General features: G+C 40.3%; 1 protein-coding gene across 2 annotated transcripts; it reads left to right on the forward strand.

The window, feature by feature from the left end:
- Window positions 1-21,893: 21,893 nt before the first annotated feature.
- On the forward strand, window positions 21,894-60,434 carry gpsm1b (G protein signaling modulator 1b). Of its 2 annotated transcripts, none has more exons than XM_010877993.5 (14): window positions 21,894-22,099; window positions 41,046-41,267; window positions 43,976-44,111; window positions 44,376-44,518; window positions 45,733-45,856; window positions 46,159-46,274; window positions 46,490-46,645; window positions 48,142-48,250; window positions 48,370-48,484; window positions 52,979-53,049; window positions 53,620-53,784; window positions 57,409-57,562; window positions 58,084-58,289; window positions 58,512-60,434. In XM_010877993.5, exons 1-14 carry the CDS (start codon window positions 22,041-22,043, stop codon window positions 58,707-58,709), a joined length of 1,974 nt encoding a protein of 657 aa, XP_010876295.1. In that variant the 5' UTR covers window positions 21,894-22,040; the 3' UTR covers window positions 58,710-60,434. The 2 variants fall into 2 exon arrangements, with proteins under 2 accessions (XP_010876295.1, XP_034152960.1); XM_034297069.1 differs by lacking the exon at window positions 21,894-22,099 and adding an exon at window positions 38,324-38,993.
- The last annotated feature ends 514 nt before the right edge of the window (window positions 60,435-60,948 follow it).

Genomic DNA, 60,948 nt, shown 5'->3' on the forward strand with positions numbered 1-60,948 from the left:
CAAGTGCTTCGAAGGTCAAGCTTACAAAAACAGCTAGAAAGCAGAAATAACCTTGCTGGTATCAGCAGAAATAGCCCAAGTTTTGCTTTAAATAGGATCACAATTTTTTTTCAGATGAGGCCTGTGTATTTTGCAGTGTCAGCTAAACAGCAGTATGTTGGCAGCAGGGTCCACACACACATTGCTACTAAATGCCTGAAGTCAGACTATGGAGGGGTAGAGTGAATCATCTGTGGAAAAGCTAGTCCATTCTGCAACACTCTCTAGAGAAACAGTATAATGTATTGCCATGTCCCTGGGAGCATGTTGGCTTCACTCCATGTTGCCAGATTGGCAGTGTTATGTGATGCCACAGCATCACTTACACATTCAGAGCAATGTTATTATAGTTAACTAAAACTAAAACACAAACAAACATTTAAAAACTATTGAGTAAACTGAAATGGAAGAATTAAAGGGGACGTTCGCCTATTTTGGTGTCTATAATTGTAAATAATTGTACAGAAATGTACAGACAGAATGTCCCTAAAGAATTATTGAAACCCTTGGTAAACTTGAGCAAAAAACACTAAGCAAAATATCTGCTTGAAAATATCAAACATTTTCTCAGCTTGATCTGAAATTTACAATATGAGAGAGATCTTAAATGTTCAGGTAAAATATATTTTTTTAAATCATCCATCCATCCATCATCTTCCGCTTATCCGGGGCCGAGTCGCGGGGGCAGCAGTCTAAGCAGGGATGCCCAGACTTCCCTCTCCCCAGACACTTCCTCTAGCTCTTCCGGGGGGACACCGAGGCGTTCCCAGGCCAGCCGGGAGACATCCCTCCAGCGTGTCCTAGGTCTTCCCCGGGTCTCCTCCCGGTGGGACGGGACCGGAACACCTTCCCAGGAAGGCGTTCCGGAGGCATCCGGAACAGATGCCCAAGCCACCTCAGCTGACCCCTCTCGATGTGGAGGAGCAGCGGCTCTACTCTGAGCTCCTCCTGGGTGACCGAGCTTCTCACCCTATCTCTAAGGGATCGCCCGGCCACCCTGCGGAGAAAGCTCATTTCGGCCGCCTGTATCCGGGATCTTGTCCTTTCGGTCATGACCCAAAGCTCATGACCATAGGTGAGAGTAGGAACGTAGATTGACTGGTAAATCGAGAGCTTCGCCTTGCGGCTCAGCTCTTTCTTCACCATGACAGACCGATACATCGACCGCATTACTGCAGAAGCTGCACCGATCCGTCTGTCAATCTCCCGTTTCATCCTTCCCTCACTCGTGAACAAGACCCCTAGATACTTAAACTCCTCCACTTGAGGCAGGCACTCTCCACCAACCTGAAGTGGGCAAGCCACCCTTTTCCGACTGAGGACCATGGCCTCAGATTTGGAGGTACTGATTCTCATCCCCACCGCTTCACACTCTGCTGCAAACCGTCCCAGTGCATGCTGAAGGTCCTGGTTAGAAGGGGCCAACACGACAACATAATCTGCAAAGAGCAGAGACGAAATTGTGTGGTCCCCAAACCTGACACCCTCCGGCCCCTGGCCTAGAAATTCTGTCCATAAAAATTACGAACAGAACCGGTGACAAAGGGCAGCCCTGCCGGAGTCCAACATGCACTGGGAACAAGACTGACTTACTGCCGGCAATGCGGACCAAGCTCCTGCTTCGGTTGTACAGGGACCTGACAGCCCTTCGCAAAGGACCCAGGACCCCATATTCCCGAAGCACCCTCCACAAGATGCTGCGAGGGACACAGTCGAATGCCTTCTCCAAATCCACAAAACACATGTGGATTGGTTGGGCAAACTCCCATGAACCTTCCAACACCCCGTAGAGGGTATAGAGCTGGTCCAGTGTTCCACGGCCCGGACGAAAACCACACTGTTCCTCCTGAATCCGAGGTTCTACTATCGGCCGTATTCTCCTCTCCAGAACCCTGGCATAGACTTTCCCGGGGACGCTGAGAAGTGTGATCCCCCTATAGTTGGAACACACCTTCCGGTCCCCCTTCTTAAAAAGAGGGACCACCACCCCGGTCTTTTTTAAATCATAATCAAGAAATGCCTGAAAAGTTATATGCACTTCTGCATTTATTCCTGTGAAAACCCTTTACTTCCTAAGATAACACCACTGAGTCATGTACTGTAATGTTTGGTCAAATGTTAATTTATTTTATAATGCCCTTTTTACATCAGTAGTTTTTTCAAAGTGCATATACAGATACCCAGATTAAAACCCCAAAGATCAAGAAACAACAAGAAAATTATAAACAGTTGCTTGGAAAAACGCACAAGTATGATCAGAACTTAGATACCTACAGTTGTGCTCAAAAGTTTGCATACCCTTGGGGAATTGGTAATATAAGTACCATTTGTAAAGAAAACGAGTGAGCAGGCAAAACACGCTTTTTATTTCTTATGGGATTAACATTCATCTGTAGGTCATAATAAAATGGCGCAATCATAAAAAAAACATGGCAACAAAAAAAAAAAAGAAATGAATGGACCCCTGTTCAAAAGTCTGCATACCCTTAGTTCTTAATATTGTGTATTGCCCTCTTTAACATCAATGACAGCATACAGTCTTTTGTAATAGTTGTCTATGAGGCCCTGAATTCTTGCGGGTGGTATAGCTGCCCATTCGTCTTGGCAAAATGCCTCCAGGTCATGCAAAGTCTTAGGTCATCTTGCATTAACTGCACATTTGAGATCTCCCCAGAGTGGCTCGATGATGCTTAAGGTCAGGAGACTGTGATGGCCACTCCAGAAGCTTCACCTTTTTCTGCTGGAGGGCCACCAGAGGATCAACAGGGCCTTGTGCTTAGGGTCACTGTCATGCTGGAAAGTCCAAGAGCGTCCCATGCGCAGCTTTCGTGCAGAAGAAAGCAAATTGTCTGCCAATATTTTCTGATAATATGCTGCATTCATCTTGCCATCAATTGCCGTGCCTTTAGAGCTCACACCCCCCAAAAACATCAGTGTTTTCACATGCTTGACAGTGGGGATGGTATTCTGTTCACTATAGGCATTGTTGACCCCTTTCCAAACATAGCGCTTATGGTTGTTACCATAAAGCTCTATTTTGGTCTTGTCACTCCAAGTTACAGTGTGCCAGAAGCTGTGAGGCATAACCAGACTTTTTTATGGTTTTGGCGCAGTAAAGGTTTCTTTGCAGCAAATTTTTGTTCAAGTATTGTCTTATTGTGCTCCTTGAAACAACTTTTCCCTGAACAGCCTGTATTTATCCTCAGGTTACCTGTGGTCTCTTTGTATCCTGAACAATTCTTCTGGCAGTTTTGGCTGAAATCTTTCTTGGTCTGCCTGACCTCGGCTTGGTATCAAGAGATCCACTTCTTAAAATGTGATTGAACAATACTGACTGGCATTTGCAAGGCTTTGGCTATCTTTTTATATCCTTTTACATCTTTATAAAGTTCCATTACCTTGTTACATAGGACTTTTGACAGTCCTTTTCTGCTCCTCGTGGCTCATTATCTAGCCTGCTCAGTGCATCCACGTGAGAGCTAACATACTTGTTGATTATTTATACACAGACACTTATTGCAATTTAAATAAGCCACAGCTGTGGGAAATTCAACTTCAATTGCCATTTTCACCTGTGTGTGGCACCTTGTGTCTGTAACAAGGCCAAACATTCAAGGGTATGTAAACTTTTGATCAGGGCCATTTGGGTGATTTCTGTTCTCATTATGATTTAGAAAGGAGGCAAACAACTATGTGATAATAACTGTCTTCATATGATCACTATCCTTAAAATCTTGCACGATCAGTCATATTTTCAAAATCAATGCCAAAATGCCACAATTTCTGCCAGGGTACGCAAACTTATGAGCACAACGGTATAGAGGAGCCAGAATCTGAGGGGTGACCAGTCCTGTTCTGGCTCACCCTAATAAAGACTAAATTGATGAGGTAGGAGAACGCATAGGAAGGGATATGATCCAACACCACCCTTCTTCAAAGAGGGCTTTTGTGTTTTTCTCTGCATGACCATTCCTATTGACCATATATCACTGGGAAGATAATTGAATTTAATTTGGTTTATAAAATATATTGGGGTGTCAAGAATCGTGATGTATATTTTTGAGAAAAATATGTATTTCTTGATATGTTTTTCAAAGAAAATGTTAGTTTTTGATTATTTTCTCTCTTATTTTGTGTGTAAAATCAAGTTGATCTTTTTTATAATTAAATATATATCATGTGCAGAACTAGGCAATATAATGACACCTAAACAGGATTAACTTCCCCTTGAATAATATTTTTTCAGTTTACAAAATCTGCCACCAAATTCAATTTGAGTTTTTAGTGATGCATATGCAAATCTATGCATTCTCTGGCCATGTGTGTCCATCCTTACATACTGTATTTACAAATGTGTGCACTCATGCATATAAGTGCATTTGAATGTATGTGCATGGCAGGGCTGGTATACATATAACTGCCTATGCACAGCTGAGCCTGGGGGAGCTCCCCCCGCCACTTGATTTGGCACCCATGCCACCCCTCTGACACCAGTTCTCCATTGTGTGCCTGTCATGATCAATCATGTCCTTCGATGACTGGCTTTATGCAGGAGGGAGGAAACCAATCACACGCCTCATTACCCTGGCTTGGTTACTCTGAGCCCTAGTGGTCCCAGGACACACAGCCTGTTGAGCCTGTTGCTGTCTGAGACATTGGGCATTCACAGAAAGAGAAGGGATAGAAAGATGACTGGGGATCATAGGCGTGTGCTGGGGTTTGGTCTAATAGGTATTGCTGAGGGGGAGAAAAAACACTGACGTGATATATGATGGCCTATCGTTTATGTTGCGGTGTTAGAGTGATTATGCAAAAGAGTTGTTGGGATGAAATGGGGAGACTCACGATCAACCTCCAGATCTAGACTCGTCTGAAACAGCTGCTGTTGTTTGCTTAGAGAAGTGACACAGAGAGTAAGTGTGGGAATGGGTGAAGTTAAACCTGAAGGGTTTTCATTTTGGATAGAGGGTCTTAGGCTTAAGAACACTGCCTTCTTAAGTAGCTGGACTTGTTAAACCAGCGTCAAGCTAAAACAAACCAGTGTCAAGCTAAATCCGAACACAGTCAGTAGACATGACACGCAACTCGCCAGAACACTATCGTAACATTGCAGCATACTTGCACCAGCAACTCTCCGGTTTTAACCAAAGCAAACAGCTCTCATTGTTTTGGAAAGGCTTCCATCTGGCAGGCTTCAGTGGCCAGCAACAGGCATGGCTTACACAGCAGCTGGCGAAACTGCCCAACCGCTTTTCTGCTTGGCCCTCTGTAACCGCCTCACAAACTCTGGCCAGCCCACACCGCTCTGCTAACTGACCCCCCCCCAGCCATAGCCGTAGGCCTGTCAGTCAGGGGGTCAGCCGTCCAGCCAGGGGGGCTGGGAGTGGGGTTATGGGTTAGATGGGACGGGTGACACCATTGAGCCTTTTGTTAATCATCCCTGGGGGTTACGACTGAGTGAACAGACTGTAACTGCCTGGTTAATATTTCTGTCTAAAGAGACTAATTGTTGAAATTATTGTTGTATAGAGGAATCGGTGATATGATGAGCATGCAGTATTTTTAATGCTGTTGAATATGTGGTTGACATTTTAGGGATGGACTACTATGTGTATTGACAGTTATTGCTTAATAGGAGTATTCAATCATGACATGACAAAATAATTAGCCTTTACATAGAAAATTAACAGGAATAGATAAATACAATAATTATAAACACGTTGAACCAAGCTGAATAGCTGATTCAGACTTCATCTTCTGGTCATGAGACTCTTCTACGGTTTTAGTCTTATCAATGATCTCTTTAAGTGTTTCATTCAGCAGTAATTCCTCCGGGCCTTAGTGAGAGAAAGCATTCTAGGATAAGGTCTAAGAAGCCTGCCGCCTCTACCAGATAGCAACATCTGAAATGATTATTGAGATGCTAATGATGTACAACACAAGGGACAAAGGCCGAACTCTACCACTGGAATCCAATACAATAGCCCTTAACTCCAGCCCTGACACTTTTACAGCCCAACATGTGTCACTTGTTTCACACTCAGACAATGAAGGGAACAACTGCCTATCCTTTTGGGAATCTCGTATGCTCACTTTTCCTTTTTGTCTCTTTTATGCTGGCTCTGCATGGTTGGCTGAGACTGACCCTTTGGGGAGTCATGGTTTGTGTTGTCCTTTGCGTAGCTTTGTCTCATGTGGAGTATCTGTCTCTTTAGTGCGACTCCAACTCACCCCAGGCCACTCACAATGTCGTGAGGTCAGGGTTCAAACCTCTTAGGCTGAGTTAAGGTTCTTCCCAGCTTGGGTTTGGGGATGCTGACCTGTCGTTGAAATGTCAGTCTGGTTTGTAGGTGGTCGTTGTTGTGTCTTCTGAGGAGTAACTAGGGTTATGGATGGTTGTACGGACGGACAAATGGCCTGACAGATGGAATGATAAAAAGACAACAGGACTTGTTTGGGGACAGTAAGCTGTAATGCCCCTGTTGTTTATTTATTGAGGTATTCTCATGTTTTATAATTTGTTTGAATGTTCAGTCTTGTCGTATGTGTGTTAGGAAATATATTTGAAAATACATTATTTGCATACACAACTCTTATTGTTACAAGGATGGTCTAAAACCCACCACCTTACCCAGATGAATAGTGACTGATATATTACAATCATCCTTGTGAAATAGAGGAAGGCAACATTTAAAAAAAAGCTGTTCTACATAATGGGCACAACCATATTTTTCTAAATTTCTTCCTCGTAGGACGGCCTTTAAATGAAATGATTAGACTATATCAATAAATAAATGACCCATAACCAGCATGTTTCTGTGGCTACCAATACATAGACCTGAGTTATTAAGCATATCAGGAATAGCGAAGAACAGAATAAAGGAGAGGTTGAAAATACTCCAAATTCTATAACTGTACCCAAAACACAAATTACTCAGAACCATCCATAAAATTGTGAAATCATTATAAATCATTATAAATTGATTAGTCATCAATTGTATTTTCCAAGTGTTTGTAACCCACCCATAAACTAAAAAAATACACCTGGATAAAAGAATGATGACTTCTTAATATAATTGAGGGAGAGAAGTAAGCAGGCCATCAGTCCTGCTGGTGGCTGTTAATTAGATTCTAATTGAAATCCCCTGCAAACCAACACATACACAATTATAGGGGTGAGACTAGACTGCCCACTCCCTGCTCCTTCAAAGATGTGATGAGGGTGATGAGTTATAGCTCTCTGTCTGCAGAATTACATCCTCAAACGCAAAGCCCACACATCTCTAGCCTTTCTTGTTTTCCACGTTTTGTCTCTCTCTTTTTGTTCTTTCCCCTACTCTCTCTCTCCCGAATATTCTTATAACCACAATGTACCATTCTTGTTTTACACAATTTTCTTTTTTGTATCTTTAACAATCTGCTTAACTTCTTTCCTCCTCGTTTCTTCCTTTGGCCTTTACTCTCTCTTCATCTCTCTCTCTCTACCTGTCACCTTATCTCTCTCTTGCTCTCTCTCTCTTTCTCTCTCTCTCTCTCCCATCAGCAGTGACATCGCTGAGCGGGCGATACTCTTGTGGTCTAATGATGGATGGAATAATTCCGCTCCAAAATGAATGTATTTATTATTAGTAATTCATTTCCTGATTAATCATACTCGTGTCAGAACATGCTGGACAAATGGCCTGCTGTGAGGATCAGAGGGGTCAGGTGTTTAAAAGCCTGCATTTATCATGGTGTCGCTATTAGATGTCATTATTGCTGAGCCGTTCTTGATTCTGTATATTAGAAAACAATTCATCGGAAACACTCAGCAAATAACACATCAGAGCCTCGCTAAAAAAACAACATTTTGCTTGTTTTATTGTGGTTGATGATTACATTTTATTCCTATTTGCTCAGATCTCCTCTAAATAGTTCCTTATTGTGTTTATCCATCTTTGCTGCTATGACAAATGTCAAGAGGTCCGGCGAAGGTAGTCATGCTAAGAACACAAACAGGCTAAGCTAAAATCAGGGGGGGGGGGTTAAGGTCATGGAGCGTGGATGGAGGGGGGCAGGCAGGCAGTTATAGTCTGGCCCATGCAAGCGTGCGTGTGTATGGGGATTGTGTGTGGGTGGGGGGGATTTAACAATCCTGGATAAGAGACACCCAACGGACGACACACGACTCCCGGACAGTAATCCCACAGTCTCAGACTTGTGACCCACTTTCTTGGAGGAGCAGGACAGAGAAGCCTGAGCCCCTTGCCCAGCTCAGCCCAGGAGCCTCCAGGAGGCGGGGTGGAGGGGCCCTGAGACAAAGGAAAGGACAGACTCCTGGTCCTTCAGCACCTATTGCTGCCACAGCCATGTCCCAGTTCTTTGTCTAAGCCCAAAGTTTGACATGCGTTTTATGCATATGTTGCACATGTTTTCCACATCCATCTATAGATGGGCTTTTAAGAAGATCTCTGTCTGTCCCAACGTGGACTTTGGTCAATATGTTTTGGAAAAAAAGAACAGAAGACTAGGTACTGGATAGACTAATTCCAAGTGAAGCTACTCTGTATTTTACAACAACTTAGTGGTAACATACAGCTTTTTTCAGCTCTTTCCTATCAAGGAAAGTGACATTTTGTAAGGCATAATGGCTAAGTTCAGTGTTCCGTTATACATAGAGCAGACTGATGGGAATTGCTATGCCACAGGAACACTTAGAGGCTTGGGGCACCTGTTATCATGATCATTCTATCAGAGGCTTAACTCTTGTCAGACAACTGAGCATTCTTCTTTAGGTTCCCCTATCATCACTGTACCCTCTTTTGCAAGTGCTATATAGAAGATAATGCGCGGCTATAGGGAAAGAAAACAGTGACCAAATGGGAATCCATGCCATTTCAATAATTAAACCGGTGAATTAATCGCAGATCATACACCCATAAAGAACAAAAGAACAGCTTTTGTTTTCTTTTATCTTAGCTTTTGTAATCGTAGTGACTTAAGGCAACGCGTGCCTGATGTAAAATGGGTCAACAAAGCAGCATCAAAATATTACATCATGTCACTTATTATAAAAAAGGTTTTGTCTTACACTCCTCCTTTCTTTTAAACCCCCCCCCCCCCCCCCCCCCCCCGCACACACACACCACAACACACGTCGGTCGTTCTTCTCTTTATCTTAATCCCTGGCAGACTTTAAGTGTCTGGCATCGGGGCGAAATCCCAAACTGGAGAAGCGTGTGTTTGGACTTAATCCCCTTACCCCCAGACTTGAGCTGCCCTCAATTCACCTCTCCCAAACTAGGCCAAGAACCAGGAGTCTCCGCAGGGGATTCAAGCAGCTTCACCAACACCAAGCTCTTCCGCTCAGCGACATGCACAGACACACACACACACACCTCCAGAGTGTGCCGTATTAAACCCACATGCATGCAGTCTTGCAGTCATACACAAGCACACATTCATGAACACCGACAAACAGAAACAAACAAATGCACACAACCTTCTGCGGTCCTCTCCATTGACCGTGGTGCGGCCTGCCACGTAACTGCATGTCACTGGGCTGACTAACCGCCCCAGCAGGAGGGTGGCCGAGAAAAGCTCCACCACAGCGCCTTTTCCAGGCTCAAGGCCTGCTTGTCCAGATTAGACGGGACACTTTCTTTGAGTGCAGCGGCGCCAAACAGAGGGATAAGACCCTGGGAGGTGGTGGCCAAGGAGTGAGAGGGGGTTATCTGAAGAACCAATCGATGACATTACATTTGGCGTCGTTTGGGTACTTTCATTGTTGAGGTAAGAGTTGTTGGGGTAAGAGTCTTTACATTTCTCAGTTGAGTATCAATTAAGCGCAGCACTTATCCGATATTGGCTTTGATGAGAAATATTCCAAAAACAGGACCGACTAATTTCATTTTACAGACGACTAATTTCATTTTACATCTCTAACCATGTATTCATGTAATCAATGCATGGATTATTTATTGTCTTGAGGTTCAGTAGCAACTTCTCAGGGCTGTTAGCAGGTTAATATAAATGTCGTGAAGAGGGCAATGGAATGCAGATTCAGGGGACAGAAGGAAGCAATTGAAAAAGCTTGATTCAACAAGCAAACATTTGTCAAATCCATCACCATTTATCTATTGTAACAGGCCGACAATGTAGTTACTCAAGTTTGTATATTTGGTTTCACTGAATAACAATTTGAAATGATCTTTTTCAGGTTGAGTAGAAATGACTGCTAAATGCTACCTCCCAATTGTATATGCTCGTAGTATAGGTAACATACAGAGAGCAAAAGTTGTTTCTACTGGTAATAGATTTGACCATATGACATTAATACCTCAACATAGCGTGAAATACTCATGCAAATACTAGTCTAAATGTAGGTTAATTTTGCTGGGGGGATTAGCTGTTTCACAATCATACTGACACAGCATCATTCCCCAGCATGTTGAAATGTTATTTCCATTGCTTTGGTACCTTTTTACTTCATCCACAGGCTTATCTCCATGGAAACCAAATGTTTGGAAATGGCTGACTTGACAACAGTTGTAACTAAAACCATGACAGCCGTGTGACAATGTTTTCTCGGCTTCTGGCCTATGGACAGATCCCTCCTCTAAGAGGTAATATAATAGGCTGCATGGAAACAACACTCAGGAAACACATGGGTGTGTGCACCTCAACACGCAACACACACCTCAACCTCTACAGGACACAAGAAAGACCCTGCTGGACAGAAGTGTAGGAGAAAACTGATGATAAATATGATACAGAAACTGATCAGTTAAGCAGTAACATGTACTTATGAGTACATTGTCTATCTGCAATCCTTAAAGCATGCAGTATGTCCATCTATGTAATTAATTTCAGGCATCCAATGACTGGTTAAAATTATCAATATTTGTAAACGCTTGGTAGTTGCAAAAGATGACTGAACAACTCTGCCCCCCTCTGGCAGCCAAACCAAAATACACAAACATTTCAAGAAAATAATAGAATACATGGAACTACACTGGTCAAATCATATATGCATAAATGATCTGTGGAAGAGCTATATATGAATTTTGTCAAAAAATAGAAAAATATATATTTTTTACCAGTGGAGCATCACTAGATTTATGATAATGATAATAACTCAGTAGACCATTAGTGTGGTTTCCTAATTAGTTTACATCTCATTAGCGGTATTTACCTGTGAATACAAGTTGTTGTGTGCTATTGTGCAGTTTGCAGAAATGTGCAAGCTCAACAGATACAGTATTACATTCTAGATACAGTTCTGTTTTCATGAGGATGTGTTTTCTCAAAAAAACTAAAACAACCCAACAACTCAAAAACAGGCTTTTTAGTGTGAAAGTATTTTCTGAGAACATCAATTAATTTAATTGGAAATTGGCTGTCATAGGACAAAAGGTGTCGTACCCTTATTAAGACTACATTCCTGACAGGACACACCATGCACCCTGATACAAAAAAACATTTAACTGTTGGTTAAAAAAAAAGAAAAAAGAAAGAACGAGAAAAACAAGAAATTATCTAAAAACAATATGGATTTGAGGGGAATGATACTAAGAGGACACTAAGCCAAGCTATTTGAAATACATCCCGATATGTTTGTTCTCCTGTGCTGGACATGCCCACCCTGTCCACACGTAAGGGCTGTCAGGCCATGTCTTCAAATCCAAACGCTAAGCTGCCAGTGCTCTGACCAGCTTACTGAAGTGTCCGAAAAATGCAATATGGGAAAGCTGAAGCGGACACAAGTCAAAGGCAAAATGGCCATTAGAATAAGGAGATTGGCCTGGGCTGGGGAATTGTCTTGGGGATTGCGGTTGCAGAGCGGGAGTTTTAAGAGGTTTTACAGGAGGGCTAAAAGACTTGAGCTCTGGTTAGATCCCTGAGAGACAGTAGAGAGCAATAACAACAATACTGAGGATTTAAAGGGCTCATCCTCCTCTCTCTCTTTACCTCCCCTTTAACCTTCATCCTCTCTCTCTACCTCCCCATTAGCCTTCATCCTCTCTCTGCCTCGTTCCCAGAGCTAAGCTTTGGGAAGATTTGCTTGTACTTTTACATTACGCAAATTGGTTTTCCCTCCTCAAACCCGAGGCATCATTTTGGTTTGCCAAAGAGATCGCTTTCCTGTTAGGGTGATGCACATGGAATATGTAGCCAGATACTAAGCTAGTGTATTACACTGGCTCAAACACTGCCCTACTGATGCAGACTGCCAGGCCAGTACTAAGCTGTCCATCTGGACTCATTATGGAGGGAATCTGTCAATTATCTGCAGGTGATTGTCCATGTAGTTGGACCCTAACATTGACTACCAGGCACCATATCACAGGGGTTATGTCCCACAAACCATGCAGAAAGGTGGAGTTAATTAGGTAGGTATTAGCAACCTACAGGCCAGGATTGTCCAGCTGGTCTTGTGGTTGGCCATATACCAGTAGCTCACAAAACTATTCTGAAGGCGCACTTTTCAGGTGTTTCCATGCTGTCATTAAAACATTTTACATATATCAGACACTGTCTGGCATCCAGCTCCGATCGAATCAATTTAACACTGACAATACCCAAATCCTGTTTAGCAATTATTGCCTTAATTTAAAAGCCAAAGCTAACACAATATCTAAGAATACATTTGCCCATGTCTATCTGTGTAATGTGTGCATTTCATTACTCCATGTGTGGCCAACTGCTAATGATAACCATGTCTTGTGGGTTACAGAAATACTTTTAATTTATAGCAGGGAGCTGAGAATAATGGCTTTAAAATGTTTTCATTTTCAAGCCAAAATTAGTGATTGGTAGTTTGCTGGAAATATGGTTATATGTTATCAGATGATTTATCCAAGACTGGCACATTCCTCTCTTGTTAGATAAAAAACAACCCCTTTCCCAGTAAATAGTCTTCTGATGTGATTTTAAAATGTAAATGGATATGTGACATCACATTTAATTTTTCTATGTATGAATAATTGTAATTTATCCAGTTTAATTTATGTTAAACCTGGAAAATTGCTTTTGAAAATGTTAAAATAGAATTCTGGAAATATTTTAACAGATTTTATACTCCCCCATAGAGTAGTTTATTAACCTTCATTTCACTCAGAATACTGACAGTAAGTAAAGTGCAGTACATTATTATGTACTTTAAGGACCTAGGGAAAAGGTACACAGAGAAGTGCCTAACTGAATGCCAGTTTTTTTTTTTGTTATACTACACGCCCAGCAATATCCAGGGGACATGAAACAACCTTTTATGAATGACTTATGACTTATGAATGACACTGTCAGGTGTATTGGTTGCATACACAAATTAGGCAGATGTTTTAGCAGATTCTAGTTCCTAATACATAATCTGTTTTGTTTGCAGGGTAGGTTTTGGTAATGTCCTCTGTAAAACGGTGGGAATGGCCTACTGATGACTATTGATGACCCTTAGAAAGATGTTCACATTGTTCTGGAATAAAATTAATCTTCTCTCTGCTGTTACGGTCAAGTGGGGTCAATTAATATCTGCTTGTAGGAGCAGATGTAAGGAATCACACCAAGCTTCTGACATTTCCACCATAATGAAGATGCCAAACACTTAACAGTTTTACAAGATAGCCTACATGCTCCACTTAGAGGCAACTCAATCAAACATGCCAGGCAGAATGGGATATTGTGACAACAACAATAACACTGCATTATTGACAAGGTAATGGAGACAGATGGGTTTGTTTTTGTGAAATGGACAGTTATCAAAATAAAAAAGAAATAAATTTGAGTTGCCCACTTTAAACCTAAAATCAGCTTACTCCCAATCTCATTTTGTCTTCGTTTTTTCTTGCAGCCCCATAATAAGCTGTTCCCTTTAGGAGTGACGAAAGAAAAGCCCATGGCCTACAGCTGAGGGATTAAAGTCGACAACAATAAGCCAAGGGCCCCCCTGGGAAAAACAGCTTTTTTGGTGTATCTGAGAAAACATGTTTAGGACCAATGAAATAGGTGTATTGAGGGGCTTAATGTCCTCCGTTGATTCACACAATGAGCATGAATAATATACCCCATTAAGATAAGTGGTTTGGGGAAATATTTCAATAAGAAAAATATGTTTTCTTGGCAACCATGTGACATACATAACAAATATTATACAGTTTCTATATTATAATGTTGTCGAAGGATCTCATGTTAAAGTAAAATCTATAATTTTTATTGTAAAGAACCATAGGGTGAATGCATTCGCCTAATTCTCATTTGAATCAACACAGATTCAAAAATTTTGAAAAAACTGTTTAGCAAATATCTAAATGTTGTTGAGTATTTCAGCTGAGTGTTTAACAGGATATAGACATATTTTGTTAATTCAATCATTCCTTACCCTATGACCAGGTTGACCTCTGTGATTGTTTTTGACTACGGCATGGTTCATACAAGGACCGGATTATTATGATAAACTAAAATACATATAGGAACATCCTTGAGCAATAACAATAACAGCATGCTAAGTCTCATGTGTCCATATCTAATACATTTTCAAATGATCATTTGAATTCTTAATCCAACCAAAAGCATACTGTCCCTCTTATGCTACATGCTCTTTATGAAATTACAAAATTCAAGGAAGACCTGCATTTGTCAGGCTCAATAAGGGATGATCCCTAAGCTTTTGCTCCAGACATATTTAATATTTGACCTGTTTATTTTGGAGGGAGAGGTAATTTTCTTAAATGTGGGGCATTATCAGCACAGACCCTGTTATCAACAACTATTACTTCATTACATTGATTGTATTCCTGAATACTTCAGCCTCATTATATTCAGCCTACATCCATATTTCACTTGCCCACTTTGACAGATAGATTCCTGAGAAGGGGTGGATTATGATATAACTCACTGTAATTATTTCCTTATATGATAGGAGCATGGGGGTGAGATAGCGAAAGAACCAGGCTGGGGAGGAAGAGTGAGATGGGGTTTACAGTGTCAAGACCTAAGATATTGCCACCAAAACAATAGGCATGCTACCAGTGGAGTATGATAGCTGGCATCTTAATTGTGGGATGTATTGATCACTCAAAGTGACATCAAATCTCCTTATAAAAAGCAGGCTCTGACTTAAGAATACATTAAAGAAAATATCATTACTTTTCCTGGATATGCAGTATGTGTATCACAGTTAATACAGTTCAGTGCTTTTATGAAGTGAGGTTACTGAGTTAACATGGTTTTCACAGACAGCTAAATATTTAAATTTTGTTTTTGGAGTTGTACGTTGCTGTGGCAGGATTGGGTAGGAGACAAACAGCACAGAATGCCTCGCTCCTGTCTAACTGGATCAGTCATGCAACAATAAATTGGAAACGACCATCATCCAGGAGGAGGAGAAAGGGTGAGTGGGGCATTGTCTGTTCAAACATTGAGATGAGGCAGATCGAAGAGTTGGGAGGAAAATAGAAGTGAATGCAGTCCAGCCAGAATATGTCATCCATGTGTTTTTGATATTTTTTGGAGACATCCTTGTCAAGAATGCAAGATTAGGTTCTTGAATTTAACACTACAGTATTTCCCAGATACAAGTCACTGTTTTGGATGTGTAGAAGGCATGAAAATAATGTGAGTAAATTGTACACTACAGCTTTAACATCATTATACAATTGGTGTAACATGGCTCTCCAATGGCAACCAGAGACCTGCAGTTGCCCTGGTGATAATAATCAAGTGTGCACCCCACTAATTAGATTTGTATGTATGGAAACTTTGATTTAACACAAACTTAGAGAACATTCTTAGAGCATGTTCACAACACTTCCCTGGGTAAAAACCCAAAAGGAACAGTCTGAATCTCAAACAGGCCCCTCGACCCTACTACATTTCTAAGAGTATCCTCTTTAGCAACGTGTCGCTGACAAAACTCTGAGACTGACATCCAGAGAGTGGCCAGGGGATCATTGAACCCATCAATTTTAATACACACTGGTAACTTGAATGATGTTCCACTTTTAAACAAGAAGGAATAAACCTCAGTAACAGCTAAATATTTAATGTTTCATGCCTTAAGACCAGACATAAACAAATGCATGTTTCAAGTAATTAGGCAGGCCTATCCATTCATTCTTGTGAAATTGCGCAAGCTCAAAAATAAGGTGATTCTTACTGGGATTCTAATTAACGTGTGGAAGCTGCCTCATTGCACACTGGGGCTACTGGTAGATGTAATTACCCTCCCGATAATGATCATTCCCTCAGCTTTTTGGAAACTCAGGGCCGATGGAAGTGTGTTCATTATTCACTATATTATACACTAGACTATAGAAAATACCATGCTCCACGACCATCTCCGCTTTCCTTTTCCTTGCCTCCCTTTCCCAGTTCCCTTCCCACTGGCTTTCCCATCCACTAGTTTTGAGAAGAAGATGAAGAGCGGGCCCACAAGGGATTGGTAACTGAGTTCTTTCTATCCTGTTGATTCTCTTCTTTGTTTCTGACATCTACTGGTAATGACAAAGAGTGAGACGTATCTCTCTTTTTCTGGTTAAAATTGAATATATTAAATGGACAAGACCCAGCTGCTAATGCTTGGATGTCAGCCTATGTGGGACGTTTTCATTCATCCACTATCTTTGGTGCTTCATTGAGTCATCTTATAGATCTTGGGCGCCTCCCTGTGTCTCAACATAGTAACACAGGTTTTATACATCCAGAAATGAGATCAAATTCAATTTCTGTTTGGGTTGATATAAACTATTTATTTGCATTAAAATGGTAAAAAGGATATTGAGGCATATGCCAGAGGAGCCTATATGTTTTTTTTAGTCACACCAGTTGCCGTACTCAAGTTGCCGTACCAGTTTGCCATCAATCAACACAATACTTTTCTAAAGTAAATAAAAAGGTTATAGAAATGTATGCCATTCAATAGAAAGTGTCAGTGAACTTTGTGCTTCTGGTCTCCTCACGTGATCAACTGGGTTCAAGCTGGGGCTTTATAGACTTGTCCTGCTCATTCACAGACTACTCCCAAATTTACTCTGTTGGAGTCGCCATTAGGTTCTACATCAACTCTCTAACCAAGACCCATTCTTGCCTGCTTAATTCATTTGGCTGGAAGTCTCTAGGAAGCTCTAAGATGGGTCTTGGAGTTTCTAAACTGGTTCCATTTCACAATGATTGAGCTCTCTGTGCTCTTGGAAAATGTCAGTGCTTAAGCATTTATTTTAAAACCTTCCACAGAACTATAGGATGTTATTAGTTGGTTTCTCTAATGCACTGTGACGTGTGGGACCTCATATAGACAGGTGTGTTCCTTTGTAAATCATGTTGAATCAATTGAATTTGCCAAAGATGAGCACCAATCACGTTCTAGAGACAACTCAAGGATGATTAATTTGGTGTGTCATGGCAAAGGGTATGAATACTTATGTAGCCTCTGGTAAATATTTCAGTTATTTATTTTCAATAAATCGACAAATTTGTAAAAATGAAATTTGTATATGTCATTGTCTGTAAAAAACATATTTAAGCAATTATAAATTAAGTCCATAACAAGAAAATGTGGAGAAAGTGAAGGGGTCTGAAAGCTTTCAAAAGACGCGAGAGTAGCAAGTGCATAAAAAGGAGAGGCAAAAACAAAAAACAACAAAATAGAGAAGGTCTTTCTCTTTCAATGGCAACAAGGAAATACACCACATGGTCAGGGGCGAAAATCTGATATCAACTTTGGAGGGGACAATTACATGACATTTTCTCAAGATCTATTCTTGAGGGGGACACCAAAAGTAGTGCTGTAATACATTACTGTTTCAGTTTGCGCCATTGAATTGCTTGATACTGTAGCTCTGCAAATTCAGTTAGTGTGTGAACCCTACCAAAACATAAAACAAACTTACTGGATTAACCTCACGTTAACTAGGAGCATTTAATGCCTTTCCAATGGTTGACACAAACACTGACACCTTGCCAGCTAAGGAACACTACATACATTGCATTGCAAGCTTCTCTCATTGACTCAAATTCAAATAGCTGCAATCATTGTTAGCTTCCTAGCTAACATCAAGCTAACATAACATAAAGTTTTACCTGTAATTCAATGCAAGGAAGCAAGCAAGTTTATTTATATAGCACAGTTCATACGTAGAAGCAATTCAATGTGCTTTACAGTGAAAATAAAAATACAAAATGCAATGGAATTAAAACATTCAGATTGTTACAATTCTCTAGCTCAGTTGTCTCCAGGGGGACTGCATTAACTTCAGCCTCAGTGAATTACAGTAACCATAACTGTTTACTGCACCACTCCGGTATCTCAATCCTCGTGCTCCAGCGCTTGGATAAACTCGTCAGTCCTTTTGTGAGAAAATACCCTTCACCGATGTCTAAACAGCAACACCAGAACTTGCATTATGATTGGTAAAAGATAGCAAAATATACATTTAATAACAAAATAAATTAAACAGAGAAATATAAAATTCAGCATAATGATAAAGCATAGAATAAGAGAATAGACACATAAGAGACACATAATAATAAACAAATAAAAAAAGAGGTTATAAAAGCTGACAGGTAAGTTTAAGTGATAAAAACAAAGGAAGCTGTAAGGCTCAACAGTGTGGTTAAGTTTAAGAGCTCAGTCATAGGCACGTGAAAAGAGAAGTGTTTTTAACCTGGATTTAGAAATGGAAACGTTTGGTGCACGTCTAAGATCTTCTGGTTGTTTATTCCAGTTGTCTATAGCATGTTTAGTTTGGACTCTGGGCTCTACTAGTTGACCTGTGTTCATGGATCTAAGAGCCCTGCTCGGTTTATATTCTTCAAACAAATCAGAAATGTATTCGGGTCCTAAACCATTCAGATAATCAAACCATTGTGAGGAGGCAGGACCCACGATAGACGAAGCGGGCGGGGTGGGTGTGTCCTTCGGTAGTTCTGCCCCCTGGTCATGCAGGTGCCGCGCAGCTCCGACGTGTTCCAAGATCCGGTGGTCCGTCAGGACTGTGACAGTGTCTCCACTCCTCGAGTGCCAACTTCACCACCAGTAACTCACGGTCACCCGTCACAGTTCCTCTCCACAGCAATCAGCTACCTAGGGTATTACGCACATGGGCGGAGTCTGGGAGGAGTCCCGTGCTGCTGGGAGAGGACGGCGTCCACCTCGACCGTGAAGGATGATGCAGCAGGGGCGCTTTGGTGAATCTTCCCCTTCAGGTTCGAGGAAGTCTTTCTCTGCCTCCAGGGTCCAGTGGAGGCTCTGAGGTTGGCATTTCAGCAACATCGTGTGTGGCGCGGCGATGGTGCTGAATCCCGTGATGAACCAGTAGTAGAAGCTGGCAAATTCGATGAATGCCTGCAGTTCCTTGATGGTCTTTGGGACTGGCCATGACTTCACCCCCTCCACCTTCAGCTCCTCCATCTGGACGCCCTCCGGAGTCATGCGGTACCCCAGTTGGAAGGAGCACTTTTCCTTAGAGCCTGCGGCGGTTTCTGCATTGATGGACAAAGTCTCACATTAAGCTTTTCCCCCACAGACATAGTTCCTTCACATCTCTTCTCAGAGTGGGCCTCCTCTCCATACCCACCCTGACTCTTCTCAAACTGGGTAGTACAGGAAAAAATAAATAATAATAAACTGACGGAAAATCCCCCCAAAAAGTACCTCTATGGGGACGGGTTATTCTGTGAGGTGTGAGGATAGCGAGTGTGTAAAAAGGAGAGGCAAAAATGAAAAACAACAAAACAGCGAATCACTGCTTGTCGTTCTCTTTTAATGGCAACAAGGAAACACCCCACACAATCTCTGAATGACTCAATAACCTGTGAGGTGCAGGTGAACACAAAGAACTCAAAGAGACAGCAGAATGATTAACGAGAGACAGGTGCGTGTGAGTGTGAGGGGTGTGTTTGGCTTTGTCTCCAGACTGTACAACTGTACACCAGTTAGGTGAAGTGCTGGAGAGGGAGAGATCACTGAGCGCATCACGGAGCAACAGTCGCACCCTATATATTGTTTTACTAGCTTTATTGCCTTTTTTTTAACAACATATTTCATGTTAACATATTTTCATTTATTGTCTGTTTTAAAAAATATATATTTTGATTTACACAAGTGGTATCCTCTGAATTGACGAAGACAAATGGAAGCCATGATTCAATTTATGAGACACTTCAATTCCATTGCCCAGCATAAGTTCAGACTGTAAGTATGAGACACAGAGGTGGGAAAAGTCCTCAGCTGACATACTTAAAATAACTACCCAGCGTTTCCGGATTTCTATCAAATGTCACCTATCATTAATTACAAGTAAAATAGTTCTCCAACTGGTCATCTGTCAAATCAAATGTTATGGATATGTAAATGATCTAAACTACAATGATATGCACATTATTTACAAAATTCTGTAATATGCTAAATGGACTTCATAAAGTGGAACAGTAATAATAGCTATCCTTCTTTGAATGGCATAGGTCATTTGTGGAATAAATCATTTGTCTGGCATGACCTCCTCGGGCCAGTCCTCATGCTGTAGCAGGTTGCCATGGTCGGTGGCCATGTTGTTAAGCACATTCCAAGTCTCCCCAGCAGAGGACAAGCACATCCACTGACCCTTAAGTGTGGGAGTTGTTTGCTCCACATAAGACCTTGTAACTACATATACCTAATCCTAGGCCCACAAGACCCACAGGGGCATCTTCAGCTAACCAATATCTTTGTGTATTCCACCTGGTGACCTTGTCACCCCATTCAGCTGTGTGTTTTACACATCAAATACCATCGCCTTTTTCTGTGTACATAGTTGAACTTGTTTAGGGATGGGGTTGTATGTTGCTCCAATTGTGTTTGCAAAACCACTGAAGGCAAAGAAACCTGTTTGACTTCAACTTGTCATGCAATCATGCATGGAAATTGTGTGTAACTGTTGGTTTTGCTTATAATTAATTCCAAAACAGCAGGCATCAATCGGCACATTGAGGGTTGTAAGATGCCAGACCAACACTTGCTTAACTGTGCCAAAAACCAGAGGGTGGATAACATATGGATATGCACCAGAATGACATGTGTTCTCTTTGTTTACCTTTCGAAAGTAGGTCTTAAATCATTGCATGAATCCAATAAAATAATTTTAGGGAAATAATATCTGCTGATGAGCCAATTTACATTGTGCCAAAAAGTCCCACTTGTTTAATTAAATTAGCTCCCTGTGAAAAGCAGCATGAGCCAAATCATCTAATAAAGCAAAATCAGCCATCTCTCAGTCTTTTATAGTATAATTTATTCACACATGCCACTATTACTGTACCCTATTTTATTTGGGTCATTTGAAACTAATATCTACAACTGATAAAAAAAATGATCTAAATTGTATGCTTACAGTTTCTTTCCAATTTACTACATTTTACCACACATAAAATGCCACCCTGTCCCCATAATAAAGAGTTGTACACATTCAAAGGTCTCTCCTATGGGTACAGCTGGACAATCCTATTAGGTACTAGATAAAACATTTTTTACTAAGAGTGAAAAAAGCCTCTGGAATTTGTAGAATAATTATTAAAAACTGACCGCGAGAAAGTTAAAGTAGCTATGTAGAGAATGTAATATTAAAACAGTTTTTTGGTGTTGCCTTTAGCAGCATAGAAGTCAGAAATACTATGTGCCTGCCTGATGGGCGCAGGCATGTGCATGTTAACATGCGCATGTTAACATGCGCCCGTAAATCAGCGTGAGACAATTAGTCAACCAATTAGGATTTACCCTTTGCAGTCAACACTCCAACTCACTCTCTAACACATTGAAATACACACGACAGCCTGCTCCGTGATGTCAACACAGCCGGGGCGGGGCCTGCCTTATATGGGTTTTTTGCACAACACCTCACTTCCTAGGCAGCTGCCATTGCTCTGCTGAGAAAGGGAAGAGACTGTGTGAGAAGCGAAGAGCCAACAGGAAGGAGGTAGTAGCAGCATAGAGAGTAGTCTAGTGCAACTGGCATTAGTGATTTTTGTAAAACGCTAGCTACGAGGGGAGGCTGCCCATGGCTCAGTCAGCTTACAGTGTGGACCAGGATCTTGCCAGCAAGAGGCTTCACTCGAGGTAGGACACAACTCGGGGGATGGGAGAGGGTTAGTCTGGTATGAACGCCTGGGCTATTGACATAGCCTGTTCTCAGCTGGGGGAGGAGAGAGTAAAGACAGGGACTAAGGAGAGGGAGCGGCTAAACTAACAGATTCCAGGGGTACCGGCTTCTAGCTGTCTGTCTAACCACGGGCAAGGCAGGCAAACTAAGCGGTACTACTAAGGTAGTTTTATAGTGGACATTCAGTGGACATTCTTATTCGCCCGAACAAAAACCAATCCAGGACACCGAAAAGTATGGGTTCTTGATCAGGGTTCTTGACTACAGTCAAGTATGGGTTCTTGACTACAGTCCACACATTTCCGTGTATGAAACAAACCTTTGTTTATATTTTTTCGGTTTTCCAAAATATGTTTTTTTATTGTAATTAGAACCTTAAAAAATCCATAGCGTCTACAAAAAGTGTGACATAACTATATATGACTCGGGGGAGGATGGGCTGCAGTCTATGGATTTTAGTTTTCCTGAAATAGTAAAAAAATACAAAAAACTTTAGCCTTAGAAATGCAATATCGTCTTTGAAAAGTGTGCCATGACAATAAAAGTTATATATTACTACTCGGGAGGATGGTACAATCTACGGCTTTAGTGTTCTGAAAATGTTTATTTGCAAAACATTTTCAGAAAACTATCAGATGTAGATTGTAGCCCATCCTCCCCCAAGTTGGAATATAGCACGCTACTGAATGTCTAAGGCTAAACTCAAAATGTTGTAAACATTTTTCAAAAAAGTAAAAGCTGTAGATTGTTTCCCATCCTCCCCAGAGTCAGAATATAGCACTTTTGTTGTCATTGCACACTTTTTGTAGACTCTATTGAATTTAATAAAGTTAATAAAGTTTCTAATTATAATTAAACAAAATTATTTAGAAAAAACGAAAATATAAAACATCTTTGATTCATACATTGAAATGTGTGAACTGTAGTCCACCTTCACCTGATCAAGAACCCATACTTTTCGGTGTCCTGAATTAGTTGGTTTTGTTGGGCAAATATGAATGTCCATTATAAAACTAACTTTACCTTGCTGGGAAACTAGCCTAGCCACAGCTCAGTGGAAGTAGGCTATGACAACATTTCCAGCAAACACTCAATTTCTAGCCTCAGCCGGTATATCTTAACCACTTTTCTTCTGAGTAAATGTGCCGAATGTCAGGAGCCACGTATACTGTGTGGAGCGTCTCAGCTGGCTCAGGCTGGGATTTTGCTCAAGATGTGACACGCAAGCATGGAAACCCACTGCCATGGTCAAAAGAGAAAGCAGAACTCACACACCTGTAGTTGGATTTGTGTGTATGTATAACAGTATGGGTGAATTCCTCTGTCTTTGCATATGTGTGGAGACCGCAAAACCTTTACCCTATGCATTCTTTATGCTGTCTCTACATTGGATTTTCATTCTCTGTGCTCTATTGGTGTGTGTGTGTGTGTGTGTGTGTGTGTGTGTGTGGTCATTAAAGGTGAAAAACATATGAGTCAATGTCAGAGTATTGTCTGTGGCAACCTTTTTATCTCAAGCTTAAAGCCTTTACACTATCTCTTATATCTGCTTTGTTTGTGTGGGTCTCATATACAGGGCTCCATTCAAATGCATTTTTTTCTTTTAGTTTATACGAAGTGAATCAGACCAAGGTCTCTTTGAGCCCAGTGTTACAGCATATAAAAACATACATAATTGTGAAAAACAGTCACATTGAACAATAAAAAAGCAATTTTAACATTACTGCACAACATTCCATGACTGAGAGCCATAGTAGACTGGATGGGCCCCGAGTGGCCTAATTTTTAAGACTAGTCCGTCTTGAGAGCGCTTTTGGCTACTGCTGATTTTCCCATTTTTGAGGTGACATAGGTTGGAATTTTTTGCATTACAACCTTCTGTAGGCTAGAAAGTCTAAGCTAACTGTAGATTATAAGACAATGAAGTGTGCGGAATTTTGCACCAGTAGTTAAATGCGAAGCTGGATGATAAGCTGTGTCTAAAGGTTTCCCTATTGATGTGGTGGCATGTGTTCATAGACCATCTCCATTGAAGAAGCTTGTACAATGTAATATCTATGTTGACCTGGATGTGATTTGTTTATATAGAAGGAAGCAGTTCTGATCTCCAGCTTCATCAACTTCATTATGTATTTTTTGTAAGGCGGTTTTTCATCTATTCAAATCCCAAGGTAGCTGCAGGAGGGGACATGTTCTATGACAGAACTGTCTAAGGTAATATACATTTTGTAACGGTTGGAACAGACTGCAGGTGTGTAAACGCTTGAGCAAGAGATGGCACAGGTACTATATCATCAGCATGAAAATGTCTCTCATATTCATACAGATACAAAGTGTATGCAAATTACATACAAAAAAGGGCTCAAGTCCTTTCTGGACTTCTAGAATATCTGATTGAGCCCCATCTGTTGCAATGGCCTGGGTTCCGTCCAGGTGTCAACAGCCAAGGTCAGTGAGGTCAATTTCTTAATCAAAATGGAATGATCAATAAATACAGCCACACATTCTTATTTTTATTTTTTTATCCAGACCTTTGGCAAAATCAGTTACTATATAATAGTACTCTGTCCATGTCTAAAAACTAACAGATATTGATTCAAAATGCAGTCTCCAGCTAAAAACAAACATGGCTGTGTATTTACCAGAGACTCCACCATTTTAGTTAGATTTTTAGCAAGAAAATCTGGAGGTAGCTGTCAAGGTCACTAGCAATCCCCACTCTGATGTCTTGGCAGCACATGAGCTGTTTTCCTGACTTTAAAAAAAGATGAGTTTGATTTAATATGTGCTAAAACACCAGAGAAGTGGTGCAGACTAGGGCCAAGTTTGTCAGCCATTATTTGTTAGTGTTTAGCCTACAGCTAAATCAGGCTGGGATTTTGCTCAAGATGTGACACGCAAGCATGGAAACCCACTGCCATGGTCAAAAGAGAAAGCAGAGCTCACACACCTGTAGTTGGATCTGTGTAAAATGTTTGTAATTGAAATAGAGTGGGCCGGAAATATTCTTGATTGTCATTTACTCTTTTCATTTGAGTTAGTAATGAAAGTTATGGTTAAAGGCATCAACAATTGCATTTTTAACATGCATGGCTTTTTGGGTGGTTCAGACAATTTTGGAATATGGAGAAATACAATAGAGGTGCTTCAGACTCTCTCTGTTTGCAAGCCACACTTTAGATCACCAAGTCTCAAATGGTTTTGCTTTGTGGTCCAGGTTTGATGATAATTCACTTGCAACTGCATATTGTATAATATGGATTGTACTGCAATTGGCATTTTGTAATGTTTTTTAGATTAATGCTGAATCTCAATGAGTCTCAATTACCCAGATAAATAAATGTAAAATAAATAACATAAAAGGCTATTGTTGTGTTTTTCAAGACTATTTGATGGCCATTCAGTATTGAAAAAAAACATGTATTATTAATTCAAGAGAAGTATCCCTTATAAATGACGCATAATAGGAGGATGTACTGTAGTAATAGCCACAATCAGTGAAAAGTGTTAATGAACAGTTTCAATGCAAATATAAAAAAAACATCAGTTAACTTGTGAACAGATAAATATTGACATAACTGAAATACTTAATTATGAACTTCACACCTACCAATATTTTCACAACATGTAAATTAGCAAAGATTCCCTCCCTCTCTCGCTGTAGCTAATAACGTTAGCTACTGAGCTAGACTTACAAGCTGAATCTACGGTGTATGATGAACAGTTTCCTAAAAAAATGTATTTAGCATTATGTTGTTGACATTCCACCTGTGTATATGTTGCAGTATCAAAATAAGTTCTTTATTATAAAATATTTTTACACATGTCGGAGATGCTTTTAATACAACCCAAATTTGGGTCACGACCCACCAAATGTTTCTGTAGGCGGCTATCAATTCATTCCAATGCTATTAGAAGTCCTGTTTAGAGCTGAAACATTGGCATTCCACCTGTCTGTGACCAGGAGGTCTTCCTTAGTTAAATATTAAAAAATGTTGACAATCAATATAATCTAGCTGGACAGCACAATAAAAAAAAAGGAATATATAGTCCTTTACATGGCATTGTAATAGGAAGACTTAATATTTAGCTGAATTTGCTGGTCCAGTTTCATGTGTGGTAGTTTCAATGCTTCTCAGAGTTAAACACTGCTACTAGTGCATCAGGAAACACCTGTTCACCTGCCAGCTGCAAAATGTGTGCAATCTGGAGTGGAAAAGTTGATGGTAATACAGGTGCTTGTGGGGAACAATAATACAAATTGTTTGAAAATATTTGAAAATACTTTACAAATATTAAAATTCTGACCAAAAGGTATTTTTGTCAGTAAAACTTTTTTTTCTGCGAATTGTTGGAAATTGCTTTCTCATGATCAGTATTTAAATCTAGAATAGCAAGGCATAATTGTTTTAATTTATCTAGCTTTTAATCAAATTTGCTGCAGGAATTATGACATTCTGCAAACATTGTTTACCAACCTTACTTGAGGTAATGTTTTCCTGATTTTATATTGTTTTTGATTCGGTAACTTGATTCACAAGACCGAATCGTTGGATGGTTTTTGAAAGATTCCCATCAGCCCACAATAATTACCATCAGCCAACAATAATTCTTAATGAATGCAAGTTTGCTTGTGAACTGAAGTAAAAATGGAAAAGAATCATGCGTAATGGGTAACCAGACTAAGGTTTAAAATGTTTTATGCTGTGTCAATATGTATGTCTAAACCTTTTTAAATATTTAATTTAGAAATGTTTACTCACTTTATTGCTAGAAATACTGTAGCACTACCATAGAATATTAAATGATTCAGAGTGGTGTTTAAGTTTGTGGATATTTGATAATTGGATGTTGAATGTGAATATCTGTACAAAACACAATGAGCATAGTGGTGAAACCAAAAGTGCCATTGTGACAAGAAACCATTTGATTAATGTGTATATTTCTCCATTTACAGTGGTATAATAATGTATAACTTATTTTCACCTGGTATATATATTTTTTAATGGCACTTTTGGTTTGAACTGCGATATTGGGATATTGCTAGTTATATCAGGGAAAATATGAAACATTAGAGTCTAGAACAGAGAGAGAGTGGGTAAACAGAGGGGAAGACTGGGATTAGCCAAAACTGAAAGGACACATACTGAGGTGAAGAAACATTCCTGGAGAGTTTTTCTTTGGTTTCCCTGACAACCAGCCTTGCCTCTCTGTAATTATGGGTGGATTAGTACTCTGAGCACAGAGCTCCTGTGCCAAGCCAACCAACCAAGACAGCAGTACAGTATCATAGAACCTTAGATTATGAAACCCAGAACCATACACGTTTAGCCAAGCATTATGATATATACTCCATCCTTGTCAAATGTATCAGGCCTGATGTGGACCCCCTTGAGGAAACCCAATATATTTGGTGAACATGGTTGGTTGGTTCTGGAGCTTTTTCAGCTGAAACTGGCAAAGAGGCAACACTAAAAAATATCCTTAGAACCAGAGGAGGCTCATCATAGTCCAAGTGTCATGTCATTACGGTGGATTGGAGGATAAGATAGAGAACTTTGAAATCCCGGCAAATATTTATTCCATGAAAGGAAACCCCATTTACATGACATTAATATGGATGGCACTTCTTACAACTAAACATACCAAACTGATGTTTTGGTTACTAAAGCAACTAGCAAGAAACTACCATTGATTCCATAGTGTTGGTTTTGACGTTAAAGTTTACTTAAGTGCCGTTAAGGTTAGGTATAAGGTTTGACAACAGAAATGGTTAAGGTTAGATAACACTTCCATTATGGTTAGGGGTAAGGTTTGGAAAGAAAAACACTGCGCATCTGGTGATTCAATCTGTCAAGCATTTGTGTCCGAGTTGGTAGCGTTTACTCCTGGCCACCATTCCAAATCACAACTCTTTAGCAAAAGATGATTCACTTCATGTATGATTTTGTACATTTACATTGTGAGATCAGTCTGAAACATTAAGTATTAGTATTCACTTAAACTTTCTTCTTTTATGATTACGGTAAAAATAATAAACAAGCAGATCTACATTTTTTTCTGTGAGGAATTGTTACTTTTAAATGACATACTTTCTCTTTTGAAGAAAATGTTGCTCATTACATGTTATTTATAATTGGACTTCTTAATAAAAGTCTATCAAGGGTTTCAGTAATTTTAGAGGTGTCTGAATTTCTGATGTATACCGAGGTGTTATATTCTATACTTTCTATTTGTTACTCGTTGAACACCAACATGTTGACTATCTTGCCTTCAAAATATCTATGATTACACAATCAGAAAGAGTATAAGGCAGAGATGGGGACAAGTCACACATGGTCAAGTCCAAGCAAGTCTCAAGTCTTAACCATCAAGTCATGAGTCAAGTCTCAAGTCACAGTTCAGATAAATCAAGCAAGTCAAGTCAAGGGTTCACCCTAAGCAAGTCAAGTCGAGTCCTTATAAGTTTAAAGTCAAGTCACAGTACTAAAGAGATGAACACACACACACACACACACACACACACACTGTCCTCTGTTTCTGACGTGCGCTCGGTGCAAAGCTCGATTTCAAAATCAAATATTTTTCTCCTCCGTGGTACAATTTTTTGGGGGGACGAAGCGGAGGGATCTTGAATCAGCCTGAAGGGGTTGTATTCGCTATAACAACCGCTTCGCTATACCTTATCCCGCTTATTACATGGCTACCTACCAAATAAATCAATAATTTGACACAAAATATTGATTTCAAAAGGAATTTATTGATTTACAAACGATTGTATTGCTTCCTCTAAAGAAAATAGTCCGTTCTGTCTCTGGTTAGAATTCTGCTGCGTCCATAGCAACGCGCTGTTTTTCATTGCAATGGTCTGTTATCAAGAAATAACACGCATTCTGCACTGGAATTCAGCCAATCCATGTAATAAGGGCTAATAATAACAACCTTATAAACTAATTATTGTGACTTAAAAACTGCCTAATATGTAATTACGCTGTAATTATTCTTGTCTGTATGAGTAAAAAAAAAAAAACTCTTCGAAATGTTTAGATGCTAGTAATCACATCGGCGCCTCCATGTTAGCCTTTCATGCAGTAAAGTTAACTGTTATGGTGTAAGCACAATGCTTTTTCGTTTCCACACGCAGTCCACAAACACTTGAAAATGCGCACATTTAATACAGACATTATAGCCTACGTGTAATAATATACATGCCCGCTCATTTTAAGATGCCCATCAACATTAAAATTCAGGCTATGCCACTGTTATAGTCAAATGCCCTTACATCTATTTACCAGACATATTCAGTAATGATAATGGTCACATTTCTAACAAGAAGAAAAAAAAACATAATATGCAACCAAGGCCAAATTATGACAAACAAAAGATTAATTCATTACATTAGTAACTTATACGTTATAGATCTTAGTGAAACTGAATATAAAGAGATTACTTTCTTACCTTCCCTTGTGGTTCTTAAAATGACGAATTAAATTTGACGTTGTTGCATATTTTGCATCTGGCAAATATTTTTATATTCACACGGTCCAGTTCAAAGTCCTTGTATCCAAACGATTCTATTTGTGGAGCTCGACTAACGTTACTGTCTGCCATGTTTGGCGCGGTTTGAATTGTGCAGCGTTAAAGAGACATACGCTGATTAGTGGTGCTGATGTCACAACATATAAAATAATTGTATTGCTGTTTGTTTATTATAAGTTCAAGTCATTGTCGAGTCTTCCACTTCAAGTCAAGTCAAGTCTCAAGTAATTTGTTCTCAAGTCAAAGTCAAGTCATTTCCATACTTTAATCAAGCAAGTCACAAGTCCTGAAAATTGTGACTCGAGTCAGACTCGAGTCAAGTCATGTGACTCGAGTCCCCCACCTCTGCTATAAGGGATGTACTAATCTGTACAAATTGCAAATGCAGCTTTTCAGAATCACAATGTATTACATGCCAGGTAGGGGCACATACTAAACGTTTCAGTACTTTATACAGTCCAAATTCTTTTGGTGCCCTAAAGTGCATGACTATGTACAAACTGCTTTTCATTTCTAAAAGGTTCCACAAATATGGATATAAAAATACCCCAAAAGGAATGATGTCCACACCTACTCATAGTTTCATTTTAAATGCAAAAGACTAGAGTACAGAGGCCAAAACATTTTCAGCTTTCTCAGTTGTAACTTCTTTTTAAGGAAGTGAAAACATACTCTTCATAGAACTTAAAGGCAGAACATCAACCAACATCTGGCAGCTTTATGCAAGCACAAAGACAGACGTATCCATTTTGTTTCTGGTAAGAAGGATATTGTTTAGTCATAAAAGTATAAATAGCAATACAGTCACAACCACATGCACACACTCACTCTTATAATACTGTGGGCATTGGAAACAACTGTTGTGGCGGGCTGAAGTCAACTTTTGTAAGTCATGGATGGAGTTCCAAAAGAGGTACCGTATATTTTTCTAGCTGTTGCGTTTCAGTAGGCCTTAATTCACCATGACATTGCGTCGAGGTTAAGCTTGTGGTGGACAGCCAGTTACACAAATGTGTGTCGTCACCTGTGTTGCGGAAGGGGGAAAGGATACTGAAATAGTTGGATTGTGTTAAATGAGTAGCAATGATAGAAGAAATCAGGTTAGAATATATCTGTGCCACGCTCATTATCGATAAACCATCTCCAGTGCCATTTTAACATGACATTTCTGCTTGATTTAACATGGTACCTAGCAGCTTAATAAGGCTTATCAGTAATGTGGACTGTCTGTGGTGTGTCCGTAAAAACCTTTACCATGGCAAAAAAAATATATATAACCACATTGTCCATGCTTACATGTACTCAGGCATTTTCTTTGGTCTACACCCTAATTATTTTTGAAAACACGTTTTAGCTGGTAAATATGGTTTTTAATGTTTTTTTTTGTTTGTTTTTTACACCAAAGGTATCAAGGGTTGGTTTCTTGAAGTGGGTAAATTGGGCAATTTCTCCAATAAATATCTGAATGGAGGAAGGAATGTTGTCAATAGGGCAGGTTCTCCGGTGAAAATCTGAGGGCTGGGTGTCACTAGTTATCATTATGTAGTGGGAAGAGGTGGAGAATGGATGGAGAAGGTGTCAAAGAGTTTCCTGGGTTTAGAGGTAGGCCTTTTCAATGCTGAGTGATAGGAAGGGGATTGAGCAGCAAATGGAAAATAGGAGTGGAGTGATTATAATTGTTGCATCTATAGTTTTGTCTGTGACTGTAAGAGTAGTTACAGTGGAGGAGAACAGGTATTTTGCAGGTTTTCCCACTTACAAAGCATGTAGAAGTCTTTAGAATTTCTATCATTGGTACTCTTCAACTGTGAGTGGCGGAATCTAAAACAAAAATCCAGAAAATCACATGGTATGAGTTTTAAGTAATTAATTAGCATTTTATTGCATGACATACGTATTTGATACATCAGAAAAGCAGAACTCAATATTTGTTACAGAAACCTTTGTTTGCAATTAGAGATCATATGTTTCCTGTAGTTCTTGACCAGGTTTGCACACACTGCAGCAGGGATTTTGTCCCACTCCTCCATACAGACCTTCTCCAGATCCTTCAGGTTTCGGGGCTGTCGCTGGGCAATACAGACTTTCATCTCCCTCCAAAGATTTTCTTTTGGTTTCAGGTGTGGAGACTGGCTATGCCACTCCAGGACCTTGAGATGCTTCTTACGGTGCCACTCCATAGTTGCAATGGCTGTGTGTTTCGGGTCGTTGTCATGCTGGAAGACCCAGCCACGATCCATCTTCAATTCTCTTATTGAGGGAAGGAGGTTGTTGGCCAAGATCTCGCGGTACATGGCCCCATCCATCCTTCCCTCAATATGGTGCAGTCGTCCTGTCCCCTTTGCAGAAAAGCATCCCCAAAGAATGATGTTTCCCCATCCATGCTTGACGGTTGGAATGGTGTTCTTGGGGTTGTACTCATCCTTCTTCTTCCTCCAAACACGGCAAGTGGAGTTTTGACCAAAAAGCTCTAATTCAGTCTCATCAGACCATATGACCTTCTCCCATTCCTCCTCTGGATCATCTAGATGGTCACTGGCAAACTTCAGGCGGGCCTGGACATGCGCTGGCTTGAGCAGGGGGACCTTGCATGCGCTGCAGTATTTTAATCCATGACGGCATAGTGTGTTACTAATGGTTTTCTTTGAGACTGTGGTCCCAGCTCTCTTCAGGTCATTGACCAAGTCATGCCATGTAGTTCTGGGCTGATCCCTCACCTTCCTCATGATCATTGATGCCCCACAAGGTGAGATCTTGCATGGAGCTCCAGACCGAGGGAGACTGACCATCATCTTGAACTTCTTCCATTTTGTAATAATTGCGCCAACAGTTGTTGCCTTCTCACCAAGCTGCTTGCCTATTGTCTTGTAGCCCATCCCAGCATTGGGCAGGTCTACAATTTTATCCCTGATGTCCTTACACAGCTCTCTGGTCTTGGCCATTGTGGAGAGGTTGGAGTCTGTTTGATTGAGTGTGTGGACAGGTGTCTTTTATACAGGTAACGAGTTCAATCAGGTGCAGTTAATACAGGAAATGAGTGGAAAACAGGAGGGCTTCTTAAAGAAAAACTAACAGGTCTGTGAGAGACAGAATTCTTACTGGTTGGTATGTGATCAAATACTTATGTCATGCAATAACATGCAAATTAATTATTTAAAAATAATCCAATGTGATTTTCTGGAATTTTGTTTTAGATTCAGCCTCTCACAGTTGAAGTGTACCTATGATAAGAAATACTTGTTCTCCCCACTGTACATTTCTCAAGCCGTAGCTAATGTGTTAATCAGAGAAAGGGTTACTATCCATCCATCTTCTTCAGCTTATCCGGGGCCGGGTCGGGGGGGCAGCAGTCTAAGCAGAGATGCCCAGACTTCCCTCTCCCTAGACACTTCCTCCAGCTCTTCTGGGGAGACAGAGGCGTTCCCAGGCCAGCTGGGAGACATAGTCCCTCCAGCGTGTCCTAGGTCTTCCCCAGGGTCTCCTCCCGGTGGGATGGGCCCGGAACACCTTCCCGGGAAGGCGTTCAGGAGGCATCCGGAACAGATGCCCAAGCCACCTCAGCTGACCCCTCTCGATGTGGAGGAGCAGCGGCTCTACTCTGAGCTCTTCCCGGGTGACCAAACTTTTCACCCTATCTCTAAGGGATCGCCCAGCCACCCTGCGGAGAAAGCTCATTTCGGCCGTCTGTATCCGGGATCTTGTCCTTTTGGTCATGACCCAAAGCTCATGACCATAGGTGAGAGTAGGAATGTAGATTGACCGGTACATTTCTTCACCACGACAGACTGATACATCGACCGCATTACTGCAGAAGCTGCACCGATCCGTCTGTCAATCTCCCGTTCCATCCTTCCCTCACTCGTGAACAAGACCCCTAGATACTTAAACTCCTCCACTTGAGGCAGGCACTCTCCACCAACCTGTAGTGGGCAAGCCACCCTTTTCCGACAGAGGACCATGGCCTCGGTTTTGGAGGTACTGATTTTCATCCCCACCGCTTCACACTCGGCTGCAAACCGTCCCAGTGCAAAGGGTTACTAGTTGTTCTTTAAATCACATATTTCCTCTTAAAGTTTATAACATGGCATTTCAGGCAAACTTCTTTCATGCGTTCCCTTGTTTTACGTGACAATTCTCATTAATGTAGGACAAAATAATATAATGTTTTTGTGTATTCATTTATTCACAATTTTTTTTTTCAACAATATAGAATTCCGTTGTTTCTGAAGATTCATTCAATATGGTAGTGAAGTGCAAAAAAACAAAAAAAAACATGAGCATAAGTGAGCTTTCAAAAGAACTAAGACACTGTGTTGTGAAAGTCCCTTGGAGCATATTGAATACCAGACCCTCCAAAGTGGATGACCAAGCAAGGAGACAGAAGTAGGAGAATGAGAAGCTACCATGTGGCAAATGGCAACTTTCACAGAGCTTCTGGCTTTAATGTAAAAAAATAATGTGTGTGCATGTAACAACAATATCCGAAATGCACACATTTGACCTGTATGGAAGGGTAGCAAGAAGGAAGCCATTATTTGAACGTCCCCCTTGTATCTTGTTTAAAGTATGCCACAAACACTGAGTACATTCTGTACACTCTGCCAAATGTTTTATGGTCGGATTCAACTAAAAGTGAATTTTTGTAGCAATGGCCTAAAAGGTCTGCAAAAAAGCAAGAACTTTGGCGGAAGTTTAGGTTTCAGCATGACAGCGAGGCGAAGTAAACTGCCAAAGTTACAGTAGAATGTCTTGGGAAGGAAATGATGAATGTCATGAGTTCATGATTTGAACTTGAGTTTGTGCAGTTTAGTAAAGAAATATTATTGAATATAGATAAATCTACTACTGTAGTAATGATGTTTACGTTAGTATTTTTAATATACATTACATAATATACCATAATAAGGCTTTTAAGAGTAGTGTCACCATTCTACAAATGGATTTTTGTGGAAAAAGGAAGCTAGGTTAAATATGCTTTGCTCCTGAAAATAGGATGCACCTTTCTTCAATAATCCTAAAGTACATTATTTTATTTTTTTAATAATTTAATATTTGTTGTTCTCTGGAAATCAAAATGTATCTTTTGTCCCTGGAATAATCAAATGTTCTAGAAAATTGCTACAGCAAATTGCAAAGGTGACGCACTGTAGGCCCACCTAATGGTAAAGGGTTTTGCCATGTTCGAGAGCAACACATTTGTAATGCAATGTTGGTGAACGGAGACAGTTTGAATAATAATAATAATTAGTCAATATTTAGGTTGTCATGGATTATTTTGTCTGGAATCAATACCTTGGTAAGCCTACTTCATGTCTGGCCTTCTTCCCAGTAAGTCTCTAGGCTCTAGTTCCAGGCCTCTGGTCTGTCTTTGACTCTGGCCATATGGTCTGTCAGCAGTACAATAATTTCAGCTCTCTGGGATAATTGCCCTTTATTCATTAATCCCACTGGCTTCCAATGAAACAATAAGGCTCTGGATGTAGTAGGGCTCATGATGTAGTAGGGCTCTGGATGTAGTAGGGCTGTAGTACTGCAGTGCAAGTTTAAGATTTTTAAGAATGTAAACAAGAGAAAACAATACTTGTGAATGTTCACTTACATTTTTAACAGTGTTGAAGTAAAATAATAGTCTAGTCATAGTATAGCATTATACTATGCTGTATTACCAAGCCAGAAAAAGACACCTATTTGTCTTCTTTTGGCTTGGTAATAGTCTGCAAACAGATACAAATCTAGAGTTACATAGGACAAAAAAAAGCGTCCTTTACTCGTGCCACAAAATATAATAATAATAATAATAATAATAATAATGATCATCATACCTGTTCTGGATTTTGGCAATTTATAGGCTTGCCACAAATAGTCACCTTAAGAGGTTTGACATCCCCTTGGTTTCCAGTGCCCAACACAACAGACATTGTAATATTTATGCTCTAGTTCACTTTGGCATTGCTGCACATGCAATGCTGAATTTACTGGTACCATTTTATTTAGTTCCTAGTAGGCAAATCTATTTAGTAGTTAAGCATGCTCCTCAATATCTCTCTACCTAATATAAATCTGAGCTCAAACAGAAACCTTACTGTGGTCATTTCTTAAGTTAATGCTTTGGCAATCATTATTTAAGTTTACTGAAGCCAATGACTGATATGAACTACAAAACCTGACACTTCTCACTCCATACTCCTTAAAATACATTTTGTCTGAGCTGCTATTGGATAACTTTGCCTGCTTTAGAGGTGGGCAGTGCAGGGGGAGAGGCATCAGATGTTGTTTTCTATTTTATTTATTTTTTTATTTTGGAAGACATTTGGAACCACCAACACTTCCTAGTACTGGCTGCCTGGCCAAACTGAGCAATCAGAGAAGGATATGCAAAGCTTGTAGCTTCAAACCCAAGAAAACTAAACTGTTATGCCTAGCAAAGGTGCTTCAACAGAGTAATGAATGTAACTTTTGTGATGTCTTGCAGTTTCATTCTTTTGGCAATGTCATAATTTCCATTGAGAATTTTCCTCAATAAGCTTACCTGGTAAAATTAAAAAGTTAAAGAATAGATTTATTGGTATTCCATGTATCTATTCCGGTAATCTATGGCTTTAGAAATCCACCGAATCTCATGTGTGTTACAGTATACCAATATTCCGAACCAATTTAGAGTCTGTATGTATGTTTCATCCTCGGAAAGAAACAAAAGGCTTAACATTTTGTTGATTTAGATTTCTCTCTTTTTCAATAGGAGTTGCAGCAATCACTCCAGAGCAAAGACTTAGTAAATCTGGCCCTGTAGGAGCTGAGCTAAACCTAAGTCCTCTTATCCTACCCATTTCCAACCCAGTAAACCTAATTTACTGTGTATTACAGACAAACAGCCTGTTTCCTGTTCTTCCTTCTGTTTCTCTTTGTCCGCTCTTTGCTACTCAAATGATGACTGTTGATAGAAATGAGGCCATTCAATCTACATTAGAAGTAACTGGTGCATAAAATAGTGCAGCCAGAAATATAATAAATGCTACCGTTTGCGATCACTTAGAAATATAATATCACTTAGTCATTTTCTTGTTTTACCTGAGAACATAATATTAAATTATTTTGAATAGGAATTAAAGCAAAATGAATAGGAAATATAGACATTGAATTGTGTCCTTCAAACTTTGCTTTCATTAAAGAATCCTCCATTTGCAGCAATTGCAGCCTTTCAGACCTTTGGCATTCTAGATGTCAACTTATTGAGGTAATTTGAGATTGCACCCGTGCTTCCTGAAGCACCTCCCACAAGTTGGATTGGCTTTATGGGCCCTTCTTACAAACCATACGGTCAAGCTGCTCCCAAACATGCTCAATAGGGTTGAGATTTGGTGACTGTGCTGGCCATTCCATTATAGAATGAATACCAGTTGACTGCTTCTTCCTTAAATAGTTCTTGCATAGTTTGGAGCTGTGCTTTGGGTCATTGTGGTGTGGGAGGAAATTGGCTCCAATGAAGCACCATCCACAGGGTATGGCTTGGTGTTGCAAAATGGAGTGATAGCCTTCCTTCTGTAGTATCCCTTTAACCCTGTACAAGTCTCCCACTTTATCACCACCACCAAAGCACCCCCAGACCATCAAATTGCCTCCACCATGCTTGACCTAGGGCTGTCACGATATCGGATTTTCACTACATGATTATTGTGGCCAAAATAATTCCGTTAACGATATTATTGCGGTATCTATTGAAAATTTGAAGAAAGAAATAATCTTATCAGTCAAATTCATCTAACTTAGTTTACTGTGTGTTTTGTCTCTCTTTTAGCAAATGAATTACCCTCAATATATGAGTGTAGGGAGGTGGAGTGACAGTCTGTAACCGTAACTGTAAAACATTTTTTTAATAAAGGTGTACAAAAAGAACAATTACACTTAATGGATAGTGAAAAGGCAACCAGATGAACTCCTAAACAAAATATCTGATGAGATCTTTTAAACAAAAGAAACCGATGAGGTTGAGAAAGTTTCTTTGTTTCTGGCCATTTTGAACCTGTAATTGAACCCACAATTGCTGATGCTCCTGATACTCAGCTAGTCTAAAGAAGGCAAGTTTTGTTGTTGCTTCAATCAGCACAACATATTTCAGCTGACAATTGCACAAGGGTTTTCTAGTGATCAGTTAGCCTTTTAAAATGATCAACTTTCTTTGGCCAACACAACGTGCCACTGGAACACAGGACTGATGGTTGCTGATAATGGGCCTTTGCATGCCTATACAGATATCCCTTTACAAATTGCCCGTTTCCAGGTACAATAGTCTTTTCCAACATTTAAGAATCTATATCATTTTAGACATGAGTGTGGGTGTGTTGGAAGAATGCAGTCAAACGTTGAACTATATTATTCTTCCCCATATCACCCTGTATTTACAATTCTTCTGCTGAGATTGTGTTCTGTTGGCGTATTAGAATGTATGTCAGGATCAGCAGATAGCTGGATTAGACTAGACTGCCTGGATCGTTGTGCGTCCTTAAGAGAGGAGCTCTGGGTCAGTGGATTAATGTTCAGATTAGATTCTCTCTCTCTCATTGGTCGTGCCGAGGCGTACTGGTGTCACACTGTCACCCAGGATCCTTGTTCTAACACACTGTCTCTTCTCAGTGTAGGAATTGAAGTAGAGGACTCTGTCATGTAGTGCTAGTTGAGAAGAGCATCATGCAATGCATCCCAGGATCCATCCCATTTCCTGTTGTACCTATTGATCTGCATTTTACCGTTTTCCTGTGGAATTGTGGACCTCTGCTTGTGTAGATATCCATAGAAAACACAGGCGGTGTTGGAAGGAGTAACTGTGGCTTTGAAAGTATTTTTGTAATTTTGTTTTTATTATCGATGACCTAAAGGGTTCAGAGGTTCGTCATTGTTTCTTTGGGAAGCCTTTGGGATAAGCTGAGGAACAGTTTTCTGCGATCTGGCTGCACTTTTCACATTCAACTACTGGAGTAATACGTGAAATCATTGTCACCCATATTGTTTTCCTGCATTCTCCAGCAGAAGTCTTGAGTATTGCAATAGCATGTCATATTTAGCATAAAAAAAAAAAAAAGTCACCCTAAAATTTCACCTCATGATACCCACATCGCTGGAGCTTAGGAGGCTTTAGTGTCTTTAGTTGACTTGGCACTCAATGTCATCTGACTCCTGTCATCTCACTGGGGCACAGAGAGCCATATGTAGGCTGGTCCACCGGGGCCCCAGACCTCAGGCCTTGCTGAGGCCCATAAGACAAGAGCTAGCAGTGTATGTGGAGAAGAGCCGAACCAAGCAGAAACAGAGGTACTGGTGAGTCCTGCTGCCTGAGACTGGCTTATTTGTCAACAAGTAGCCTAAATTCTGGTGGTGAATGTCATGCTGATAGTACCTAACATTTATGCTACTAATCCCTTGGAAATGGGAAAAGAGGATATCGTTTTATGATGATGATGATGATGATGATGATGGAAAAACATTTCCAGCCTGTGGGACCACACATAGGCCTACACCTAGATTACACTGTGACACTGCTCTATCCTGCACTACTGCTGCCGGTAGAACCGGTGGTCGTTTTTAGCAGTTGCATTTATAACAATTGAATAACCAAATCCACACTGGCTGGATACTTTCAATGCAGCAATGGTCCTCAGATGATTGTGGGGAAAGTCTTGGAATGGCTCAGGAATGAGACTTTCTGAGCTATTATTCCAGAATGGATATGATTACAGACCACGGGTGCTAAAAGAATGTGGTTGACTGGAGCACATTTGTCTTGAAAACAAATGTCTTTCACTGCACTGTATAATCATACCAGACTTCAAGCATTTTTTTTATTTTTAACAAATGCTCGAATGCCTTTTTGTGTGAAACCGTTTTAGAGGTCAGAAAGAGTATAGGGAATGAATAGCATTATGTAACCATGGTAACTGCATTCTGGAGAGGTAGAGGGGGTGGAGTTACTATGTAGCCCACAGAAACATTCTATTTCTATAGTGTGGCCTACCTCTGAGCATTCTGACTTGGATTTACAGCAGTTATTTTTGGCATGTGAGCTGGGCCCTACATCACAATTCTGAAGAGAATTTAGTACAGCTATTATATTGACTAAACCAGGACTGTTATTATGCTCTTGCATTTCCTGAGATGGTGCATATAAACTAGTGGTGACAAACAATTGAAATAATTAATCCCACTTAAGAGCGTAATGTACTGTAAATGTAATTAATCTTGATTTTAGAATCTGATCTGATTTGGCCCTAAACAAAGTGTTCTGTTTACAAATCATTATGTTAAAGATGTGCCTTATGGTAAGGGGAATGAAAACAGTTATAAACTATTTAAAACAAAATGTCACTAGTTTTAATCTTTTTATGTTCATTATTAAAGTTCTCCTTTTTATAAGCAATGTTCTTTAAGGGTGAACACATGCACACTTTCTTTCTCGCAAGCAATATTGAAAAATTAATTTCTGTTCATTATTTACAGGATGTTTTGTAGCCAGTTATTTTTTTTTATCCAACTTAACAGGCTATCCAAAATCCAACACACATTCTATAACAGATTTGTTGTATGACATGCTGAAATTTGATAGGTCAAATAGTATAATTTTTAAGACCAAAATGGCATTCTGACACTCTTCTGTTTCACTCACTTGGAATATTGCTGTTGATACATTTTGTTATTTCGAAATAGTATCTACTTAGAAGTAGAAGAATGTTTAATCTTCTACTAATCTACGTTTTGTAGTTGGGAAAGTGGTGATATTTAGCTGATTTATTTCAACAATGGCATTGTTTATAATCAATGGAATGTTGAAGACTGCCAGTTTTAAAACAATGGGCCATTCCAAACGATGAGTTTATAATGTCGAAGAAATACCATTTTAAGTTAATGCAGTTACATTTTTAAAAGATTTAATAAGTATTAATAGTATTAAAACATTAAATAAATTGTATGTAAACAACTATCTAGATCAGTGTCATTTCAAAGTTTGAATGACAATTCCCCCTTAATTGGTGTGTGAGGAGTAGCGTTCCTAATGAGTATTAAAAGGTATTTTAAAGAACTGAATTGGAAGTTTTGAAGCAGCTCCACCATCACCAATAGTAGTTGCAGCTCCACCATCACAATCTATTACTAAAAATAAATTCAAGGTAATATAACAGCTCATAGGATGCCAAGGTGCTCATATTAGAGTAACAGTGATTCTTCAGTCTCGGTTGCTGTGGTAACACACAGTGGCAGGCATTCAGAGGTTGTTGTCATGAACTAATTTGTCATGAACCAGGACAATTCTGTATTCTGATGCTATAATACTGGTGTTATCTTTGTAATTCTCCTTTCCTCTGTGTCTTTGTTCAGGATGGAGGCCTCGTGTCTGGAATTGGCCCTGGAGGGAGAGCGGCTGTGTAAATCAGGTGACTTTAAAGGGGGGACAGCATTTTTTGAAGCGGCTGTACAGGTGGGAACAGAAGACCTGAAGACTCTCAGTGCCATCTACAGCCAGTTGGGTAACGCCTACTTCTACCTGAAGGAATACGGCAAGGCACTGGAGTACCACAGACATGACCTCACTCTGGCAAGGTGAGGCCACTGAATGAATCAGACAGCCTCAAGTCTGATTATCGATTCAAATGGGAATTTAATGATGTCAATATGCATATAAATACTGCTCCGGAACAGAGTTAAGAGACCACTGCACCAGAAAAGTTGAAAAAGAAAGTTGAGGGTGGAACAGAAGCGTTCAATTTGCAGTGGTCTCTTATTTTTAACCCTTCTGTTCAACACAAAACCTTCCTTTTTGACTTTTTTGGAAAGGAAAGAAAAAGGTGCAGTGGTCTCTTAATTTTTTCCAGAGCTGTATGTTTAAGAGAGAAATTACACACACACTGCACCCTTAGCCACAGTGGTGTCTCAGGAAACCCTAGAGATCCACTGTAATATATCATAGGTCTGCTATCAAGGTTTTTCACTGTCAACAAATTTTCACCCAAGAAAAGGTTTTCATTTTTTCCAGTACAATTTTCCACTATACTGATACTTCCTATGTTTACTGGTTAGTTTTCTTTACATACAGTACACATCAGTATCCAGCCATAAGGAGGAATATAGAGTTTCAAAAACACGTGCAAGTCAACCAATAAAAGGATTGCAGAGATACAGAAAACAATCTCTTGAAAGTAATTTACCATTTCCCTTCAGTCTCTAATAGTATTGAGTTGTCTCCCAAATATGTTCATGTCTTTAACTGGGCATGCCATGTTCACAGCTAACCCCTACATTCAAGCATATATGCTTTGAGGGACACTGTCTGTGTTAGCCACAAGGATAGATCTCAATATTGTATTTATCTTAGCTAACCACAAATCATAATAAACAAATTCTGTTTTGCTCCCTTAATGTTATCAGGCTACTTTATTACAGGAGTTCAACCACAACTGGCTGCTAATGAAGTTAATTACAATTAAGTTAATTACCTTGCCACCTGAAGTACATTTAGGTGACATGTAACAAGTATATAGCCTAACTAGCCTGATGTGTAGACCTATGATAATGTTGTGTTGATGTGAATATGACTGGACATAATATATGAATGGTATTATTAAACACATTGTTTTTGCCAGGCACGTTAGAGGATGTTAGTCTCTAACATCCCAAAATTCTAATTAGCCTAAGGTGTCCACTGCAGTTTTATGTAAAAATATTTACTACATATACTAAAATATATAAACGTGACCTCTGTCTCTGCCACTTATCTCCTGCCTGGGCTACATTTTAGTGTTCCAGGAAAAGCTCCAAAGCGTTTCAGGGTATAGTCTGCTGCCAGTGTTGCTCTCTTTAATGCAGCTGACATGCAGTAATATTAAATGATGGTGTCTTCCTGACGTTCTTGTCTTCTTGACATTTAATGTTCATTATTGTGATAGATGTCACATTTACGCAGCATACCTACAATATTTATTTAGTTTGGATGTGGTACTAAAGTGTACCCATTAACTTTCATCCTGTATCTTTTTAAAAAGGTTCAAATATGGTCACAATAGGGGTACTTTTTGGACTTTTTCGAAAAGGGTTCACAGCTTTTAAGAGGTGTTCATTTTGACCTGGTGACAAGGCAAATCCTATAGGTTGTTTCAAGCACGGTTCAAAGCGTTTGCAATGCGCACACATCCAATTGTTGTGTTTAGTTATCATTCATTGTTTTGTATGGCAAATTGTACTGAATGTATGCCCTCCTAGAAGAAATAGGCAGGCTTTGATACTTTTCGTTTTGACGTGAGGCTCTTGCTAAGCTCAGATGGCTAAGCCTTTCTCTAGTAGAGAGGTGTCCAGTTGGTTGCCCTTTAGGGTGGCAGTCAAAAACCCATGAGGCTGCTGCCTTGTTACAATACAATAACAGCAGGACAAACGGTAATCTGTCCTAAGGAAGGGACCGCTTAACCAGTTAATTAATGAAATTAGCAAAGCGCCAACAGTAGGGATGGACTGGTGGGTCTCTGAGAATGGTGTCAGTATCACTAGGGCTGTTTAGGTGAGATGGCCTTTACAAAGTATTTATTTAGTGGTTGATTTAATTATTTCATTCTGGATTTCGATGTGTGCATAGGGTCATTGACTTTCCGTAAGATCAACTTGCAAACACATTTCAAACTCTTAGTACGGTCATCCAGGCTTTTGGCCAGCCTGTCCTGGTACTGGTTAACATTCATAATGCTGTAAACCTTAACATGGACCCCAAATGTCGACACCAACCTGACTACTGCATGGCATAGAGCTATACTGTCATGAAATCTGACCAACTAGATACTGAATTAATGGCACTGGTTCCAGTGTTGTTAAACAAACTTAACACACTTTCACATTTGTCTCTTTCCCAATGCATATCAGTACTCATTTTGGTGTCAAAATGAGAATGCTTGAGCAGAAACTCTTCTTTGTGCCAATGCTGATCATGGATTAGTCAATAATTAAATGGTTTTGTTCTGAAGCACAAATTCTACATTTTTGAGACATTTATTCCAATACCATATGCCACTTGTAGCAGCCAGTCCAAATAGGTAATTCAAAATATCTGATAAATAAATTCTTCCACTTCCATTCAGCACATTGATCAACTAATGCTACAGTACAAATGTGTTTTCAGCGTAGGCATAAGCGTAATAAGCATGTGATATGTTCCGTGAAAATGACAGCAATGGATTTGGCTAGGTGGTGGAAACTGATCTTGGACTCTGGCATTGATTATGACCCCAAAACCATGACTGTTAATGAGATGTGGTGTCTATTCACAGGACAATCGGGGACAGGATAGGGGAGGGGAAAGCCAGTGGTAACCTTGGAAACACGCTGAAGGTTCTAGGGCGCTTTGATGAGGCAGCAGTGTGCTGTCAGAGACACCTGGACATCTCCCAAGAGCAGGGGGACAAGGTAGTGTACACACACACACACACACACACACACACACACACACACACACACACACACACACACACACACACAGTCACTTCAAACCACATTGGGATCACAATGGGAGGGTTGGATTTTAGTACCTTTTGATCCGATCTTACAAAAACATTGTGATGTTTTAGAACCAACAATTGACTGTGGTCTATGCTTTTGTTTGAAAATGTCTCTACTTGTGTTCTGAAGTTGCTAGTTTTTCTCCCTTTTTTTTTTTTCTGTCTGACAAAGGTGGGAGAGGCCAGGGCTCTGTATAATATAGGGAATGTGTTCCATGCCAAGGGTAGGCAGCAGCTGTGGGGCTGCACCCAGGACCCTGGAGACCTCCCGCCAGATGTCAGGGATACACTGCAAAGGGCTACTGGCCTCTACGAGTAAGTGTGGTGGCGTTAATGTTCACTCCCTTGTACCCATGCCTATATACTCCAAACACAAGCTTGCATGTAGGTGCACATACACACACACACACACACTGTATATAAACTGAACAAAATTATAAATGCAACACTTTTTTTTGCCCCCATTTATCATGAGCTGAATTTTTATATGTACACAAAAAGCCTATTTCTCTCAAATATTGACTGCAGTTCGTCGTCATAACCGACTTGAGTGGGCTAATGCTCACATTCGATGGCGTCTGGCACTTTGGAGAGGTGTTCTCTTCACGGATGAATCCTGGTTTTCACTGCACAGGGCAGATGGCGTCGTGTGGGTGAGCGGTTTGCCCATGGTGGCGGTGGGGTTGTGGTATGGGCAGGTGTGTGTTATGGACAATGAACACAGGTGCATTTTATTGATGGCATTTTGAATGCACAGAGATACAGTGACGAGATCCTGAGGCCCATTGTTGTGCCATTCATCCACGACCATCACCTCATGTTGCAGCATGATAATGCCCGGACCCATGTTGCAAGGATCTGTACACAATTCCTGGAAGCTGAAAACATCCCAGTTCTTGCATGGCCAGCATACTCACCGGACATGTCACCCATCGAACATGTTTGAGATGCTCTGGATCGGCGTATATGACAGCGTGTTCCAGGTCCTGCCAATATCCAGCGACTTCGCACAGCCATTGAAGAGGAGTGGACCAACATTCCACAGGCCACAATCAACAACCTGATCAACTCTACGCGAAGGAGATGTGTTGTGAGGCAAATGGTGTTCACACCAGATACTAATTGGTTTTATATATATATACACACACACACACACACACACACACACACGCGTCTCCCACTGGGCTATTTGCTCCTTCAAAATCCCTCTGTCTGTCAATTAACACCACTTTAATCAGTCTGTGGAGGAGAGGGATTAAGGTGAATTGTCTTTACAGTTACTGTTGTACACAGTCCTCAGTGGACACACTGAGAGGCTCACTTCTGTTTTATATGACAACATGCTGACAGGTGCGGTTGCCTGCATCACGCTTTCATAACTACTGAAGTGCTGTACTTTATACATTGTACAAAAAGTACACATTCAAGATATGGAATGTTAATATGAATCTGAGACAAAAAAAACCATTTGTTGAATTTATGTAAAACACAAATAGGACAGCATACATTAACTCAAGTCTCTTCTACAGGATGAATCTGTGTCTGGTCAAAGAGCTGGGCGATAGAGCTGCTCAGGGGAGGGCCTTTGGTAACCTAGGCAACACCCACTACCTGCTGGGAAATTTTGTGGAGGCCATAAAATTCCACAGACAAGTAAGATATGGATGGTATTTAACATCTGTGTACTGGGAAAAAGGTACAAAGTAGCATGCAAAATTGTGACATACAATATTGTCATTAATTGTATGTTGTTTTTGCACTAGACCATTTTTCTCCTGGGTGAAAACACTTAAACACATGCCTTGATTGACATTGAATATCCTCAGTGTGACGTGAATTACATACTTACAAAACATCATAGTATGTTTTGTGTTTAGGGTAAATGGTCAAGAGCAGCAGGATAGACACATACAGTTGGCCCACAAGAAAGTATATGTACGTTTGTTTGTTCACAGAGACTCTCCATTGCAAAGGAGTTTGGTGACAAGGCAGCCGAACGTAGAGCTTACAGTAACCTTGGCAACGCTCTGATATTCCTAGGCCAGTTCAACACTGCAACAGAGTATTACAGGTGAACAGAGACTACACACTGACACCTACAGGACATGATGTCAAACTGAGCTCAGAATGCTATGTGGTATCCTAGGCTGAATTATCTGGATGTATTCAGTACATAGTATAAACTTTTTTTAGATCGAAATAATGTTTGATTTATTTATAATAAATGTAATATTTTTTAATTTTTAATTTATTTTGTGTAAGATAGTAACAAACTCTTCTACCCAGGAAAACACTGCAGCTGTCCCGTCAGTTAAAGGACCAGGTAATGGAGGCCCAAGCATGTTACAGCCTGGGAAACACCTATACTTTACTGCAGCAGTACGAGAGAGCCATAGACTACCACCTTAAACACCTCCTTATTGCCCAGGAGCTCACTGACAGGTACACATTTAGCGTGCATATGGTTGTCCGCTGTACCTGATTATGACCATATTTATAGTATATGTTTTGGTGGCTACACGGTACATTCTGCATCAGTCCTGTGTGGAACAATTGAATGATATTGCCAAACTTCCTCAGTAACTCCGACAGCAGATTCCTGGTCACGATATCAAATGCCTTCGAGAGTTCCCTTCGGACTGAAGATGAAATCCTAGTGTCAATGGAAATGGGATATTGCCCTGCTTAGGGTGCCATCTTACTTATCGTGTGTTTAATGGGTGTCTTGAGTCTCCATGGTGACTAAAGAGCCCATGGCATTTGTTGTAAAATTAGGGGTGTGGACCCTTGTCCTGTCTACATTTCCCATCTGGCTTTCATCGTTGTCATTTAATAACCCCCAGCTTCGAAATGGACTCATTATTCCCCCCCTCTAACTGTAACTAAAATACATGATAAAGAACTATAGGTACTGAAATGTATGCAGTCACTAATGGCTTATTGATAATGTACGCCGTTGTGGATTGTGCATGTTGGCCACAGATCTCAGATCTGTGTGATAATATGTGATATAATATAACAATTACAGATTCTATTTTTATAAAAGAAATGTTCTCATGATATACATATAGAAAATATGCTTAATAATTCACATTTGCTACACATTGCAGTTGGTTTAAGACAGGTGCTTTCAGCATTAATCTCTCCCCATATGTTTCTCCTTGTTTGGTTTGAACAGTGCAGTGAAGTTGCCACATTGTTTCACCTGACTGTTGTCCATAGCAACTGCAATGGATAATAAAAATGGGCTTACTTTCCTTGTGAGTTGAGAAAGAAATGACCTTGGCAGATCTGGCGGGGAGTTGAGACAATTTCTGAAATTCCATATGTGCTTTTATTGTGCTATGTTTGTGCACAGGGAGGTTATGCGTGCAGTAGCCTGTTTAACAGAAAGCACCCAAATGAGTTGTAGTTGTGCGACACAGTCAACCCTATCGTCATTCAGCTATCGGAGATATACGTACACTATGTTACATTGAGCTCTGAGGTTATGTTGGTATTTTCTAGTAAAACGTGCTCTTGTTTTATAAAATGTGCTCTCGTTTTACTAGTTGGGAGAGCACCGCCAGGTTTATCCAGTCCACTCAATCTAAAATAAAAATCACGTCTTTTATAACCACAGCACGTCTTTTAAAACCCAGAGCATGTTTTATAAAAATAATATCTTGAGTCAATGTCCCCGCCAGACCCCACTAAGTTGGCTTTTTTAATCACTTATTTTTGCATAATTTATTTGACTGAGCCTCATTTGGACCTTAACATGCTGTTGTTTTAAATATATTAACACCCCTGATTGGCTGACTGAATGGAACCATTCCCCTGGAACCAGATTTATAGTCATTGGTCTACTTTTGGATTATTGTAATTAACCTCAGTGACAATATCGTCAAACATACAGGAAAAACTTGTTTCTAACTTCACTGCTTATGTGTTGATAGGGTTGGAGAGGGCCGTGCTTGCTGGAGTCTGGGAAATGCCTTTGTGTCTTTAGGGAACCATCGTCAGGCCCTACACTATGCCCGCAAACACCTAGAAATCTCCAGAGAGGTATCCTGGAAGCTGCTCTCCTTTCTGAGTTGTATTACTGTGAAGAATACATCTCATTGAAGAGTAGTCAATGACATTTACCTATCTCTGTTCTTCCATTTCTCTGCTCGTACTCCCAGATTGGAGACCGGAACGGTGAGTTGACAGCCAGGATGAATGTAGAGCAGCTGATGGAGGCTCTGGGGGTCAACGAGAGTGACCTTTCCCCATGCGGGTCAGAGTTTGAGGTGCAAGGTGAGAGAGATTTCCTTCTATGGTTCCACCTTGAATTTGTATTTTCACTGTGAGAGGAAGACCTGCACTAGAAATTATGACCGGGCCAAAGTCTGGAATAACGCGGCCAATGCTTCCACCTCCTGGCTGCACGTGCCCCTGGCGACAGTTGTTTAAGTCCCGTCTCTAACACTTGGTGTGTGACGTTCTCTGGCTCAGGAGTTTTGGCTTTTAAATATATCAAAACCAAATTACAGTTGTGATGCACATCTGGGTTGAAATAGGATTTCAAAATATCAGTTATTTTCACATATTTGCAAGCTGAAAGTTGGGAATGATTTTAAGATATACACATACATTCACACAGTCTCCAAATTTTATTTGAGACAATTATTTAGATTTTAAGCTTGTGTATATATTAAGCCTTGTGCTTAATTTCCAAGGTACTGCTGGATTGTTTGCCAATGTTAATATCATTACTCAAGACAATGTCACTCAAAACAATGTATTTAGAAAGTAAATGAAGAGGACTGACTTTAGGAGATGTAAAAACACTTGATTGGTGAATGGTAAATGGTTTATAAATGACCAGTTTATTAGTTAACACAACTTTAAAAATGTTATGGTTACCAAAGGAGTTTTCATTAATAGATACTGAAATGCGCAATTATGAAAATGTACTAACTACACTAAGTCCCTTCTGGGTAAAATGCTAAATATCCTTAATGTAAAATGTATTTCAACCCAGGTCTAAATGATAACCACTGGTGTTTTATTGGGATAACAATTAGTTTCCCCTATAAACACTGGTTTGTCCAGTTTTTGTCCTCCCAATGTGGATAAGAAACGTATGAGGTTGAAGATGAGGGTTATTTTGATAATAATGGGCCTTAGGAAATTGGTCCGCGTCTGCAATTGTCTGCATTTTGACATTTGTTATGAGGTGTTCATATGCTATCCAGGGGGCCCCTGCATCCTGGTCTGGTAATCCGGTCCTGTTCCTCACCACACCACGCCCTCACACAACCCTGGGCACACGCTCTCTCACATAAAGAACTCAAAGAAAACATCACAACACATCTCCACCCAAACCCCGGGTTGAGACCGAGAGGGATGCAGGACCCAAGATGGGTTCCTAGCAGGATATTTACTGGATGCGGCAAATTGAATAAAACTATAGAATAATAAGAATAGAATAATAAGAATTAAATCAACATTTTAAATGTCTGCAGCTAGTGAAAGAGGTAAGACAATGACTTTATCAAAACATTTTGAATGGTTTTGGATGCATAGACTTCTTTTTGGCTAAGGATCTGTTAACAATAGTAGAAAGTTTGAATGAATACTTTAGCAGGCTACTGTTTTATGGTATAAGCAGTTTAATATTTTTTTTGTAATCATTGAAGAGTTTTGCAATGCTCGGATGGATTATTCTGCAAATATCTCACAGCCCTAGGCTTAGATGATGTATGCATAGTGATGTATCATTGTGCTTGTGTCAACAGAATGGTGCTGATAATGCATCTCTAGAGCCAGGCATAGTCTTAGTGAATGCATTATGCATGACCCTCCCAGGACTTCAGTAGAAGTACGGTTATCTATATTATAGAGTCATCGTTTCAGCCCCATCATTCTAAGGTCGGATTTAATCAATCCAAATCAAATGACGGAGAGGTGTGTTTTACCAAGGAATATGCACAGTTAATGTTTCCCCTAGACCGAGATGCACTTCATAAATGTGTGCTACTTAATATTGTACTGCTGTACATATGGTAACTGCTGTACAAGTCAACATGTGCAGTACTAAGCGTATGAGTTAAGTGTATTTCCAAATTCTTCGTCTGACCGATTTCTCATTGTAATACCTTGTTAACAAATAGTCGGGCAATGCACTGGGTATTCCTAGAGGACGTCTTTTTTTTAGGCTATGACAGGTGAGCTGAGAAGCCACGTGAGACATCTGATGGAGATTGATAGATGGATTGAAGTGGATGTTGTCATTGTTTGAGGTCATTCCAGAGCATTGCATCTTCCATTGCGCCCAGGTTTGGGAGGAACGGGTGAGTCAGGTGTACTCAGGCCTGCTTTCTGTATGGAGAGGACGTACTGAATGTTTATTTGGAACAGGGAGCGTCTGTTTGGAACAGCAGGCCTTCACTGTACAGGCTGTTTAGTTGGTTCCTGAGCCCTGGCCACATGAATCTCACAGCAAACACATTGAAAGAAAAGGACAGGACAGAACAGAAAGTCAGTTTATTTTATTTCTTCACTGTAATTTAACCAGGTAATTGAGGATGAATACTATATGGACAAAATACACTCACCTAAAGGATTATTAGGAACACCTGTTAAATTTCTCATTAATGCAATTATCTAATCAACCAATCACATGGCAGTTGCTTCAATGCATTTAGGGGTGTGGTCCTGGTCAAGACAATTCCCTGAACTCCAAACTGAATGTCAGAATGGGAAAGAAAGGTGATTTAAGCAATTTTGAGCGTGGCATGGTTGTTGGTGCCAGACGGGCCGGTCTGAGTATTTCACAATCTGCTCAGTTACTGAGATTTTCACGCAAAACCATTTCTAGGGTTTACAAAGAATGGTGTGAAAAGGGAAAAATATCCAGTATGCGGCAGTCCTGTGGGCAAAAATGCCTTGTTGATGCTAGAGGTCAGAGGAGAATGGGCCGACTGATTCAAGCTGATAGAAGAGCAACTTTGACTGAAATAACCACTTGTTACAACCGAGGTATGCAGCAAAGCATTTGTGAAGCCACAACACGCACAACCTTGAGGCGGATGGGCTACAACAGCAGAAGACCCCACCGGGTACCACTCATCTCCACTACAAATAGGAAAAAGAGGCTACAATTTGCACGAGCTCACCAAAATTGGAGAGTTGAAGACTGGAAGAATGTTGCCTGGTCTGATGAGTCTCGATTTCTGTTGAGACATTCAGATGGTAGAGTCAGAATTTGGCGTAAACAGAATGAGAACATGGATCCATCATGCCTTGTTACCACTGTGCAGGCTGGTGGTGGTGGTGTAATGGTGTGGGGGATGTTTTCTTGGCACACTTTAGGCCCCTTAGTGCCAATTAGGCATCGTTTAAATGCCACGGCCTACCTGAGCATTGTTTCTGACCATGTCCATCCCTTTATGACCACCATGTACCCATCCTCTGATGGCTACTTCCAGCAGGATAAAGCTTGAATAATTTCAAATTGGTTTCTTGAACATGACAATGAGTTCACTGTACTGAAATGCCCCCCGCAGTCACCAGATCTCAACCCAATAGAGCATCTTTGGGATGTGGTGGAACGGGAGCTTCGTGCCCTGGATGTGCATCCCACAAATCTCCATCAACTGCAAGATGCTATCCTATCAATATGGGCCAACATTTCTAAAGAATGCTTTCAGCACATTGTTGAATCAATGCCACGTAGAATTAAGGCAGTTCTGAAGGCGAAAGGGGGTCAAACACAGTATTAGTATGGTGTTCCTAATAATCCTTTAGGTGAGTGTATACAACAGAAATTCAAATGCATACAACATCATACTGTTTTCATCATATATATAAAGAACTAAAATAAGTTTGTACCAGTGAGTCTGGCATTGTGTGTTGAGCAAGACCAGTAAAACATAGATTAAGTGGGTCCTGGTGACAACGCTGATAAGATTGTGGAAGAGGAAATGTATTGCACACTTTATTACATGGTGCTTGCAATGCCTGTTTTGTGGGTTCGATTCCCACAGGGTTATTTGGTTAGTGTCAAGGCCCCAGACGCATGTTTCAAATTCAATGTTCAAATCATGATACAAGAACATAATCGTTCTGAATAATTCGAATCCATTTTTAGCTAGCTGGTTGGGCAAGCAGCAGTTGCTAATGTATTCCAATATTGCTGTAGATCTACCAATATAAACAAATAAGGTGTCTTGGTTTGTGTCTTTCAAGTACCCTTTAACAAAACGATAGGCAGATAGTACGAGCATGAGATGTGGACTGCCAAAGTGGACGTGCAGTCTCATCTCTTACATCCAGCTGTTCTGTGTCCTCTGTGTCTCTGTAAATGCCCTCTCGCTGGAGAGTAAAGGGCTCCTTCACCAGTGTTTTCCTAGCTGTCTGACTGAACCTCATCCTCACCACGCATCACCAGATCACAGCACACCCATGGGAAACCACGCATGCTGCATTTAGCGCAAACCGAGTTCATGGGAATGAGCAATCTGACCTGTATGGGAAACTGTGGATTTTTGTTTTTTTGGTGTTGAGTATGTTTGTTCATTAAGTAAATATAAACATTTTGTGTTAACTAGACGCTCCTTCCGTTGATTCATTATTGGCTTTTGATTGAAGATCTGAGAACATTTAGAGTTGACAATATGCCCCGAAATGGCAGTTTTTGCTATTATTTTGCGCATCACTGAAGATGCCTGTGCCTGGTACTGTCAAACTCAAGGTAAATTCTTTAGACTTTAATCTCCACTGATATATTTTTTTTCTTGGTTCTAGGAGCCAGGCCCAAATTCACTAAAAGAAACAGCATGGACAGTGTGGAGCTATGGAAATACTCATCAGATAAGGTAAAGACTGAATAATTTAGTAAATAAGGTTTTGTTTTTCGCCTATAATTACACTGGCATGTTTCTTTCACACATCTTATAATGTTGTATTTTATTTTTGATATAAAATTGCAACTCACAAATGTAACCAACAGTGCCACTTTGGTACCACAGCAGTTGCACTTTCATAGCACCCAGCTGACCACAACAGTTTAGGTTTGCTAGCTGACAAGTGGCTGGGAAACCACTCAGGTGATGCAAATTAGCCATGCATAGCCCTGGGAGGGGAGAGGCATCGCTCTGGCAACTTCCTCTGGTTGCTTGGGCACGTGCAAAGCTAGCTGAGGTCGTCAGATGTGTGAGCGTGCCCTCCCAAGGGTTGATCTGCGGATTGGCTTGGCATGGATGCCATGGAAGAAGCTATGCCAAATCCATTGGGAGCTGTTGAAATGTGCCCAGAGATGCAAATTTGGTTTAGGGATAACGGCAATAAATGGGGATAAAAAATAATACCAAGAAATGTAATTCATTAACTGTAAATGTTAGACATTTTAAATGAATGAAAATCAAATGGTTTTACTTTTCCTGGAGAATGGAGACAGCCATGATTTGGACAGTATATCCCGGAGATGGAAGAATCAACAGTCTCAGCCAGGCAGAGGGAAAGGCTACCCCAACAGCCAGTCCTTAGATGAAAGGCAGTGGTTGAATTCTACTGTGGACACTGATGACATCACTGTTCAAGTGCCGCTTCCAGTGAGTATCTATATGGGAATTTTAACACTGAAAGATATTTAGCAATTCACACAACTTATTTTTATCGGAGTATATCTATCTTTTTTTTTTCTTCTAGCACTCATAATTACAAGTTTTCTTGTTATGTCTCTGCCTATTAATAACATGCCCCTATTAGTTGCATTAATTTAATTTATTTACCTTTTTAACTTGGTGTAGAATACCAGAGGAAGTTAGATCTGTGAGTCTCATCAGGTCCATTAATAATAACACTGGTTTTCATGTGTAACCTAGTTCTTTAATGGGCTCAGATGTGATTAATTTGAAGTGTTAACTTTAGCTGATATTAGCCTTAGCGCCTTTGAGTAGCTTGTTTTTCCTTACAGGATTCTCCTAAAGCCTTAATTAAATCTCGTACTTTCCATCTAGTATCAAAGGGTTCCACTGAAAGGCATTATCTACCGACTCCAGCTTCAGTTTCCTCTCTGCATTTTAGATATGGTAGCCTTTTAAGTAATCAATAAAAGCTAACCTGATGGCTAAAACGTCATAAATCTGGTTAGCACCAGCACTGGTAATCAGGAAGAGATTTCTGAATTGTTTGGTTCTTGCTTTCTTGCACCTTTTGTGAAAGATTTACATCACATTGGGGAAAGGAATAGTGTTGTAAGTGATATTGCCAAGGGATGAACGAAATGCTTGTTACTAATAATTTGGCCAAATGTTACACCAATGTATTATATAATATTATAGTATTATGAGTAGATTATAAAAATACCTAATTGAGGTCCATCTAAAGTAAATTTTTTTTTTTTATGTAGTTACTAATCTCTGTAGATGGTATATTGCTCAGTCTGTATCAGAGTGGCATGAGTGGTGGGATATGAAGTCTTGTCCTTCATAAAAACATCTCATATTTGCAACGAAACAATTCCTCTATCAACAGCAATGACACTTGCTCAATGCAGAGTGCCATGTTAGTTACCAGGAAAAAAACATTGTCAGCGAGTTTATACACCTTCCAAGTCAGTGGTCTAGACAAAGCGATTTGCCGTTCAATGCCGCAACGATTTCTTGTTGATACTTTGAATCGAAAAATGTATTTACATGTTGTTGTTTTTTTGTTGTTTTTATGGTGTAAAACTACCGTTGTGTCATGTTGCTTTATTATGAGACATTAGCTGAATGATTTCTAATAACAGACACTTGACTATGTGACCGGCTATGTTGGATGTGTTTACAACTGATTTGGATCTTGGACAAAGTAGCTGTTCTGATTGGTCAATGTTTGCATCTGAATGTCAATCAGTTCATGAGCCGCTCTTGTTGGCTATCCAACCTTTTTGTCTATTTAAAATATCCAAAATATAGTGTTATATAATAATATAGTGTATATTGTTAGGTGGTCAACCAGTGAGTTTATATATGTGTGTGTTAAAAGAGAAGAGTTGGTTTGAATGCGATCTACACTCGCTGTAATTCAACTGACTTCCACAAGGTGGGAGTAAATTAGGCCCATCTCCTTAAAGTTTGAGACTCCATTCTAAAATCTTGCACAGTAGGATTATATTTAGTTTTTTTAATGTGAAAACAGCATCACATAAAAATCTGATTTGTGGTGGTTGCATCATGGTATGATCGGAACTGCTTCAGTCTCCTTTACACCAGACACTAGGATCGGAGTCGACCTTTTAGCAGGGCAATACCCAACAAGACACAGCCAAACCTGTGTTTAACTGTATTTCTGACTGGCGTAGTTACGTTTTTTTACTCGAATCTGCATGATCTCCACCTTGTTGGTTCTTGTTTTATTCTTATATATCTGCTCCTCTCCTCCCTTCATGTTTCTGTCTTCATGACATAGTAGTTCTTTACATCATAACGGTAGAAAATATAGCCCTTTACACCATCACTTTCCACCTCTCTCTCTTTTCCACCCAACTCTCTCTCCCTCACTCACTCACTTCCCTTAGCCCTAAATGAATAATGGACAAGATAGATCCAGACAGACAGAGTCCCAGGAGAACAGATGTAGACCGAGAGGCATGTGGAGAACAGAGACAGAAAGACATAAGGAGAACAAGTGAAAACAGAGAGGCATGTGGAGAACCGAGACAAAAGCATAAGGAGAACAATCAGAGACAGGGGAGGCAGGGGGAGGCAGGGGGAGGCAGGGGGAGGCAGGGGGAGAAGGGGGAGGCAGGGGGAGAAGGGGGAGGCATGGGGGGGATGGGGGAGGCATGGGGGGATGGGGGAGGCATGGGGGGATGGGGGAGGCATGGGGGGATGGGGGAGGCATGGGGAGAAGGGAGTCAGAATAATATTCACGCATTTTAATGAATGTGTACATATTATTAGAGATCTCGGTGAATGTTTCGCTTCTATACATTATAGAAAAAAATTACAGAGTTATTGATTGAGATTTTCCATTATGTGTCTGGTAACTATGTTTTGGCAGTGCTCAGAGTTTTCTTCTGAATACAGGTTGGTGGCTGGATGTCTCTGCTGTGTTGGCATGCAACCCAGCCAAGACCCGGAAGACTGCTCTGACCATGCCTCAGCGGCCCTTGTCAAGATGGCAAAATGCACTTAGTTTTAGTCCCGCATCGATGTGTGTGAATATCTGTTCAATACCACCACATGCTCAACTATTATCAGCACCTCCTTATTCAAAACGTCTTCCTAGCGCTATGCCCTCATCTGCCCGCCTTCGTCATGGATAACTATGTGCCTTTCTAAGAAAGATCTCTCCTCATAATTTGAGAAGTTATTTTTTCTACAGTGGGAAAGAGAGAGGCCGAACTCCAATTAGGACTTGATGACCTACAGACGAGAGGGAGATCGATGGAAGACGAGGGGGAGATCGACGGAAGACGAGGGGGAGGGGGAGAGAGCCGGGCTGGTGACTGAGGAGGAAGAGAAAAGAGGGATTGGAAGGAGAGTGAGAGTTTAGAGAGCTGGGGGAGAAGGGATAGAGGAGAAGCTGGAAGGAATGAGAGAAATTATTATAAAAGGGAAGATAGAACAAGGGAGGGATGTGTACTTTAATTTTTTGTGTAAAGTGTGTGAAACTAAGAAATATATAGGCAAAACGGGTGCTTTCATGGTCAGACAATTCACAGAACTCAGTTCATTACTTGTTGGATGACAGTGTTGCTTGGTATAGTTTCTTTAATGTTAGCGTAAATGTCTATTCTAGCCTACATCTTTCTTGCTCGGACAGTCACATTTTGTAGCAATTAAATGCTTTTACAACAGGCAGCAAAGCAAATGTTTGAAGTGTAGCCCAATTTGGTTAAGATAATTAGAGCATTAGACATTATTGATCTGGGATGTCTCCCTGATCTCTGCTCAACCTCTTTAATACCAAACCATTACCTGGCCATGGTATTATCATCAACATAAAGGCAGGATCACACACTGATTCCTCCACAGTACAGAAAAATTTATACTCAGAGAAAACTATGGAGGAAAGGGTGTTAACTAACATACGGGGATGCTGTGCTATGGTTGATGGCCTGACCACAAGTATACTGAACATTGGAACAAGCTCAATGAAACAGTATACATAATAGCAGATTGGTTCAGCACTATCCAGGGTTGTGCTGTGACCCTTGTTATATAACTTTGCATTCACTCTTTCAGAAGTTGGGTCGTGACCCCTCAGATGAGGACTGCTTCTTCGATCTCCTCAGCAAGTTCCAAAGCAGCCGCATGGATGACCAGCGCTGCCATCTTGACGACCAAAATGGAGAAAATGGCAAGAATGGAGGGGCTGTCTCTCTCAATGAAATGCTAGGTAGGTTAGTGTGTGATGGTGTTCTAAATCTGGGAAATATTGGGACTTTCACTCTACTTAGGACTTTAATTACCTCCATCAACTGTCTTATACATGAATGCATAAATAACTAAAGGCACTCATTGCTGGACATATATAGTCCATTTCTTTTAATGTAAAATGTGTATTAGTCTTGTGGTCTCGTGTTTGGTTGGTTTGGGGAGTTAGGAATCTACTTTGGTTGCTGTGCCTTGTTGTGCTTTAGCGACTCTTTTGATGCATTCTTGTGACCAGAGAGTGCATTCCTTTTGGAGTGTAAGGATTCTAGTCTAGACTTCTTGATTGAGCGAACAGTGTGTAACAGAATGGCATCGGATTTGCTTTGGATAACACGTATCTCGACATCGACAGCCTCGAGTCCGCTGGGCGTTGCAGCAATGAAGCACAGCCTTAATCACAAATTGGATATCATGAAATTGCAGCAGAAAACCAGTTAAATAAAAGAGAAGTAGATAAAAAGAATCCTGTCTTTTATTCCTCAGACTCGGCACTCATCACCTCACCCCAGACAGAGGAGCTGTTTGACCTGATCGTCAGCTCCCAGAGCCGGCGCCTAGACGACCAGCGTGTCAGTGTTAGCAACCTGCCCGGCCTCCGGATCACCCACAACAACCTAGGCCACCTGTGTGTTGACGCAGACCCCCAGGAGCCCAGCGATGACTTCTTTAACATGCTCATCAAGTGCCAGGTAGGACCACACCTCACGGTCTCAACATCTCTGTGCTGATACCCTCAACTCCAACATTTGAGCTAAGTGTCCATTTGGCCTAAACCAGTGCAAGTTTAAGGTGGAATACAGCAATGTTTGTGCACATATTGGGTTATACAGGATTTATAAAATGCAGGATTCCTTGCTGTTGTCTACTCCCCCCGTAATTTATTTTATCTCGTTCTCCTTGTCTGCCTCCAGTCCTCCAGGATTGATGACCAGCGGTGCTCCCCTCCAGAAGGGGGGCCCCGGGCCCCCACGGTGCCCGACGAGGACTTCTTCAGTCTAATTCAAAGGGTACAGGCCAAGCGCATGGACGAGCAGCGGGTGCACCTCCCATCAGACGAACAGGACGGCCCTGATTCTGATCCAGAACCGCCCTCTGGAGACTCCAGCTAGGGGCCCAAGCACGCGCCCTTGGTGGATTCCATGTCGTAGAAGGTGGAAATCAATGGCAAAGAAAAAGATGTAGGGGGGAAACTGGCCCCCACTTGAGATCTGGGAAGGGTTGAAATTAAGCGTGATGTAACAATCGAGCCCCATGTGCAATAGGCGGCACCCTTTCAGATGTTGTGAATCTGTTTAGTGGCGAAAGATGTGTAAATCTGGTAAAGAATGAATTTATATTATACAATATTGACATGAATGAAGGCTTGATTTAGTTTTTCCTCGAGGGGGTTTGACATGCCAACAGGACATAACAGAAATATAATTCCCCATCAACTGCCTTAACCAGTTTTCCTCAGATTGTATACTCAAATTTCAGGTGTCTATAATTTGGAAGCGCATGATATAGTGGTATTTGATTTGGGTGTGACATTAAATGCTGCTGATATTATTGGTTCAAGAAGAGTATTAGCTACAGTTTGCAGTGGTGAAATTGCATTCAGTGTTAGACAACATCTAGAGACGACATGAGTGATAATAAAACCAACATGTTGTTCAAGTTGTTCAGTTAATAGCCTCTAGTAAAAAAAAGCCAGGTTATCAAAAATGAATTGATCCATTTCTCAACGATCCTTTTCATATTTAAGGGAGACAGTAAGTAGTTGAAATCAAACTTGAATCAAGGTGCATCACTTCAGTTAGACCATGAAAGTGCCAATAGTGTTGATTTAGTTATTAGTCTACTCTTTTCAGTCAACAAATGTCGAGTGTTAAAGCCCTCACAGTGCCATCAAATTGTGACTGACCAATGACCTAAGAGAGGACATTCTAATGGTTAGGGGATGTTTTATGACAGCACAACAGTACAGGCACACAATGCAGTTTTGTAGATATCACCTGCTCCAATTCCAGAACAGTTTCTTGTCTAATTTTGTTATACTGCCTCTTTGTGGTGAAACATGTATACTACAGCATTCCTGTGTACCCAGTTTGAAATTGTAAATCATTAATAGTGGAAGGTTGAGGATGTAATCTTGTGCGCATTGTCTAATGTTTTTAATATTTTTTTATTTCAGTTACCAGCTATAATCTGTACAGTATACCTATATTGCAGATTTTTTGCAGATTATTTTGTAAAGGTTAGTGTATTTGCAAAGAATTTTAGTGCCTGATGTGTATTTAAATTTTGAGTTCTACTGTAGCAGACCCAGTGGACCAAAGATAGGTACAGACTGGAGAATTAAAAAATAAATATATATATGCTTGTAGTAGGATCTAAATGAACGAAATTGTTGATACATGTTGCCTAACTGATTATCCAAAATGTATATTTTGGTTGCAGTTCTTTGGGACTCCATTTGTAGATGTTAGCATGGTGCTCTTGATTGTAACCTCAAGTATCGTGTCCACAATCCATGGCAGGTCTTGAATTTACCCTGTGTGGTTTTTCATCTGATTAATAAATTAAACAATTGAAATTATTATTCTTTTAATTTTTGTAATTAAGGTCTATGTCCCCACTGTTTTCCAAAAGAAATAAATTATAAAATGTTCTCTATTCTCATACCTAGGTCCAGACTTATGGTACAATTCTGTTTGTTACTGTCATATGCACATATTTTTGTATTTATGTTCCATTTAAGGACATCATGTCCCACCCGGCTTTTAATACAATATTGATTTAACTCTTGTCATGTCAACACGTCACCAAAATAAAGTCTGCATTCAATCAAGGGACAATGATTCAACTGTAGTATTATCCAAATTGTTGTGAATGCCTTTTATTACACCCATATTCAATTGAAGAACTATTGTTGATGGACAAGCTTTTAGATATCCAATGAATAATTGGCTTGTTCCTGGTTGGTGAGGGCACAGTAAACTGATCATCAAATTGGTGATCATAGGAGTCTACAGAACAGTGACGCATGGAAAGAAAGGCAGTGGTCTTTATTCAGCTGGAGATGTGGTTCACCTTTGCACATTGTTGTTTTTTTTCCGATGTATTGTAAAACAGCCTTCTCCCTAGGCTATTGCGGCTGAAAGAGTCTGGGAACAAGTTTAACTGCAAAAACACGGAAGCATTATTGCTCTTATATTGTTACAGGATCAGATCCCCTTTGAAAATTGCTGTACATAAACAGCCACTCCTCAAATGATGTCATAGAGAGGCTCACCATGGGAATAGAAATACATTCCTCTGCACTTCTGATTCCATCTGTATTAAAGGAACCAGGACTATTCAGTACAT

The sequence above is a fragment of the Esox lucius genome, chromosome 14 (genome assembly GCF_011004845.1).
Source record: "Esox lucius isolate fEsoLuc1 chromosome 14, fEsoLuc1.pri, whole genome shotgun sequence".
NCBI classification, from domain to species: domain Eukaryota; kingdom Metazoa; phylum Chordata; class Actinopteri; order Esociformes; family Esocidae; genus Esox; species Esox lucius.

Bases quoted from the DNA above. Each gene is read 5' to 3' on its own strand.
- gpsm1b (XM_034297069.1), top strand. From the start codon at position 38,839: ATGTCATCTGACTCCTGTCATCTCACTGGGGCACAGAGAGCCATATGT. The intron at 53,785-57,408 runs GTGAGTATCTAT...TCACTCTTTCAG, and splicing joins CTGTTCAAGTGCCGCTTCCA to AAGTTGGGTCGTGACCCCTC. The intron at 57,563-58,083 runs GTAGGTTAGTGT...TTTATTCCTCAG, and splicing joins CTCTCTCAATGAAATGCTAG to ACTCGGCACTCATCACCTCA.